This window comes from Cryptomeria japonica, chromosome 6 (genome assembly GCF_030272615.1).
Source record: "Cryptomeria japonica chromosome 6, Sugi_1.0, whole genome shotgun sequence".
NCBI classification, from domain to species: Eukaryota; Viridiplantae; Streptophyta; class Pinopsida; order Cupressales; family Cupressaceae; genus Cryptomeria; species Cryptomeria japonica.
Genome location: NC_081410.1, coordinates 378,526,636 through 378,598,724, shown reverse-complemented (window position 1 = coordinate 378,598,724; position 72,089 = coordinate 378,526,636). Strand labels below are relative to the sequence as shown.

Here is a 72,089-nt window from a genome sequence, read left to right as displayed (position 1 = left end):
CGCCCAATCTGAGTCAGTATATGCACATAAAGTGAAATCATCATTTCTGGAATACCATAAACCATAGTTTGTTGTTCTTTGCAAATACCAGAATATCCTCTTTACTGCACATTTATGATTTTCTTTAGGATTACTTTGATATCTTGAAACAATACTTACTGCATTCATAATATCAGATCTAGTCTGAATTAGATATAATAGACCACCAATCATAGACTTATACCTTGTCGGATTTACCGGTGTAGAAGTATCCTTGATAGATAATTTCTCACTTGTAGCCATATGAGTACTTACTAGTTTGGAATTCTCCATACCAAACTTCTTCAACAATTCCCTCAGATACTTAGTTTGACAGATAAAGATGCCCTTGTCAGTTTGAGTAATCTGCAAACCTAAGAAAAATTTCATCTCACCAATCATGGACATTTCAAATTCATTCTTCATGTTGTTAGCAAATTTCATGCACAGTTTATCTTCTCCTCCAAAAATGATATCATCAACAAAAACTTCAATAATTAGAATATCATTATCAGTGATCTTATAATATAGATTACTATTAGCACAGCCTTTAGTAAAACCAAGCTTCAAAAGATATTTATCCAACCTTGCATACCAAGCTCTAGGAGCCTGTTTCAATCCATATAAAGCTTTCTTCAATCTCCAAACCATATCTTTAGCATCTGTTAGTGAAAATACATCAAGTTGCTCAATGTAAACTTCTTCCTCAAGCTCACCATTCAAAAATGCACATTTAACATCCATTTGATAAGCCTTATAGTTCTTATAAGCTGCATAGGCAAGAAATAGTCTAACATCTTCAATTCTAGCTATAGGTGCAAATGTCTCACCATAATCAATTCCTTCCATTTGAAAATATCCTTTACAAACCAATCTAGCCTTGTTCCTTATAACTTGACCATCCTCATTCAGTTTATTCCTAAAAACCCATTTAGTTCCAATAACATTCTTATTTTTAGACCGGGAAACTAAAGACCAAGTTTTATTCTTCTCTATTTGATCTAATTCATCTTCCATAGCGTTTAACCAATGTTTATCCTTACAAGCTTCAATAACAGTTGCCGGTTCAACTTGAGAAATAAGACACAACTCTTCATTTTCCAATTTTCTTCTTGTCACAACTCCCTTGTTTCTATCTCCAATAATTTGATCTTCAGAATGATTCAATCTTACATACATTGGTGTCTTCTGAACTTCAGGTTCATTGCTCTGATCATCAGTCACAATTGAATTTTTTGATTGTGTCGGTGTAACTATCTCAACTTCCTGTACCAGTTGAGGCATTGCCAGTTCAATTATGATCATTTCCATTGTTGGTTCCCTGTCATATGATATAGATTGATTTTTGTAGTGTTCATCCACTTTCACATTAGCACTCTCCACAATTTTCTGCAATCTTTTGTTATAACATCTATATGCTTTGCTCTGAATTGAATAATGAAGAAATATCCCTTCATCACATCTAGGATCAAACTTTCCTAATGAATCATCCCTTTTGATATAGCATTTACTTCCAAAAATTTTGAAATACTTAATAGTATGTGTATGTCCAAACCACAGTTCATAAGGGGTCTTACCGGTTTCACCTTTGATGTGAACTCTGGTGAATGTGTAGATTGTTGTACTCACTACTTCTCTCCAGTACATATGAGGCAATTCGGCTTCCATCATCATAGATCTAATTGCATCCAAAATGGTTCTATTCTTTCTTTCAACTACTCCATTTTGTTGAGAAGTCCTAGGTGCAGATAGTTGTCTCCTGATTCCATTTGTCTCACAATAACTATTAAATTCATGAGAAGTGAACTCACCACCATGATCTAATCTTAGACATTTGATTTTCAATCTAGTTTCTGTTTCAACCTTCACTTTAAAGATCTTGAATTTATCAAAAGCTTCAGACTTCTCCCTTAGAAAAGTCACCCACATCATTCTAGAATAGTCATCAATAATCAACATGAAATACCTATCACCTTGAAAGATTCTAGTCCTTGTTGGACCACATAAGTCAGTGTGAATCAAATCAAGTACATCATTATATTTATCTGTATGCTCTTAAAAGAACTTCTGACTTGCTGACCCAATTGACATTCCTTACATACCGGATTATGAGGTTGTATAATCTTAGGTATATCTCTAAGTGCCTTAGTTGAACTGATCTTAACAATACAATCAAAATTAACATGACACAACCTCTTATTCCATAGCCAACTCTCATCAATATGAGCAATTAAACATGTCTTATCACTAGTGTTCAAGTGAAAGATATTACTTCCTGTCTGAATACCGGTTGCAATCTCCAAACCAGTCTTGTTAATGATTTTGTATTTTCTATCTTTAAACTAAAGTTGAAAACCCTTATCAACCAATTGACCAACACTCAAAAGATTATGCCTTAAACCTTCTACATAATAGACATTATCAGTGTTATGCTTGCCATCCAAAGAAATAATACCTCTACCTTTGATCATACATGCCTTGTCATCTCCAAATTTGACTTGACCGCCATTGTATTCTTGCAGGGATAAAAATTTCCCTTTATCTCCAGTCATATGATGTGAGCATCCACTATCAATTACCCATTCATCCTTATCTTCAACTTTTTCTGCCAGGGCCTTTTATTCATTCTTGATAGCCGGTTCCGGTTCATCTTCCTTCAAAGCAAAGAACACCCATTCCTTTCCATTTCTAGATCCACTAGCAAATTCTTCTGCCAGTTCATCTCCAAAGTCATCAGTTACTCCTTCCTCATTTTCTATGTAGCATTGTTTACTCTTATTGAATCTATATCTGTTCAGGTTAGGCTTAAAAGATTTCTTAACTCTTTCCTCAAACCTTGCATTCCTTTTAGGACATCTAGATGCAAAATGATCAATCTTATTACATGAAAAACATTTAAAAGGTGTTTTTCCTTCATACTTACTTCCAGTTGGTCCTTTAGCTATTCTTCTAGTAAATAAGGCTTCAAGTTTCTCAAGTTCTTCATCTTCTTTCCTCATATCTTCCAATTCTTTTGCATATAGGGCTTTCCAATCACTTTTGCCAGTAGATGTTGATAATGATGCATGAAAAGCAGGTTCAGACTTTACAGTTCTAGAAGATCCAAATTCTTCAAGCTCAAAAGTAGATAATTTCCCAATCAGAATGTCTCTGTAAAATGAGGTGTTTGCCATTGTTCTTAACTCATTAATTATAATTACCTTCATCTTGTAAGCTGGTGGAAGGGCTCTCAAGACTTTGGAAACTATTTCATCTTCACTTAGAAATCCTCCACAACACTGAATTCCCATAACAATCTCATTTACTCTTTCCATAAACACAACAATTCTTTCATTATCTTCCATTTTCAAGTTTTCATATCTTACCCTTTAACTATCAAGTTTAGCAATTTTGACAGTAGGATCACCTTAATTCAAAGTTTGCAATTTGTCCCACATAACCTTATCCGATGGTTTGTTAGTCAATCCCATGATCTGCTGATCAGTAAGTGCACACAAGAGGGCTTCTCTAGCTCTGTAATCATTTTCAATATTCTTGTCCAGGTCTATAGGAGTAGGATTGCCAGATGCCAAATCATAAGGTGTGTATCCTTTCTCAGTGATCTCCCAAATATCCTTGCCAAGACATCTAAGATGAGTCTCCATTCAGATTTTCCATATCCCATAATTTGTTCCATCAAGCTTAGGGATTTCTCTTATGAAAATAGTTTTCGGTGGATTAGAAGTGTTAGTTGTCATAGGATCTACCTCAAGCGGTCAAGCTTCTGCAAAAGAGGACCAAAGTTCTGATACCAATTATTAGGATAACCGGTGAACAACTAAGAGGGGGGGGGGGTGAATCAGTTGTTAATAGATTATAACTTTTAATCCACAATACAACCTTAAACAAATCAAGTATCGGTAAAGCATATACAGATGCCAATAGGAACAAATATCGGTAAACAATACAGCTTAACAATTAACCAGATAATCAATGCAAAGCAATCATACCACATAACACCATGATTTGTACGTGGAAAACCCAGAAAGGAAAAAATCACAGTGGGAAGCCTACCCATAGTTAGATGATACTTGTGCAAAAAGTATGTGTTACAATGAGGAGCCTGCACTTGCAAGAAGGCACACTGCCTAGAGCGTACTGCTCATTACAAAAGAGTCTCATTGACTACAAAGAGCTACAACCATCTCAAGATAAATGGCCAACAATCCAATAGAGTGAACTGCTAGAAAATAACATCTACCATGCCTGATTACAGTCCCGGTTAAGCTTAGTGTCAGAGGACTAAATCCTCTTCTGAATCCAATTCAATCACCAATGATCAACCAACACCTATGCTTGAATGATATTACAATATTCACACATTACATTCCTTGACCATGACCTTTCCAATAACCATGATACTTTACAAATATTTTCTACCTCTTATTTATACAAACCCTAAGGCCTAAACCGATTAGGTCGGCCACCTAAAAGATATTACAATAAGATCATTACATAATTCCATATTACAATGATATGCCATGTCGGCTTAAGACCAAAACAACAACAACAATAGATCCGTAAATCCTCTCGAAACATTTTGGTAATGTGTAGAGTACACGTTAGCATGATATCGGTCCATAACCTAAATAGGTACCAGACCTATTCTGTGTCCACCATGCCAAAGAAATGTCTTCAAACAGTTGAAGCACGATCAAAGAACATCTTCAACATCCTAAAATCTATGAAGAAGCTGCACCAACACCAACTATGCATCCTGTCATGATTCCTTAATGAAAGCTCTGCCGGTAAAGCCTTAAACTAGTGTTGGTAAGGGTTTACTAGAGTGTATGATAGCATCAGATTACCAAGCCAATACCAACTGACCAAAACATGCTCATGGAGCATATAACACATGAAATCAAATATACTTCACTGATCCAAACATGCTAGAAGTGTCCAACAGATAGTCTCTTTTGTCGGTAACCAGAACTTGTCTATCGGTAACCAACCATAACAGCTAGTGTTGAGATCAATGACAAAACATCAATGCAACACATAATCAATTCATCCATAATGCGAATAGATAATATATTAAACATAATTTTAAAAATCTAAAATGAAATGACTTACATATTCCATCAAAACAATACATAAAAAGGTTGTACAAAATATGATACCGTATAGCCTTGTAGGCCAAAATCGATCGCTGAGAGTGTGATGTCATGAAGCTGGGATATTTGGTCCCCTGTTAACACCTACAAACCAAAAATTGGACCAAGCATTAAAGATAGTTAGTATATCTTGTAATTTTTTTGAATTCAATGTGTACTATTCTATTTTAACATGTTACAATATTTATACCTCAGGCATCGAAGTTGCAGCTGTAGTAACTACAGGAGGAGTATGGGATACCATTGTTGCATCCTAAAATGCATATTATTTGTCTCAATTTAAATCGATGTATACATGAAAATTTATTTATGTAATTACAAATTTAAAGTGATTGATAAATAAAATGCTATGAAATCAAAGCAACACACCTGTGTCTGTCGGTGATGGGCAAACACCATGTCCATCAACTCCTCTGTCAGCACCAAATCCTCAACCATGTGGGCTTGACATCTACTCCCGCAAATAATGCATGAGTGAGATGTGGATCCATCTGCAATGAACTCATCATTCGTCCTTGAGCATATCCCCGAGCAACTGACACACATATGCTAAATGGGCTCTCTATTGCCACCTGGAGCAACTAATGGATCATCATCTAGTACAAGAGGGTGTGCTAATGATGTCCCATGCTAGATGATGGCACCAGTCAATGTTGTGGTCATCTGAAGAGTCTATAGCTCCATCGACTCTTTCAACTCTACTGGGACAACCTGATGCACCTTGGGTTTTGGTGCTAGGGGGCGATGACTCTCTAGGGCTACTTGCCTACGGGCTCTAGGTCTATCTTGGGCAGAGTTGCCACCTCTACCATGGAACTCTCTCATGTCAAAATAGTTTGGCCACACATTGAAGACAAACTCACAGTATACTTTTCTTAAAAAATACAATGGCACCTCATAATTATTACAAGGTGGATCATCAAAGACCATCCACCACCTCCACCAAAAAAGATTCTTCATCTACACATCGGTACACCAATGTATGGGAAACCTCTTTGCATTAAGATGTAATGACTCACCAGTTTTAGGATCAACAAAAAGGGCACATATTTGTTGTTTACTAATTTATTTATTTTCACTCCCTTGTATGATAACCCATCAACGTAGTATTGACAAAACCTATCCCTAAAGTTTCCCCATTTTGTAATTTGTGTGGAAACGATTGTGACACCACTAGTTAATGTTTCTAGGCTAGTGGCGAGGGATTTATGATGCTCAAGCTCAAATGTTTTCAATTTATTAATCATTCTATTTATTTTAGACGTGTTTTGCCCTAACTGATTAACCAATTGCTCATATGTTTCAGGTGTCCGTTCAAAAGCAGAAACTAGAGGTGTATCTTGTGGGTTTTCTTCGGGGTTTTTAGGAGGTGCATTTTGTTGTTCTTGTTGTGGATTATTAGAATCTGGTTTTTGAAACAAAAAATTAAAAAACCTAATCAAAATAAATGAAATTAAATTCAAAATGTAAAACAAACTGAATAAACAGGAAAGAAAGACAAAAATTAAGAAAAACTATCCTTGATCCATGGCATTTGGAGGAGAAATGAGGCAGCTTGTTTGCAGTTTCGTGGAGGAAATGGAGGAAAAAACATTGTCGTCACGGGAAAATAACACCTAGTTTTTTTTTTTTAAACTTTTTTTGACAGGTACCGCATACGCAATTATTTAGGGCTTATGAGCGCGTATGTGCTCACTTTCTTAAAAGCAGCGCGTACGTGCTCACTTTTGTAAAGACAACACTTACGCACTATCTTTTTAAGGCTCAGGAACAACGAACCTAAGCGCGTACGGGGCGATTTCAAATTTTAGAACCACGTACACGTTGCTTGTTTTTTCATGTTTTTTTGGGTGGTGTCCACTTTTATGACCACCATCTTTGTGCACATACCCATAGCAAAGTAAGGAGTGTGTGAGTGACAGAGTTGTGGATAGGAGAGCAGTATACAGTGTGAATAGTGGAGTATGACATATGTGAGCACGAAGGTGTATATGGAAAAGTACAAGAGTAGACAGTGATGCAGTAATCCCTTATCGGATTTTCTACAAGAAATTGGATTGATAGAGTGCATTCATTGATGCATTAATCCCTTAACAGTTGGATTGACAGAGTGCAGAGTGATGCAGTAATCCCTTACTGGATCTATTGTAAGCAATTGTGAATAGGTTGGAGAGATCCCTTACCGGATCTGTTGTGAGTTGCTATGAGTTGATATCTGATCTTATCTTGGAACTGACCTTATGCATTAGGAGATGCAATTTTCCTCGGTTCATTTATTTCTATTGCAGTGAGAATTTCGATAGTGAGCCGCTTTGTAATTTGGCAGTGAGCCATCCGACAACGAGCGACTCATTTTTTAAACACCTTATAACTAGTTACATTATCTTGAGAGTTAAACCTCTGTGGTTTTTCCCATTTGGGTTTTCCACGTACAAAATTTGGTGTTCATTTTGTGGTTGTGTTGTTTGTTTATTATGATTTTGTTGATTCATGTTGATGAGATTATTGATGAGGTTAATATATCTGTTAAAGTTTTAGAAGTGTGAGAATACTGATTCATCCCCTCTCTCAGTATTTCAATCCATTCAACCATTCAACAATGGGTTTGTGTGTGTATGCACATGTGCATGTGTGTGTGTGTGCAATGTGCATGATTTTGTAATGGACAATGAGAGATAAGTTCAAAGAGGTGTTGTGGTTATGGAGGGATGAAATTTGTTGGGTTTTAGAAAGATGAAGCTATGAAGGAGGTGAAGAACTAATATTTTGGTAGAGGAAGACCAAAGAGTGTATGCAAATGTAGTGAAAAGAAGGAGAATAAGAGAGAAGTCCCAAAATATACTAGTGAGAACCAAAGAGAAAAAGAGAAATCCAAAGAGAGATAGATAGAGCCAAAGATATTTAATTAGAGTTACCCATTCTTCTTAAATTATAAAGGTTGATTACAAAACTAGCCATTATAAAACTATAGTAAGGCCCAAAAATTAGGTTGCTTAGCCAATCAGAATTTACTTTAAGTAAGGGACACTAGTGTGGTTGCATTCTAGTGTTCCCAAATTCCAAGGATATGAAACAAAGGAAGGAGAAAGATATAATTGGGGGATCATAACTTGGTTTGCATGGTACCTTGATTATAAGTTTTAAGAATAGAAAGAGGTCCTAAAACATGTCCAAGGGAGTCACCACTAAACGAATTTTACCATGTTGCACAAAAAGTGTTATATATGCAATATTAATTCTATGAGAATAAATGCATTGAAGTAAATTCATTTATAAAAAATTCAAAATTGAATTGAACTAGTACTATAATTGCAAATTTCATTACAAGTGAAAAATTTATAATCGAAAATGAAAACTAATGATAAAGAATGAATACAAATGGAATCAAATTAAGTCAAATTATATATCAAATTTGACATAAATAACATATTCCTTATATATACTAATCATCACATAAAATAACCAAATCAAAATAAACTAATGCAGTCTATTTTAAAATTGCAAAGCCATATGATTATGTTTATCAAAACGGCACCAAAACTTTGATAAAGTAAACCGACTAATCCTATATTTTCATACTTTAGTAGATATCGTTGACATCTGAGGCCTATAGAAGACAACGTATGGTAATAATATACACAACATTTGTTCCGAGAAGGACAGATTCATAATTTAAAAGTAGAAATAAGTTGTGTGTTTGTCATGTTTTCTACACCTTCATGCAAAGGCGAAAGGCGAAAGGCGAAATGATAGTGGTAGTTACATCCAGGTGAGAGTGGAGAACAATTGTGGCCAACATAAATGAATGTTTTACAGCTATATATTATACAATTCCACCAATATGCTCGAATGAACACCACCGACGTCTATTATTCCTCACAACATCATGGATTTGCTAGACTTTCTTTACAAATACAAAAGCATAAAGGTGCAATGAGAGTTTGATAGTGACTTTTGTTATGTAATTTTGATGTCAGATTAAGTTGTTTCTAAAAATTAAAATTGATTAATGAATAAATGTATATAATTAGTATAATAATGTATCTTGATTATTCAAGTGACTTGACTATTCAGGTGATGTATGTTTGACTTGCTTTATGCAGTAGTTATTAAAAGATAAGTGTATAATCTATATGTAATGAATATTCAATTTTCTTAGTACTAACAATGATGTTGTTGGTACTATATGAATACCATAACAATATGTCAACTATGTCTGCGACTGAATTTAACTTATCTTATGTAGTAGCTGTTAAAAAAGTAATGCACAATCTACATATTTCCTCAAGTTGCTAAAAAGGTAAATGAAGACTCCATCATAAGTGTATAATCTATATGTAATGGATATTCAATTTACGTGACTCTAAATTTCAACTACCTTTACACTACCAACAACATCATAAATGTATAATCTATATGTAATGGATATTCAATTTTCTTAGTACTAACAATGATGTTGTTGGTACTATATGAATACCATAACGATATGTCAATTATGTCTGTGACTGAATTTCACTTATCTTATGTAGTAGTTGTTAAAAAAGTAACGCACAATCTACATAACTCCTTAAGTTGCTAAAAAGGTAAATGAAGACTCCATTCCTCTATAACCCTACTAATGTTGTCTGTACCATATAATCAATATACCAATGTGTTAGCTATTTATGTGACTCTACATTTCATTTACTTTATGTATGTTGTAATTTTGATGTTAGTTGAAATAATATAGATAAAAAGCTATTCCTAAATATATATATATATATATATATATATATATATATATATATATATATATATATATATATATATATATATATATATATATATATATATATATATATATATATATATATATATATATATATATATATATATATATATAGTAAGATTGATTAACAGATTATAAGATTGAATAAACTTAAATTAATTAATATATTAACATGTCAATTATTTATGTGATGTATGTTTGACTTACTCTATGTACTAGTCGTTGAAAGGTAAGTGTACAAGTTATATATAATGAATACCCCATTCTTCTAGTATGAAACTAATATATTGTTGGTACCACATGAATAATATAACAATATGTCAACTATGTATGTGATTGAATTTCGCTTACCTTATGTAGTAGTTGCTCAAAAAGTAATGCACAATCTACATGTAATTCCACTAATTGCTAATAAGGTAAATGAAGACTCCATTCCTCTATTAATATTGTTGGTACCATATTATCAATATAACAATGTGTTAGCTATTTACTTGATCTATTTGGTTTATCTTATGCATAGTCATTTAAAGATAAATGTATGCCTTGCATGTAATAAATATCTCATTTCCTTACTACTCCATTAAACTATTGGTACCATATAATATTAATATAACAACGCCCATATTATTTATGTGATGCAACTTTGACTTATATTATGTAGTAGTTGTTGAAAGGTAATTATATATGCAATGAAAATCCCACTTCCTTGCTATTCAAGTAGAGCGTTTGGTACTATATAATTAATATAACAATGTATCAACTATGTACTTGAAATTTCACTTATGCATAGCCTGCATGCCATGAAATGCATTCCCCTATTACTCTTCTAATGTTGTTGGTACCATATAATTAATGTAACAATGTGCCAACTATTTATGTGATGTGTATTTTGCTTACCTTATGTAGTAGTCATTAAAAGATAAATGCATGTCTTGCATGTGATGAATATCCCATTCCCTTTCCACTCCATTAATTTGTTGGTATCATATAATTTTAATATAACTACGTGCAAACTATTTATGTGATGCAAGTTTTACTTATCGTATGCAGTAGTTCTTGGAAGGGGTGTGTGTGTACACACACACACACATGCATACATACATACATATACACACACACATATATGTATATGTATGTGTGTGCATGTGTGTGTGTGTGTGTGTGTGTGTGTGTGTGTGTGTGTGCAATGAATATCTCACTTCTTGACTACTCCAATAGAGTTGTTGGCACCATATAATTAATATAAAAATGTGTCAACTATTTACATGACTCTAAATTTCAATTACTTTTTGTAAAAGTGGCTAAAAATAAATGCACAACCTACATGCAATGAATACTTATTCCCCTACTATTCTAGTATCGTTTTGGTACCATATAATTAATATAACAATATGTCAATTATTTAAGTGACTCTTCATTTTACTCACTTTATGTAATAGTTGTTACAATAAGATAAATGCACAACCTGCATGCAATGAATACCTATTCCCCGTACCACAAAATTAGTATAACAATATGCCAACTATTTACGTGATTCATGTTTGAGAATTTATCTTATGTACTAATCATTAAAAGACAAATGCACAATTTGCTTGCAATGAATACCCATTCCTTTGCTACTCCACTAATATTGTTGGTACCATTTAATTAATATGATGATATACCAACTATTTATGTAATGCATGTTTGACTTACCATATATAGTTATTGTTAAAAGATAAATACACAACCCACATGAAATAAATACCCCATTCCCGTACCACTTCACTATATTGTATTGTTGACCCCATATAATCTATTATATAGCTCATGATTCATTAATCATCATATAAAAAAATTGATTAGACTTTTATTGGATTAAATAGATGTCCTTTATACCATAATAATACTTATTTTACGCTCAATCATGATTAAACTTTTTTTAAATGCAAAACCATGGATGATATAGAGCTTTTAGAAAGCTTCCTACACTTTCTAAATGTGAATTGGGATATGCTCTTTAAAGCTTTTGGATAAATATGTGGCGTAGTTGTACATGTTTGGGATTGAGATGAGATAGGATACAGCCTTTAGCCTTTTGCATGGGGTCTTAAAGAGTACCAACCAGGTGGTGATGATGTATATAATTGTATGAAACTTTATACTCCTCTCATTTGACTCCATTCTGTCTGCATCTAACTCGCTAGATAAGTTCAACATCAGGTAGTGGTGCACTAGAGCAAATGTCGGCCCCAACCTCTATAAATCGAAGTGCAATTCATAATGCATTAGAAAATGCAAAGTGGGTAGTGTTGTACAGGATGATTTTCAAAGCACCTTCCAAGCTTTCCTCTCGTACACATAAAAAGCAGCTTTCAGCTTTGACTGCACAAGATTTATTCATGAATTGATAAGAACGTGGGAGGGTGTTTAGTATTAAATTGCCTCAAATTCAAAAGTCAAACAATAATAAACTTTTGATCCGTCTATCTATTTACAAGTGATACATTCAAGGAATCTCCCATGGAGGTCCCCCATTGTGACCATTCCTTTCTACGTGGGCATCAGAAAAAAACTCCTTCCCTAAGTATTAAATGGACACGGACGTTACGTTGAGTGGAGGTCTCCAAGCCTACCGAAAGTGGGTAGATCCTTTTCAAGATGCAGCCTTTCTAGATACTATCTTTTCAGCTTTCTTCAATTTGTTTAACCTAATGAAATCCTCTCAAAGATTATTGATTGGGTAGGATTTGGTTTTAGATACGGATGGTATGGAAAAGAATGCTGATTTTAGCGTGTCACAATAAACACCCTTCACGGGAATCATTTTCCTTAAAATTGTAATGCCAAATTCAATCCACCATCAAGATTGCATTATTGTTTTTTAATGGGTGAAAAAGTCTGTTTGAAATGGAAGGGACCCACAATTTTTTATCAAAAGAGTTTAGTGCAGCAATTTCTAGTTAAAAATTTTACATGGTAAGCTTTTTTTTAAGCTCTTGAGTGATATGCAACAGATCTTCATCCACATATAACAGTCAAGAATTCAACTTACGACTGAAACTATTTAAAACAAAATATTACACGACGAGCTTTCTTTTAAGCTCTTGAATTATATGCAACAGATCTTCATCCACATATAACAATCAAGAATTGAACTTACGACTGAAACTATTTAAAACAAAACTACCCTAAAACTCAAGAGACCCACAAATTTAGTATCTTTGTTCAGGACAAATGTCCTCCATTATTCATTGTACATTTTCCAATTGGGGTCATATAATTATAATTATATTCTCTTGGGGAAAGGAAAAAGTGGGTCAAATGAGAGAAAGTGTGCAGTTTCAGGGTGTGAAAAAGTATGAGTGGTCGTTCTTTTATATAAAATTATTTATAGTAAGAGAGATATATGAGAGTCAGTGATGCAGACATTTGCACATATTGTGTACATTATCCACCGACTCGTCTGACCTTCCAATAGTAGAACGCACTACAGATGTGGGTTAATAATATGAATGGTGTCAATGGGTGTAACAGTGAACCTGCCGATGATACAGTCTTTTCTTGCTCTCCAAAATAATATTTAAGGTGGAGCTATATACGGTTAAAGTTACTGGTTTGATTTGGAAATCTAAAGTTTAGACACTATTATAGAAGCATGGATATGGAGCACCAAAAGCAAGAAGTGGTCGGTTTGGAGGTGGTAGGAGTGAAAAGCAAAACAGAATGTGTTAATCCACCGGCTGAGAAATATTCTTCTTATTCTTGTGTGGATTGGAAGGGACGGCCTGCTGATCCAGCTAAATATGGAAGATTTAGAGCTGCAATATTCGTACTAGGTGGGCTTGGCTTGTCTATCTATGAAAACCATTCATTACTTGTTAATCTCTCTTTCTTTCTTTTTTAATTTATTACCAAGGCCAACTAAAGGTTAAGATGTAAATGATATGGTGGCATTGATAAGATTGAAATAACAGGTCTGCAGGGTTTTGAGATCATGGCAATTGCTGCAGTGGGGAACAATTTGATAACATATGTTTTCAACGACATGCACTATACGTTGGCCAAATCAGCCAACATAGTAACCAACTTCGTGGGCACAACCTTCCTTTTGTCAGTGGTCGGAGGTTTCGTTTCAGACTCCTACCTCGGGAGTTTCTGGTCGATTATCATCTTTGGCTGCATTGAGCTGATTGTAAGTTTTTCTTCTAATGATTTCTCTAATTTTCTTAATTTTCTTCTTTCTGATGATGGATTATCAAGTCACTGAGTTCAAAATTGCTTTCTTTTTCCTGACAATAGATTGCTGAATGTTATCTGAAAAATAAAATATTATCATACATCTATTATAAAAATCATCTCGACAGGTAAAGACCAAAAGAATAGACCCCAAGTTAGGGTTTGATTAACAATTAAGATCTTTTTGCATATGTACCAGAGAGAGAGTAAGGTTGTTGGGCAACAAAATAGATATCAGCAGTTCGAATCTTGGTTGTTCATGGTATTCAATATCTCTTTGTTCTTCTAGGTTCATGGCTATGAAATAGATACATCAAATATATCCATATTATATATATTTTCTTCAAGAGAAGAGGATAGTACAAATCATGTGAAATACTTCACATAAGTAAATTAAAAACAAACTCACTCATCATAAGAATCAAATTTTTATACAAGAAATAATATTACACATATTCATATAGAATGAATGGATTCTTAACTAACGGATTAGAGTGAATGGATTCTTAGCTAACGGATTAGAGTGAATGGATTCTTAGCTAACGGATTAGAGTGAATGGATTCTTAGCTAACGGATCAGAAAATATAAATTGGTAATTGCTAAGTAGGAGGAAATTGGAAGAGTATATGTGGTTTAGGTTGACATGGAAGGTTGCTAATTGACAAGAACATCTATTTTCAGGTTTTTGTTTGAGAAATATTAAGCTAATTGAATGGTTTTTGAGTTGGTGCAGGGATATATAGTGATTACTGTACAAGCTCATGTGCCATGGTTGAAACCAAGCTACTGCAACGTGGTTCTCTCAGAAGGCCTGAATTGTGAGGAGCCCAAGAGCTCACAAGCACTAGTACTATTCCTGGGACTGTATTTGATTGCTTTGGGTAGCGGATGTGTGAAGCCTAACATTCTCTCCCATGGTGGTGATCAATTTGATGGAAGAGATGCCAAGGAGAGAAGACAGATGTCTACCTACTTCAATTTTGCATATCTCAGCTTCTCCATAGGAGAACTCATCGCCCTCACATTAATTGTTTGGATCCAAAACCATTGTGGCAGAGATGTGGGCTTTGGAGTTTCTGCAGCAGTCATGCTCTTGGCTCTCCTCACTGTTTCAGCAGGACTTCCGTACTACCGAAATAGACTTCCCCAAGGAAGTCCCTTGACTCGGATTGCTCAGGTAAGCTATTTCCTTTACTCACACAGGTTTCCCTTCAAGTATTGGTTTTTGTATTTTCTTTTCTTCAAGATTACAGGAACTCTACACTTTTTCTTGTGATGGGAAAAGTTTCCTTCCATTTAAAGGATGTGGGGAACCAGATCCGGCAAAACAACAAAGGCCATATTGCTTGCCTCCTTTACAATCAAGTGCATTATTACCCCTCCTGCAATACTAAAATCACCCATCTCATGTATCATTGAATGACAAGCCAGGGAGCGTTTTGCAACCATTGAAAATGTTTGGATAATTATTCAATTTTTAAGTTTGTAGGTCCCATGTTTGATATTTTATATTGTGAGATTAAGTGGGACAAGATGCAATTAATGTGGCTCATTTACAAAGTAAAAACAAGACAAGACAGCAGTGCATTGTCTAGCCAGCCTGTCTGGTCTTGAAGTGACCCTCCAATAAAACATGCAAATTGTGTTGTTGGGCAAAGTAGTGACTTCGATGGGTTTGGTCTTTTACTCCAGCTGAGCGCATAACCTAAAGAAATTGTGCTGTATGAATTTTTCCAAGCAGACCCAATTCATGTTTGCACAAGAGCTATGAATTTCTTGTATAATATAAGCATAAGGTGTGGGGTTAGTGCAGTTTTTTCTCTCCCTCCTTACAAATTGATTTCAAAGAAAAATTTTGAACATTTTTCCGGGTGGTTGTTGCTCAACCTCCTCCATCAAAGAAAATATGATACTTCGTGTTGGTTCTGATATCACATGTTGAGTTAGTTAGAATTCAAACTTATGTCTTTCATTTGTTGCTGGATTGTTCTATTGAGTAACTGACCCATCTTTAACCAACCATCAATTAAAATTTAAATCTAAGATCTTCCATTTGTTGCTGGAGTGCTCTACCAATTGAACAACTCACCCATCTTTAACCAATCAATCAGTAAGATCTTCCATTTGCTACCGGAACGCTCTATCTACTGAGCGACTCACCCACTCACCCATCTTTAGCCAATCCATCCGTTAGAATTCAAACCTAAGATTTTCTATTTACTATTGGATACTTTACCCACTGAATGACTGACACATTTTTAACCAGTACTTCGTCTGTCCTAATGTGAGTTATTTCCAAATTCCAACACCCTTGGCGTCCTCATGATTTTACTGGTTTTTGTATTTCAGGTCGTGGTAGCCGCTCTTAAAAAGAGAAAACTCAAGCATCCATCTGCTCCAGAAATGCTGTATGAGATCCGAGATAATGCTCGCCAACTTCTCCTTCACACCAATCGATTCAGGTACTTACTTAATAACAGAGACTGATCTTCAACGACGTGAGTAGTATGGCATGTTTGGATTGAAACTAATCATTAAGAATTGTGTGTGAATCGGCAGATTCTTAGACAAGGCAGCAATCATTGTACCAGGAGAGTATATAGAGAAAGAGAGTTCTTGGAAGTTGTGCCCAGTGAGCCAGATAGAGCAGTTGAAGCTCATCATGCGGATAATGCCAATATTTGCATGCACAATCATCACAAACTGCATTCTGGCTCAGCTGCAGACATTTTCTGTGCAGCAGGGAAGTAGCATGGACACTCGGATGACAAAAAGTTTCAGCATCCCACCAGCCTCTCTTCAAGCAATTCCATATATAACAATGGTATTCCTGGTACCCTTATATGAAAGAGTCTTTGTCCCATTTGCCAGGAGAATCACAGGCAACGAAACAGGGATCTCTCAGCTTCAGAGAATTGGGTTTGGTCTCTTTCTCTCCACACTCTCAATGGTGATTGCGGCATTGGTGGAGGCCAAAAGGAAAGCACACCGTTCCCCTCCCATTTCTATATTCTGGATTACCCCTCAGTTTTTAGTTTATGGAATATCAGAGATGCTAACTGCAGTGGGGCTAATTGAGTTCTTCTACAGCCAATCCCCAGAGGGAATGCAATCCATGGTCACTGCTCTTACATATTGCTCATTCTCCTTGGGCTTCTTTTTCAGCTCTGTTCTGGTTTCAATTACTAACAAGATAACTACGACCGCATCTCATGGTGGGTGGCTTTCAAACAATGACCTCAACAAAGACCATCTGGATCTATTTTACTGGCTGCTCTCCGCTATTAGTCTTTTCAATCTCATCAATTACATCTTCTGGGCAAAGTGGTACGACTACAATCGACCAACCCTTCCTCCTCCTGCCTCAAAAACTAACGTTAACAACATTCACCAAGGCGTTGATAAGGTGTAATGTTCACTACGTATACATTTACATGTGATATTTGTTACTATTATTACTAGTACTTGGGATTTGGGTGTATAGAAAGCTAGCCTCTAAATGTAATCAACCTTCCCAATCAATGAGAGCATTTCATATTATATTTTAGGTATTTGTGCTTCTATTTTTCCCATTATCAGTAGTTCTCCTGGAAACCACTCTTCAAAGTGGTGAGCATACACATATGAAAGTCATTTTGAATATATTTATGAATATACTTAGACCATTATGGATGGTAGTGTAAGATTGGAAATCAAACAACATGAATCATCATTAGATTAACCATTAAATTCTAGGATTCACTAATTATTCCAACTTCTTAATAGATTATGTAAGCTAAATGCATGAGTAAACAAATAACAACAAGGATATCACCTTCATATAAGCAATTTGGTGATCTCTATTGATTCTTTGAAGCTTTCTTTTAAAGAGTGGTATGTTGCTCTCAGAATTCATAAAGCACAAATGGTATGATCACACGAAAGCTCAAAGATTGTAGTTAGAGCGAAAATGATGAATGGAGGTTTGTTATATAGATTGTTCTATATTGATCAACGGTGGAAGATACTTGAGACAAATCTCAAGATCGACAATCAAGAATCAACGAGAGGAATTGACTAAGAAGATTGAGTCAATTGATTGCTTTAACTAAGTGAATCAAATGCATGATTTTAATAGTGAAGTGAAATGATTGATAGAGAACTCAAACTAAGTTGTAGTTAAGTGGTGATGTGGAGATGTTAATGGAAATAAATAATTAAAAATTATTTAATCATGTGCATGAGAAATTAATTAGGATAATGAATTAAACAAATTAATTAAATGTTATTTTTGTGCATGTGGGAAAATAAATAAAATAAAAAATTATTTATTTATAGAAGAAATATTATTAGAGGAATGAATAATTGAATAAATTAAAATAATTTATATAATTATAGAAAAGAAAGTTAGCTAACTAAATAATTATGTTGGGTGAATATTTTATAATCAATTGACTAATTACAAAATGGTTATATCAGTCACAGTATGAGGAGATTAAATCTCTCCTCTTAGAAAGGGGAGTCTCCCTTCTTATTGCTACTAGTAACAACTAGTACTTAACTAAGTTAATGTACACTAAAACTATCCATGGGGTGTTACATTCATCTTATTATCTTTTTTTCAGAATAAATGTTTGTCTTTTACAATAGATCACAATTACAATCCCATGATAATTACAATATGTAATCAACCACAAAATACTAGTTGGAACAATAGTAATTGATATATGATTAGTTAAATGAAAGAATAACTATAACTATACCAGCAAGTTTAAGTAACCAAAAAGTCTAAAAAAGTACAAAGTCTTTCGTTACTTATGTAAATTGAAGGAATAAAGATGTAGTATATGAGCATCCCAAAATCTCCAACATACATCACAATCCAATCCAGTAAATGTGGATAATAATATGTAGCTCAAAGTCTTCAAATTATTTATGGTTCATGTACATAACACAAATTCCAAATATAATAATGTAGCTCAAAGACTACAAAATCAGATTTAGAGTACCTCTTAATCAAATGATTCCACACCACACCATGATTCAATCACGTTCAAGAGAATGTAATAGGAAAGACATAAGAACAAGCCCACCACACAACAATTTGATCCAAGACAAAGATTGGATGTAAGCTTGCTCCTTTTTCTTGATTGAATTTTTGGTTCACTTTAAAAGCAAATTTTCAAAATGCTCTTCAATTTAATAGAGTTTCATTGCATAAGCTAAAATATCCTATTACAATAGCTCTCCCTCATATAGATAGAGGAAAGATTAGAGTAAAAAGGGGAAAGTTACAACTAACTTGACTTATTCAACAACAAAGTATGATTTGATTTAGGACTTGTATTGTTTTTACATGTAATTATATTTTATAAAAGACATGTAAAATGTCATAAACAAACTACAAAGTGCATAAAGAGAAAGCATGGAAAATAAACTAAGTGTTTGGAGACATGTTCTTGTCTTCAATATTCTTCTCCCAAAATTCTTTGTATCTTTGCAATGTAGCTTGAACTTCAGAATCATTAGGTCATGGTGTATAATTGGAAATAGGTTGGACTTGTATGATGAAGTCCTCTATGCTGATGTAGACAAATATGTTTACTTAAAATGATCTTCAAGTTATCCAGAGTCACTTGAAAATCCACTAACTTATCAATAGAAGATATTGAAAAATATTCTAATTCTACCTTTATTTGAGTTAGTGATGTGAACTCCTAGATAATTGTATTTGGTTCTCATCAAGTAGTTTACATGAAAGCTTTCTGACTTTGATGGTGATGTCTAGCCCTTTGTCAGTATTTATTTCCTGAGCATCCTACAAATCTTTTATTAGTTCCTAGAGAACCTCCTTTCTATATTTCATCACTTCCTGATATTCAATATATTTCTTCCTTGTGGGAATTATCCCATTTTTAACTATCACTTTCAATTTGATGTCTCTTAACCTCATCCAAGCATCAAGGTCTTTCTCTTGCAACTGCAAATCTTGAGATAAGATATCAAGAGTTTGATCCAACTTAGAATTGATATTATTCATGTTGTCTAACAACTCATAATAGAAGATTTCAAAAGATGAGTACCCTAATCAATCAACCTATCAATCCATACACTTGTGACTCTTCCTTGAGCACCAAGCTATTTAGCTTTCTAGATGGCATTCTCGTCAATGGATGTAACAAAAGGTTTAATCATTTCTGAACACTAACTTATCTTCAACAATACAATTGTGAGTTGTTCTACCTTAATTTTCAACTAATATTTAACAACTATATCCCTATCATATCTTTCAATCAATGCATCCATTGTTGCCTACAAATCCTCTTTGACACTTTCATGCGTTTATTGACCAATCTCAATCCTTTTAACCACATAATTAGAACCCTAAATTTCTTCAATAGTTTTATCCAATGGCGACACAACCAATTCCACATACTTGTTTCTTGATTCATCAACCATTACCCGTAAAAGTGTTTTGGTTCTTTTTGGAACTTTTGGCTTCACTAGAACAAGTTGGCCAAAATCAAAGCCATCTAGAGAGATGGCTTGTATCTTTCTCTTTAGTGTTATTGATCCCAGCCAAGGAGGAAGAGTAGGAGCACCTTCTTCAACACCTATCACCGTGGTTTGAGTTGATGGAGCTTGTTCTTGAACAATGGTGGTTATGATTGGTGAAGTATGAGTCAAAACTACAAGTGGGATTTCCACAGTTGGCACATTTAGCAGAGACTCAGTCATGAAATTATCAAATTTTGTCATTGTGGCATCAAGCATGGATGTGGACACCTCCAACAAGATAGGGATAGAAGAAAATGTGTCAAACACATTCTCAATTTTGTCATGAGGGGTATCTAAAATAGAATCGCTAGAATTTGAAGAATGGAAGGACTAAATTGACACAATAGGTGCAATGGAAACAACAAAAATAGTAGGAAAGCACTATATACTTGTGACAAGAGGAGGCATCGTAGCAAAGATACGAGTGGAAACCTCTAGAGAAAATTCTAGTGTAGATGTGTAGATTCATGCTCTGAAGTGATTGGAGGTTCTTGTAGTTCTTCCTCTAGATTTTCTTCTCATTGCTCCTCACTTTGAGCCGATGTTCCCTCTTGGTCCTTGCTCTTATCTCTACCCATTGTAAACTTATACATAGATGTCTTCTTGTTAACAGAGGCGTCTTCTTTGTGCTTTGTCGTTAATTTAGTCTTCTTACCAATAGATCTTGTAGTATCCTCTTCTAATTCAGTGTTGAAGTGGTTTAACTTTATTCCCTTTTCTAGTAGCCAAGTATTGGTATTTGCAAATATAAGCTGAACCCCACCCCCCCCTTTATAGAAACCAATTCCCTTAGAGAGATGAAGAAAATAAAATCTTGATATAATAATGCGCATATTTGGAAGAGAATATCAAAACACATTGGGTGAACCCTTTGATCTCCATGGCTTCTTTGAAGTAGCCAATACATCCTTGAGAAACCTGTAATAATGGCTTCCATGGAGGAGGCTAGGGTTATGAAACTAGAACAATTGTTCAAATGAGAGAATAGGGTTAGAATTCCCTTTCTACAATCATAATAGAATTTAGGGTTCCCATTGAATCCCTAAGATCCAACAACGGAGATTGAATTCATCTTATAGATGAGATTCAATGCACAAACCATTAGGGTGGTGGCTAGAAGTTTATAATGGATATTAAGATGATTAATTATGATTAGTATCATGGTGGGGGACCATGATGCTAGGTACCCAGAATTTAATACACTTAAGAATAACTTGGTGGGGAGAAATTATTTAAAGTTTAATTTTAATTGAGATAATTAAAAGTAACTTAAGGACAAGAGTTTCCATGGGTAAATAAAAAATTATAATTATAATCTTATTATTTTTTAAACTCAAATTATTAATGGAATATTTTTATGTCCTTATCAAACAATTAGGTCTTATAATCTATTTTATTTCCCTAGATGGATAAAATGGAACAAAATTAATAAATGTATTAATGAACCCCTTGCCATTTCCCCAAATTGTTTTTCAATGTAAGCATCGTTAATTGTTTTAGTTGAAAATTTTGAGGAAAAATCTAATTTTTAAATTTGAAAAAAATTAATGAGTATAGTTTGTGTCACGTTATTTTCTAAGTTAGATTAGGGTGTGACATATTTTTAAACCAAAAATCAAGAAACATGCATAGACAAAAACTTTAAAAAGTGAGAAAACCTTGTACAATATCAAACTAAGCATAGATTCTCAAATTTAACAATGATAGTACCACAAGAAAATATACAAATCTAAATGGTTACCCACAAGATGTAACTTTATCTTAAGAAAAGGCATATAGGAGAAAAATATTAAACCCAAGATTTTACCTTACCTATTATGTTTTAAAATGCGAATGGAAATGAAATCCATAAAAATATAAAGAAACTCTACATTTGTAGATGCAATTTAATGTAACACTAATGGACAAAATAAAAGAATTAAAACTCTACATTTGTAGATGCAATTTAATGTAACACTAATGAACAACATAAAAGAACTAGTGATTCAAAGTCCATATGAATTCTTATTAATCTAAACATTTTAAAAAACCCAAAGTCTCTTCAATGATATTTTATACAATTTCTATGAAAATATCTCTCAAAGAGGAAGAAAAGAGGAAAGGACAACCCTTTAAGTGAAGAAAAAGACTTCATGTTAGTGGAGAAAGAAGAAGATAGATATTTACTTACTCTCTCCTTACATATATAACTACACAAATTATAACTATTTTTTGAGCAAAATTATTTCTTAAAAATAAGTACTAAATATAAAATTTATTAATTTTTCTTTCTTTTTATGGAGTCCATTTTTTATTTATTACAAACATGTTAAAAAGTTACTTTATAAAAATAAATGAAAAACGTAAAAAAAATTATAATACTGTGTCTTAATATTTATTCTTATTGAGGGCACTATCTCTATTCTTTTCTTGAATGTTAGTTTATGCGGCAACGAGTCTCATTTTATATACTTTGAATTTAAGAAAAACTAGAAGAAAATCCTTGCTATTGGAAATAGACACTAATTAACCTTGATTTCCATTTCAATAAGTCTTCATTTATTTCCTAATAGTGATCAAATTTGTTGGCATACTTCCCAATTTTTCTATTGCATTACAATCAAAAGTGTCTTGTCATGTATTTATTTGATATTAGGTATTTGAAGGATTTATTAATATCAACAACATCTAACAAAGTAGCATCATCATCTCTAAAAATATCAATATCAAAAGATAAGAAAAAAATCATGCAAAGGGAAATAAAATCCATAAAATTGTAAAGAAACCTACATTTGTCGATACAATTTAATGTAAGAAAATGCGCAACATAAAAGAACCAGTGATTCTAAGTTCATATGAATTCTTATTAATCTAAATATATTTGAAAACCCAAAGTCTTTAATGATTTTACATACAATGTCTATGAAAATATCTCAGAAAGAGGAAGAAAGGGGGAAGGGACAACCCTTTACTAAGAAAAAGACTTTATGTTAGTGGAGAAAGTAATGATTTTACATACAATGTCTATGAAAATATCTCACAAAGAGGAAGAAAGGGGGATGGGACAACCCTTTACTAAGAAAAAGACTTTATGTTAGTGGAGAAAGTAGAGAGATATTTTCTTACTCTCTCTTTACATATATAATTACACAAAATATAATTATTTCTTGAGCAAAATTGTTTCTTAAAATAAATATTATTTATATAAAATTTATTTATTTTTCTTTTTTTTATGAAGTCCATTTTTTATTTATCACAAACATGTAACAAGAGTTATTTGATAAATATAAATGAAAAAAGTAAAAAATTTATAATATCTTGTCTTAAATATTTATTCTAATTGAGGGTACTATCTCTATTCTTTTCTTGAATGTTTTTTTGTGTAACAACAAGTATCATTTTGTATACTTTGAATTTAACAAAAATTAGAGGCAAATCCTTGCCATTGGAAATAAACACTATTTAACCTTGATTTCCATATCAATAAGTCTTCATTTATTTCCTAATATTGATTGAATTTGTTGGTATACATCTCAATTTTTGTATTGCATCATAATCAAAAGTTTTTTTTGTCAAATGTTTATCTGATATTAGGTCTTTGAAGTATTTCTTAACATCAACAACATTTGACAAAGTAGCATCGTCATCTCTAAAAATGCCAATTGTTGGAGTCTGGTCCGATATGATCTTGTACTATTAAGTTTGTGGTGTTGCTAATTGAGTTTGATGCATGTCTCTCTATTTGGTGTTGTTGTTGAATTTGTGTTGGTGAAGTATATTTGAAAAGTTACAATTGTGGCAAGTTCAATATACAAGAAATATTTTTTAATGCCCAATGGTAGAATGCTTTTCATTCCTTTGGATGGTAAATATTATGTTATATGTTTCTAAATATATTGTTTATGTTATGTGGATGTTGCATCATCTAGTTTTTTAATTCACGGATTGTAGAAGTTTATTATTGATGTTCTTTGACAGTAAGGGTGTCTATCAAACTGGTCTGGAAAGTGATTGGTGTTCTTTGGTGGCCTTTGCATACGTTGAATCTCGTGATGTGGTTTGGTGGATATGTTTATTTAGTTTGTGGAGTATTTGAGTTTAATTCTCTGATGGTGTTTATGTTTCACAAGTGACTTATGTTGGTCTGTTCTTGGCATATTCAGTTGTGATATATTTTTCAATGTGTTGATTTAATTATATTGATTGGATCATACTTTGGGTCCATATATGCATTGGCAGTTGAGTTAGAACATTTTTATGGGTCTCATTATGGTGTTCATAGATCCATATTAGGTAATTTGCATTGGAAGATGTTTTTTGGCTAACTAATTGCTAAGTTTCATTGCTTATCTACATGTTACGTTTGGTGGAAACTTTGGAGGATGTGTTAGTGTGTGTGGTTAATTGGATTCAACTTGGAAGGATAAAATGTGAAGGCTTTGGGTCCCCTCTAGCTCCTAGAGTGGATTGCTTTGAGTATTTTTGGTACTGGTGGCTTATTTTGTGTAATATTGTTTACTTTGACTGTATCTGATCCTCAACTAGGTTTCTGATGATCTAACATGTATCTAAGGAGTGTAGATGTATGAGTTGTATATGTGGTAGAGTTTGAATTGATGTGAAGTGAATGTGAATGATGTGCAAGTATATTTGATATTGCAGGTGCGTGAAAGTCAATTTGTGAAGAGATTTGAAGGTGATATGCTTAGTGTAATAGTGTTCTAGTTCACAATGGTGGATGCGAAATATATTTGTCATAATATTAGTCACTTGACACAAAGGTTCAAGGACAATTCATGATTAGGAGATTCTTCTCATATCAATTCTTCTATACTTTTTTTTCTAAAAGATAGTGGATCTCTTGGCAACTCTTTGTATCTTGCCCTGAAGCAATGAGCCTTAGTTATGCAAGTCCATGTATCTTGCCCTAAGGTAATGTACCTTAGTCTTGCAACTCCATCAAGTACATGATGCTCCTTGTTATAAATGCAGTTGTCTTTGCACCAAAAGATTGACCTATTAATACCCAATACAACCCCGAGACTTAGTGAATCCATGGAAGGTGGCTAATCCATGTCACGAACCCAAGTGTCGCGCTGCACAACATAAGGAGACCAAGGGCACACACCTTACAAAATTACACCAGTGCAAGCAAGGGGTTTGAACCCATGACCCAAGCTCTGATCCCACTTGTTAGAAATACAGTTGTCGTTGCACCAAAATATCGACCTGTTAATGTCTGATACAACCGCGAGACTTAATGAATCCATAGGAGGTGATTAAGCCATGTTGCAAAACCAAGCACCATGTTGCATAGAATAAGGAGACCAAGGGTGTACACCTTGAAACACTCCTTGGCAATGATTCTAAAACATTATAATCAGTACTATCTATATTGTTAGCATGATTCTCACAATGGTTTTTTCCTATTGGATTTTTCACATAAATCTCTTGTTCATGTGTTGACGGTTGATGCTTTTTCAGTATTGTTGTAATTTTGTTAAATATTTTTTATAATTTAATTGATTAGTTTTGGAAGATCTGGACTGATTCACCCACCCCCTTTTAGTCATGTCATGGGTTCAACAATTGGTATCAAATCAAGGTTTCTCTTAGAAGATCTTATCAACTTGAGGTCAATTAAGAATGGTGCAGAGATTAATTTTAAAGCACCAAGGTTTGATGGAAAATCTTTTTCTTTTTAGAAGGAGAGGATGGAATCTTGTTTGGAAAGTTTGTCTAGGAAATTATCAAAGCTAGTTATACAACTTTACTGAATGGACCTTAGACTTCAGATGAACTTAAGAATGATGAAAATAATGCAAAGAATAGAACTCAAATTATTAGTTGCTTAAGTGATATAGTTTTTGGCAAGGTTAGAAAATTAAAATAAGCCAAATAAATCTAGAACAAGTTAAGTCAATCATATGAAGGAGGTCCTAAGACAAAGAAAGATAAGTTAATGAATCTAAAATAGAAATATGAATTTCTAAAGATAGATAATGATGAAGGTGTTGAAAATTACATACATGGGGTAAACAAGATTGTGAATGCTACCAAAAGTATTGGTGGGAATATAGAACAAAGTGATGTTGTGAGAAAGATCTTTTTGACTCTGCCTAAACCCTACAAGCTGAAGAAGTGTGTTATTGAAGAATCTCATGATTTTGATAAGTATATAATTGATTGACTCCTTAGATTATTATCTTCCTATGAAATATCAGAGATGGAATATATCAAAAAGGAAAGAAAAGAGTTTGCACTCAATGTTTCAAAGGTGAGTGAAGATGAACCGGAAGCAAGTGAAAATATGGAGGAGATCAAATAAAAAATTGTAAGAAGACTGAAGAGAGGAACTAGAAAGTGCAAAGGTAAGTTACCCCTGAAATACTTTAATTGTGAAAGAATTAGTCATTACACTTCTAAATGTATGTATAAGATTACAAGAGAGCTGACAAGATGGGAAAAAGAGTAGACACAAAAGATATGACTCAAATAAAAAGACAAATGATAGAGATAAAAGAAAAAGAAGCCTATGTCCTTTGAAGACACATTCATTTAAGGATGAAGATGGTGATGACTCAAATGAAGAATCTCTATTTTTGTATGTAGAAGAAAAGAATAAGAAAATGTCCAATTGACTGAAAGGAGTGAAGAACAACAAAAAATTAGTAGGTGAAAAGACTACATTGCATGACAAAGTAGAACCAAAAGCTTGGATCATTGACTCTGGATGCTAAAATCATATGACCAGTGATAAAGAGAAGTTCATTAATCTTGAGAAGTATGATGGAGGATCAATGAATTGTAAGAGAAGAAGTTTCACCTATTTGTGGGATATGAAGCATTACAATTAATGGTAAGCATTAAACTACTGATGTTTATTATGTTGAAGGTCTGAGGCATAATTTATTGAGTGTTAGTCAAATGTGCAATAAAGGTTATGAATTATTATTTAGTAAGTTCGGATGTGTAATTAGAAAAGAAAAATCTGGAAGATTGGTTACAAAAAGTGTTAGAACAAGTGGAAATGTCTATTATATAAATGATAAGAGTGGGAGCAAATGTTTGTTGGCACAGAGCAATGAGTGTTGGCTGTGGCATAAAAGGATTGTACATATCAATTTTGATAACATTGTGAAGATTACTACTACTAAAGCTATGAGAGATTTACCAAGAATTATCAAACCTATTGATGTTGTGTGCAGGGAATGTCAACAAGGAAAATAGATGAATAGGAGATTTAAGAACAAGGAATATTCTACTTCTAAACCTTTGAAGTTGATTCACATAGATCTTTGTGGACCTACTAGAACAAAAAGACTCAACGAAGAAAGGTATTTTACGTTACTTATTGATGATTACTTTAGGATGACATGGATTACATTCTTGAAAGAAAAAATTGAAGCCTTTGGAAAGTTTAAAGTGTTCGAGTCAATGGTTGAAAATCAAGTGGATACTAAAATCAAGTGTTTGAGATTTGATAGAAGAGAAGAGTTTACTTCAAATGAAGTTGATAGTTTCTATGAAAAACATGAAATTGGAAGGAATTTTTATGCACCAAGAACTCCCCCAATAGGATGGAATAGTAGAAATAAATAATAGGACTATTATTGAGATGGCTAGAACTATGTTGAAATATGCTAACTTGGCTAATGTGTATTGGAAAAAAGTTGTGCATACTGCTATCTATATTCTTAATAAGGTAGAAATAAGAGTAAATTGCACTAAGACACCTTATGAGCTTTGGAATGGAAGACCTCCTACTATGAAATATTTTAGGATATTTGGATGTAAGTGCTATATTAGAAGAGATGAAGATGATCTAGGAAATTTTGATACCAGAGTAGATGAAGGAATATTTTTGGAGTATGCTACAAACAACAAGACCTACTAGTGTTATAACAAGAGATTAAACAAGATAGTAGAATGTACAAATGTAAGAGTATTTGAAGAATGGGGTCAAACTGCTTTTGAACTTAAACTGGAGATTGAATTTGAGATTATTTGGGTTGTTGCAGAAGAGAAGATTGATATGGAAAACAACAATGAAAGAGAGACAAGTGAAGGAGAAGAAGAGGAACCTGAACAAGTACTTAAAACTCTAGTCAGATACGTGTGAAAGAACCATTCAGATTATCAGATTATTATAGATAAAAATAAAGGTGTTCAAACAAGAAGAAAAGTTGTAGAAGCCAATGAACAAGCAAATTATTATTTTCTTCCATTGGTGGAACAAAAATCTTATGAGAAATCAAAGCGAGAAGAAAGTTGGGTAAAAGAAATGGAAGAAGAACTAAATCAAATATAGAAAAATAAAACATGGGAACTATACCCAGACTAGTGGACAAAAATGCGATATGTGTTGGACATTGGTTGATGTGTTTTCACTAATGTCAACATATTCTCTTATGTATTCCAATGTTGCAGTCATATTGGATGATTTTGTTTTGCAGATGAGCTGTTGCAGATTAAAGGGTTTCTGGTATGTTGTCTATAGATGGTTCATTCCCATTTGCAGAGGTTTGCATGATGTTTTGATCAAGTTATGTGATTCGGTATTGAGGATGTTATTCAGTTGTTCATTTTATTTGGTATTTTGGTTTATGCTTTCTATTGCTCTGGAATTGCTATATCTTTAGTTGTGGATGTGTGGGATGTATTCTGCACATTGATGTGTATCCTCAGTTTGACTAGTTCATGATTTGGAAATCCACAAGCGAATATTTCAGGTTGAAAGTCAGTTATGTTGATGTTCTTGAGCTCCGGTAGAGAGATGATGATGATTCTAGTGATCTCAGTTGTTGTTGTGGTGCAATTCACATTGCTTGTGAATATCTCTAAATCATGTTCTATGTGTAGTGGTGGTCTGCATTGATTATTGTGCATGTTATTGAAGATTTTCTTTGTCTGGTGATGTTCTTTGTGTTATGAGACATTCTTGGTGGTTGTAGCATGTTGTGGATGATCGAGGCATAATTGTTGGAGGTGTTGCATGTTTGCAGTATTGATTTGGGTCTAGACTATGTCTTAGCCAACATTTTTTTGGTCTGCATGTATTGTTGTAGCGTGTGCAATCATTATTTTATTATTTGTATTGAGGGTTTAACTGACCTTGAAATATAGGTTGATGACTTGTATTAATAAATGTAACAATCATGTGAGATGTATGTCTGTGATCTTTGAGAGTGTGTATGATCGAGTTGTATGTGTGATCAAGTGATTTGATCTTTTGGAAGTGTGAAGAAGAGAAGAGAAGTGTTGCATAGCAGACTGTGTGCTTAACTGGAACTGTACTCAAGCATATGGAGATTCTATTTTCATAATTCATGCAATCCAAATTGTTGTTTGAATTCTTTTGTAAGTCAATGAGACTTCATGTAAGGTAGTGAGCCTTCCCTAAAGGTTGTAGCCTTTTTGGATTTCTTATTTGAGCAGTGAGGTTCGGACAGTGTGCCCGAATACATGTGCATTCCCCATTATAATATTTCATTTACTCCTAACAGGGTATTATCTCATTGTGGGTAGGTTCACACCGTGGTTTTTCCATTAACCGGGTTTTCCACATCAAAAATCTTTGTGTTATGTGTGTTATTGATGTGGTGTTGTTTCATGCTTTAACTGTTAAATATCAGATCTGATTTGTGGTTTAAGTTGTAGTAAGTTTTTGTGCAAACTAATTCACTCCCGGTCCCAGTTTGCTGCTTTGTTGCCAACAATTGGTATTAGAGCTAGATCCTTTGGAATAAGCTTGACCACTTGAGGAGATCTGGGATGGCAACCTTTTCTTTCAAGAAGGATAGTCTGAGATTTTATGGAACGAACTACACTCTTCGAAAAAGTCAGATGTAATTTCATTTGAGATGCATTGGAGAAGAGTATTGGAAGATTACTAAGAATGTATATAATGTTCCTCAGAAATGGTCCTACTACTTTGGATGAGATAAAGGAAGTAGAATACAATATTAGAGCTAAGGAAGCATTGCTGAGTGACTTGTCAGATTCTGAGATGACTAATGTGATGGACTTGGAGACTGCTCATGAGATTTGGATAAAATTGGAGACCTTGCATGGTGATAGTCATGTGAAGATTGCTAAGTTGTAGAGATTGAAAGGTAAATATGAGAACTTGAAGATGGGTGAACATGAGAACATTACTTCTTTTATGTAGAAAGTGAATGAGCTTGTTTGTGGAATTAGATGTGCCGGTGGAGTTTTAGAAGAATCCGAGATTGTTGCTAAAGTGTTGAGATCCTTGCCTCCTTCTTGCAAACATAAAGCTGCTACTATTGATGAGATCTAGACTGTGACAAATGTGACAAGAGACATGCTAATTGGTAAACTTGTTTCTTTTGAGCTGAGTGAGTTTGGAGACTCTCTTCCTAAGACTGAATATGCATTCAAAGCTACTATTTTCGGGAACCAGAGATATGATTCAAGAGAAAGTTCTACAAGAGTATCTAGATATGAGAAAGAGATGAAAGATATGGAAGACGAAGAAAGAGAGCTTGAGGAGCTTGAAGCACTTATTGCCAGAAGATTGCCTAAAGGTGTTGGTAAATATGAAGGAAAGTTACATCTTAAATATTTTTCATGCAATAAGATAGAACATTTTGCATCAAGGTGTCCATAAAGAGATAGAAATCCTAAGAAGCCATTTAAGCTATATAAGCCTAAATATCAGAAGAAGTGTTATTATGTTGCTGATGAAGGTGTAATAGATGATGAGTCGGATAAGGCAAATTTAGGCGATTAATTTGTGTTCATTGTTATCAAGCAATATGATCCATTAAAATTCTACAAGTTGCATTAAGGGGGAGAAAGCTTTAGCTGCTAAAGTTGAGAGAGATGAATGGGTAATTGACAATGGTTGCTCTCATCATATGACAAGCGATAAGAGTAAATTTTTAAAATTTGAAAAGTATGATGGTGATATAGTAAGATTTGGTGATAACAAAGATTGTGTAATCCATGGTAGAGGTTCTATTTCTCTTGATGGTAAACATAATACTAATGATGAGTTGTATGTTGAAGGTTTAAAGCATAATCTTTTGAGTGTTGGTCAAATGGTTGATAAGGGATATAACATGCAATTCAATAATGGCAAATGTGAGATCTTGAGTAGCTCCAAAACTGAGATTGCATCAAGGACAAAGGCTAAAGGTAATATCTTTCACTTGAATGCTAGTGGTAAAAGTTGTTTGATCTCTCAGATTGATGAAAGTTGGTTATGGAATAGAAGGGTGTGTCATGTAAATTTTGATTGCATGGTTAAGATAAGTTCTACTCAAGCAGTAAGATATCTATTGAAGTTAATAAAGTCTTCTAATCCGGTATGTAAGGAATGTCAATTAGGGAAGCAGATAAGAGTTACTTATAAGAGAAAATAATATAATTCTAATGGATTGTTGGATCTTGTGCATACTAATTTGTGTGGTCCTTCTAGAGTGAGAAGCTTGCAAGGTGACAAGTATTTCATGTTGTTGATTTATGATTATTCAAGAATGATGTGGGTTACCTTCTTAAGGGAGAAGTCTGAAATGTTGGAGAAGTTCAAGATTTTCAGAGGTAGAGTTGAAACTAAGATTGGATTGAAGCTAAAGTATTTGAGATCTGACATAGGTGGAGAATTCACTTCAGGTGAGTTTAATGCATATTGTGTAGAGCATGGATTTAAGAGATAGTTATCTGCTCCTAGGACACCACAACACAATGGTGTTGTAGAAAGAAAGAATAGAATAGTTCAAGAAGCTTCTAGAACCATGATGATTGAAGGAAATATTTTGCATGTGTTTTGGAGAGAGGTTATGAAAACTGTAGTATACACTCTTAATCGAGTAAATGTCAAAGGTGATATTGGTAAGACTCCTTATGAGTTATGGTTTGGTCATGCTCCTACTATTAGATATTTCAGAATTTTTGGTAGTAAATTCTATATCAAAAGAGATGAAGATCTTGGAAATTTTGATGCTAGATGTGATGAAGGAATCTTTCTTGGTCACTCTACAAAAAGTAAGGCCTACTAGTATTATAATAAAAGATTGAGAAAGATGGTTGAAATTGCTAATGTGAAGGTCGATGAAGGTAATGTAAGACAAATCATAAAATATGGATTGTTGGCTTGATGATGATGTAATGAATTCATCATATGTTGTCATTGATGAAACACATACACACACATATGTTCATATTGTCTATCGGTGTAACTTTAAATTTATTTATACTACAACCGATATACTAGAGGTTTATTTCTAACCGGTATATTTACATGGAGACAACCAGTGGATCAACATAACTCAGTAGCAACATGAAGATTCAGTGGAGATTATCACAGGAGCATAAAGGATAACGGTTTATATGTTTAACTCCAATCGGTATTGATTGTTCCAACCGGTAGTCACTGATTATGTGATGAGTTATCACAAGTCGTGATTAGTTATCCTTATTGACAAAGATTTGGCAGTATTTTTGTGATGAGTTATGATCACTTGACCAGATACACTGCACCTAGGTAATTGTGTTATGATTTCTAGAAGTCGACATGAAATCTAAAATGTCTATATATTGACATCACAGTGAATTATTTTTGTATGAGCGAAAGTGATATGCTATGTGTAAAGGTAGAAGTGTTAAGTCGCAGAGTATGTTGGTAAAGAGGAGTTAAGTGCACAGAAGAGGATCTATACAATCAAGTTGTGCTATCACTAGATCACATCACCTATTGTTTTCTAATCACTACAACAGTCAAATCCCCTAACTGGGTAAGCTCTAACAAGCTTCATTGTTCAAATCCTCTAACCAGGTGATCCATTAGTTTGGATTCAGAAATCCTCCACCGAGGTTACTCCTTACAGGGTACTACCTTTTACAGGGTATAGCTTTTAACTAAGCTTTGGGATCTTTAATAGGATTCGCTCCTAGCAGAGCATTTGTAGACCCTAACCGGTCAGTTATCTATTACTATAGATAGTTAACTTGTGAGTCCCATCTCACCATGGTTTTTACCTATTTGGGTTTTCTACATATAAACACTTGTGTTATGGTGGATGTTTTACTTATTGTGGATGTTGTTATATCATTTTTGATTGCATGCATATTGTTTAACAAACTTGTTAAGTTTATCTACCAGTCAGTGTTTGAAGTAGTACTATTTTTGGTGTCACTAATTCACCCCCCCCCCCCCTCTTAGTGCTTTACAAGTCCATCATGGATATGATTATAATGATCAGTATGATAGTTCAGATAAAGGAAACCAAGTGCAGACCCTAAGCCCAGTTTCGATTGATCCGAAAAAGCCTGATAATAAAGGTGCAGATGCTAATGCAAAAGAAAGAGTTCGAGAGCCTGAAATTTAAGAAAATCCTAAAACCCCCAGGTATGTGAGGTTGAATCATTCAGAAAACCTGATTATTCGTGATAAGAATAAAGGTGTGATGACTAGGAGAAGACTTGCTGAAGAAATTTGTTTGATTTCTAAGATTGAACCTAAAAATGTTGATGAAGCATGTAAAGATGAAAATTGGATTAAAGCTATGGAAGAAAAAATGAATCAGATTGAGAAAAATGATACATGGATTCTTGTTCCTAGACCTAAGGATAAAATATAATTTTAACTAAACGGGTATTCCAGAATAAGATGAATGAATAGGGTGAAGTTGTTTGGAATAATGCTAGACTCGTGTGTAAGGGTTATTCACAGATGGAAGGAATTGATTATGAGGAAAATTTTACTCTGGTGGCTAGAATTGAAGCTATTAGATTATTTCTTGCCTATGCTACTCATAAAGATTTCAAGGTTTATCAAATGGATGTCAAATCAACCTTTATTAATGGTGGGTTGGAAGAGAAGTCTACATTGAGCAACCAGATGGATTTCAACTAACAAATGAAAAGGATATGGGTTGTCTATTGAAGAAAGAATTGTATAGATTGAAGAAAGCCCTTGCAGTCTAGTATGCCAGATTGGATAAGTATTTGATGAAGATTGGATTCAATAAAGGTACCACTGATAGTAATTTTTATTTCAAGATTGATCAGAATAACATTTTGATTGTTGAAGTTTTTATTGATATTATCTTTGGAGGAAATGATTGCCTATGTAACAAATTTGTTGAAGAGATGCAAAATGAATTTGAGATGTCTATGATTGGTGAAATGAAATTTTTTCTGGGATTGCAAATTGATTAGTTGAATAAAGGTATTTTCATATCTCAATCTAAGTATGTGAAGGAATTATTGAATAAATTTGGTTTTGAGGACTCTAAACCTGTTGGTACACCTATGGTGACTGGATGCAAGTTGACAAAAGATAATGATTCTTTGAAAGCTAATCAGACCAAATCTATATCTATGATTGGTGGTTTGTTGTACGATGAACTCACTGTATACACCTAGAAATGGTCTAAAGATAATTAATTAAATAAGCAATTATTTAATTAATCCCCCTTCCTAATTTAATTTAATTCATTAGCAATTTGATTAAATCCCTTTCATCTACTTATTAATAAATCTAAGGATTTATTTAACAGGTTCATTTCAATAGTCCCCTTTGATTAATTAATCCAAATTAATTAATCCTTCCCCCATTATATTCCTTCTTATCCTCTAATTAATTAAAACAAATCAATTTATGAGTTGTTGAAAGTTAATTAGCCTTTTCCTGTTATTTGATTTTTTAAATTCAAATTACCCACATGCCTCCTAACTTCTAACCACCTAATCTGACCATCCCTCTAACCTAACCCATTTCACCTAACCTTGGGTTTAACTAACCCTATCCTATCTTGCACATCCTAACCTCCTATGGTGTGGATATTCTCTCCTTGAGACACATGGCACTTAGGCCACATGTCTACTCCCTTGGAAACTTGCCCTCTTGTGAGAAAGGCTCCTTGACACTTGTCACCACAGAGATGACAATTGTCCCTCCCTCCAACCTTTTCCCAACCTCCTCCAATTTCACCCTTGATATCTTCAGACTCAATCTTGACCATTGATTCCTACCACCTCACCCCTGGCCTTGGAAATCTTATAAATATACCCCATTTTGGAGCACAAAGGATCCCATCTCATATCAATTTAGGCATTGTTACTATAAGCATATCCATTTTAGCATATAATTTAAGCATTATTATTATAGGCAATTGCATCTTAGATCTAGTTTAATTTGATCATTTTCTAACATAATTGTTGAAGCATGTAGCTTAATCAATCTCCATTCTAGCTTAATTGCATCATTATCATAGCTTAATCATGCATATCATGAGCTTAATTAGACTCTGATAACTTAATGATGAACGAATAGTACCAAACCAATACTGAGAGGGGGGGATGAATCAGTACAGGCAAAAACACAATCCTAAAACCTGTTTGTCAACAGACACTGCGCATAGGCAGACAAACAAAAACTCCGGTCTTAAACAGAGTACAACTGGAAAAACCCAGAATAACTGAGACAAGCATAAACTGGTTGACACTTATCTTCTCATACAATCTAATACTTCATTTCCATTTCACCCTAGTGCATGAACAGGCAATCTATCATCAAAGATACATATAAATGTTGGCATTTCAATAGAAGGAGATTGTTGATATTCAATAAGGATATTGAGGAAGGTTGTTGGAGATTATTGATATAACTGAAGAAGGATGATAACTATCTTTATAATCTTATTTTGTCATTGATGTCAAGAAATTGATTTTCTGATTCAGTATGATGTTACCATATCTTGAGAAGATTGATTTAAAGAGAATTAAGATGTCAGTAAAAGACATGGAAAGAATGTGATGAATAAGGGGAGAAATAAGTTATTCAATGGGAAACTATTACCGAGTTAGACAATGATGAGATCATGATGTTTAGATTGTTTTGATATCCTACATATGTTGATGATTGTAAGGTTAATACTATACTATGTCACCGAGCAAAGAACCTAGTCGGTAAACCTTAAGGAACCTAGTCAGCAAAACCCTAAGGTTATCAATATTGGTTAATGAAGGCGGAATGTCTACCGAGTAAAGTTTAGTATTTACCGAGTAACAACCGAGTTATAACAGATCACATTGGATGGATAAAAGCATTATTTAATGAATGATGCTGATGAGCTGGAGATGAATAAATGATTAGTATGTCGCGCAGAAGCTTGTTAAAGATCTATAGCAATGGAAAATCAAGAGGAAGATCTACAACACATATTGAACCGCAATAACCTAGCACAAGTTCTTAGGAAGGAATGCAAGTTCCAAGGCGAGGTAAAATGTTTTTCAGATCGAAGGATACATTGAACCTAGTCAAGATTGAAGATCTGATGGCTATGATTGATCATGGGAATTGTGATCAAGGAGATTCAGCGGTTAGCAAATTGTTTATAAATAAGGAATTGTTGATAAACAATGTATGCGGGCAAGTGTAAGCACATGGGTTCTACATAGTGATTACCAAGCACAGAAGCTTGAAGACCTATTTGAATAACAGAGTAGGGAGCCCAGCAGAGGGATAAGATAAGTCTTCTGACAAGATTGTTTTGAGCAAATAGAATCTACTTTAGCATTTTAGATGTGAAGTTGCAGATATATTTTTATTACTGTTATTTTGTAAGTGACAGAAAATCTCTTAACCGAGTGGACCTAACAGTTTTATTTGTAAACCCTCTAGCAAGGTAACATTCTAAATGAGTGTTTGAAATCCTTTGACAAGGTCACTTCTAACAAAGTGAAGATCCTAACAAATCTGAGGGAAATCCCTTAACCGGGTCACATCTAGCAATGTGTTTGTAATCTTTAACAGGATTTTCTTTTAACTGAGCATACTCTAGAAGAGTATATTTCTTAGTGGGTCTGAAATCCCACAGTGGTTTTTCCCTATTTGGGTTTCCATGTTAAATCTGGTCTTATATGTGTTATGATGATTATGTGTTTATGAGTTAGCATGTTTAGCAGTCTTTTGGTTATATTGCTGAAGTATAAGTTACCAAGGTTGAATCTAGTGATTTTATGAAAGATTAAGTTTGTATGATTCACCCCCCCCCCCTCTCATCTTGTTAGCTATTGGCATCAGAACTTTACAATTGGTATCAGAGTTGTGGACTTTGGAAGAAAATTTTAAAGGTACTTGAGGCAAAGATCCGAAGATGTATAAAAGGGATGCGGGATGCACCAAAGCTAAACAAGTCAAGTTTCTCCACATGGCAGAAAAGGATGAAGCTGCATTTATCAGGAATTAGAGAATATGCAACATTTATCTAGAGAATGATTACATACCACCAAGCACCAACCCGATGACCTTGGAAGAGATAAAGGCAAAGCAAGAACATATTCAAGCTATGATTGAAATAACATCAGCACTGACCGACTTAGAGTTTAATGATCTAGAAGGCTATAATGATGCAAAATCAATGTGGACCAAGCTCATATCTGTGTATGGCGGTGATGAACATGTTCAGAGAGAAAAAGTAGATAGTCTAAAAGGACAAATTGAATCCATGAGAATGAATGAAGGTGAGAACATAACCTAATACAGTACAAGGTTAAAGGAGACTGTCAATCAAATCAAAGGAGTAGGAGGAACTATTGAAGAAAAGGATGTAACAAGTAAGTTGCTTAGAACACTTCTACCTGCTTATGCCATTCGAGTCTCTACAATCAATGAATTAAGGTCTGTACCAAATATGCCAGTTTCTTTGGATGCTACTATTGGTAAGCTACATGCATTTGAGTTAAGTAATTTTGATAACAGTGGGTCTTCAGTAAATAAAGTAGAATCTGCATTCAGTTCTTTTCATATTGGTGAATTTGATGATTACAATGATAGAATGAGTAAGTACTCTGAAGGAAATCACAGTGGAGCAAGTGAAAGATTTCATAAGAACATGGAAGAGGTACACAAACTATATGAAGAAATCAAAAAGCAAGAAGAGTTTGAAGCATTATTAGCCAGAAGGTTACCGAGAGGCAAAGGTAAGTATAAAGGAAAGCTACCTTTAAAACATTTCAATTGTGATAAAATAGGACATATGACTTCTAATTGCCCTAAAAAAGAATCTAGTGAAAAGAGAGAATACCGAGTTAACAGGCAGAAAGATAACCAATACAAAGGACACTGAGACTTCAGAAGGAGAGACAGAAAGACATGCCTAGTAGCTGATGAGGAATCCAATGATGATAAATCTGATGAAACTGATACAGAGGAAGTTGTTTATGTGGCTATTAAAGATGGATCAGATGAAGAAAGGTATGAAGAAAAAGCCCTAATATCTCACATAAATAATAATGATTCTTGGATCATAGACAGTGGATGCTCACATCACATGACAGGTGATAAACACAAGTTTGTTAAATTAGAAGACTATGATGGAGGATATGTAAGATTTGGTAATAACGCACCATGTCTGGTGAAAGGTAAAGGATCTATAACACTTCTTGACAATGCTAAATGTGATGATGTATACTGGGTTGAAGGTTTGAAATACAATTTGTTGAGTGTAGCACAACTAAACAATATAGGGTACCGAATAGAATTCCAGAAGGGATGTGTCAAAGTGCATGACAAACATGGAAAGTTGGCTGCTACCGGGACACAAACAAAAGGTAATACATTTCATCTTGACTCAACTCGAAACAAATGTCTATATGCAAAAATAGATGATACCTGGTTATGGCATAAAAGGTTTTGTCATGTAAATTTTGATAATCTAATCAAAATAAGTAAGAAGCGCCGAGTAAGAGGTTTACCGAGTCTAGAAAAACCTGAGAATGCTATGTGTTGAGGATGCCAGATGGGTAAGATGACAAGATCAAGCTTTACAAGTAAGTCCTACACCTCTAAAGGAATTTTAGATCTTGTGCACACTGATCTACGTGGTCCCATGAAAGTTCAAAGTTATTATGGTGATAAATATTTCATATTATTTGTGGATGATTACTCAAGGATGATGTCAGTTATGTTTTTAAAAGAAAAATCAGAAGCTTTTCAAATATTTAAATGGTACAAGGTAAGAGTTGAAAATGAAACAGGAAGACAACTGAAATGTCTTAGATCTGATAGAGGAGGAGAGTTCACTTTTGATGAATTTAACTTATTCTGCAATGACCATGGTATAAAAAGGCAAGTGTCTGCACTGAGAACACCTCGGCAAAATGGGATAGCTGAGAGAAGAAACATATCAATTGTAGATTGTGCTAGAACCCTGATGATAGAAAAGAGGGTACCTCAAACATTTTGGAGAGAAGCAATCAGCACTGCAATTTACACCCTAAACCGAGTACAACTGAAGAAAGGAACTATGAGGACACCATATGAAATCTAGTATGACAAGAAACCTAATGTAAGTTATTTAAAAATCTTTGGAAGTAGATGTTATGTTCACAGAGATGATAGAAATGGAAAGTTTGATCAGAAAAGCGAGGAAGGAACATTTCTTGGTTATTCTTCTAGAAGTAAAGCATTTAAATGTCTGATCAAATCATCTAACAAAATAGTAGAAAGTGCAAATGTGAAAATTGATGAATTTGCATAAAGAAATGATAAAGGAAATTCCAAAGAACCAGAAGATTGTGAAGAATTTGTTTATGTTCAACCAAGAAACCCTACCGAGAAAGCTGCTGAAGAAAATGAAGATAATGTCCAGTTACCGAGTGATGAAGAAGATCATATAGAGCCTACCGATCCTATATTAGCCAAATATGTTAGAAGACATTATGCATCAAGTCAGATTATAGGAGATAAGGATGTTCCAATAATGACAAGGAACAAACTGAGACAGAACACATGTCTGATATCTGAATTTGAACCGGGAATAGTAAAAGAGGCATTTAATAGTGAAGATTGGGTAAATTCTATGACAAAAGAGATTGATCAAATCAAGAAGAATGAAACATGGACACTAGTCCCAAGACCGAAGGACAAAAATGTAATCGGTACAAAGTGGATTTTTAGAAACAAGCTAAATGAAAAAGGTGAGGTCATTTGGAACAAAGCAAGACTAGTTGGCAAAGGTTATGCTCAAGAAGAAGGAATAGATTATGGTGAGACTTTTTCACCTATGGCTAGACTTGAGGGAGTAAGAACATTGTTGGCATATGCTACTTTCAAAAATTTAAAGGTATATCAAATGGATGTTAAATCTACATTTTTGAATGGTATACTAGAAGAAGAAGTTTATATTGAACAACCTAAAGGATTTGTTGAAGACAAGAGTAAAGATCAGGTATGTAAATTAAAAAAAGCTTTATATGGTCTGAAACAAGCACCTAGAGCCTAGTATGAAAGACTACACTCTTATTTGATCAAGATTGGTTTTATAAGGACAAGTGAAAACAACAATATGTACATGAAGAATGATGAGAACAATGGAATACTGATCTCAGCCATATTTTTTGATGATATTATTTTTTGTGGTAATGACTCCTTATGCAAGAACTTTGGAAATGAAATGTGCAAAGAATTTGAAATGTCATTAATCGGTGAGATAAAGTATTCTATAGGTTTACAAATATTGCAAATGAAAGATGAGATTTTCATTACTCAATCCAAGTACATAAAGGAAATCTTGAAGAAATTTGGAATGGAGGATTCTAAACCTGTAAGTACTCCTATGACTACCAATTGTAAACTATCAAAGAATGATGAATCTGCATCTGTTGATGAGACACTTTACCGATCTATGATTGGAAAGCTGCAATATGTTGTGCACAGTAGACCGGATATAGCACATGCAGTAGGTATTGTTGCAAGATTCTATGCAGATCCCAAAGAAACCCATATGACAGTAATTAAGAGAATTTTCAGATACCTGAGAGGCACTGAAGATTATGGCTTAGTATATGAAAAGAGGAATGATTTTGATTTAAAAGTTTATACTGATGCTGATTGGACAGACAACATTGATGACAGGAAAAGCACAAGTGGTGGAGCTTTCTTTTTAGGAGAAAGACTAGTGAGTTGGCTAAGCAAGAAACAAGGATGCATTTCACAGTCAATAGCTGAAGCTGAATATATTGCCGCAACATTGAATTGTACTAATATAGCATGGATCAAGCAACTATTGGAAGGTATAAATGAGAAAGTTACTGAGCCAGTAACTATATTCTGTGATAATACCAGTGCCATTAACATTTCAAAGAATCTGGTAATGCACTCTAAGACAAAACATATTTCTATAAAGTATCATTATCTCAAAGAAGAAGTTCAAGAGAAGAAAGTTGTGCTAGAATATATCAGTTCAAAGGAGCAAATAGTAGACATCTTCATAAAGCCACTGCCAAGGGACACTTTTGAGTATCTCAGAAGCAAGTTAGGGGTCCTACCCCTATCTTCTACTCACTGAAAGAGTTCGGTGAAAGCATCAATTCGATGAATCTATAGAATATTATGTGTGGATTAATGCTGATTTACGCACTTTAGGAGGTTTTCTAAAGGTGTGCAGGAAATAGTGAATAGAGATAAGTTTCTCTAACCGAGACTGAGATGATGCATGTGTAACTCAACAAAAGCAAGCACTTCACAACTGAAGAGTTCATGATTTAGTTCTTTTACTTTTTGCCATTGTTGTCAAAGGGGGAGAAGACTAAATGGTAGACTAAATGGTAAAGCCCTAAATGATGAAGATAACAGAAGACTAATGACAGGGGGAGTAGATTACTGAAAAAGGGAGAAGACTAAATGCAAGATAACAACTCAGAAGACTAATGAAACAAGAAAAAAAAGCCTAGAAGACTTTAGAAGACTTTAATAGCTCAAGCGTAACAAGAGAAGTCTAACAGCAATCTGAATCTGAATCAGTTGGAATAAATCAAGTTGGTATTGCCATTTAATTGTTGGTTTTGCCATCAATGCCAAAGGGGGAGATTGTTGGCATTTCAATAGAAGGAGATTGTTGATATTCAATAAGGATATTGAGGAAGGTTGTTGGAGATTATTGATATAACTGAAGAAGGATGATAACTATCTTTATAATCTTATTTTGTCATTGATGTCAAGAAATTGATTTTCTGATTGTATGATGTTGCCATATCTTGAGAAGATTGATTTGAAGAAAATTAAGATGTCGGTAAAAGACACAAAAAGAATGTGATGAATAAGGGGAGAAATAAGTTATTCAATGGGCAACTATTACCGAGTTAGACAATGATGAGATCATGATGTTTAGAGTGTTTTGATATCCTACATATGTTGATGATTGCAAGGTTAATACTATACTATGTCACCGAGCAAAGAACCTATTCAGTAAACCCTAAGGAACCTAGTCGATAAACCCTAAGGTTATCGATATCAGTTAATGAAGGCAGAATGTCTACTGAGTAAAGTTTAGTATTTACCGAGTAACAACCGAGTTATAACAGATCGCATTAGATGGATAAAAACATTATTTAATGAAGGATGTTGGTGAGCTGGAGATGAATAAATGATTGGTATGCTGCGCAGAAGTTTGTTAAAGATCTACGGCAATGGAAAATTAAGAGGAAGATCTACAACACAAATTGAACTGCAATAACCTAGCACAAGTTCCTAGGAAGGAATGAAAGTTCCAAGGTGAGGTAAAACATTTTTTAGATCGAAGGATACATTGAACCTAGTCAAGATTGAAGATCTGATGGCTATGATTGATCATGGGAAATGTGATCAAGGAGATTGATTGGTTAGCAAATTGTTTATAAATAAGGAATTGTTGATAAACAATGTATGCAGGCAAGTGTGAGCACAAGGATGCTACATAGTGATTACCGAGCACAGAAGCTTGAAGACCTGTTTGAATAACAGAGTAGGGAGCCCAGCAGAGGGACAAGATAAGTCCTATGACAAGATTGTTTTGAGCAAATAGAATCTGCTTTAGCATTTTAGATGTGAAGTTGCAGATATATTTTTATTACTGTTATTTTTTAAGTGACAAAAAATCTCTTAACCAAGTGGACCTAACAATCTTATTTGTAAACCCTCTAGCAAGGTAACATTCTAAATGAGTGTTTGAAATCCTTTGACAAGGTCACTTCTAACAAAGTGAAGATCCTAACAGATCTGAGGGAAATCCCTTAACCGGGTCACATCTAGCAATGTGTTTGTAATCTTTAACATGATTTGCTTTTAACCGGGCGTACTCTAGAAGAGTATATTTCTTAGTGGGTCCGAAATCCCACAGTGGTTTTTCCCTATTTGGGTTTCCACATTAAATCTGGTGTTATATGTGTTATGATGATTATGTGTTTATGAGTTAGCATGTTTAGCAGTTTTTGGTTATATTGCTGAAGTATAAGTTACCAAGGTTGAATCTGGTGATTTTATGAAAGATTAAGTTTGTGTGATTCGCCCCCCCCTCTCATCTTGTTAGCTATTGGCATTAGAAATTTACAATAAATAGTTAGATCAACATGATTTACCTTCAAACACAAATCACTTAAATCATCACATGAATAACACCACACATGACATACATATTTTTCACATGGAAACCCAACTGGGAAAAACAACGGTGGGCATGAATACCCACAAGCTATTTTTGAACTCTTTAGAAGTTTGCTCTGTTAGGAGCCTTGTCCGATTAGAGACTAATACAACAAGTTATGTTAGGAACCGATCCTGTTAGGGATCACCCAGTTAAGGGATGGCTAGAATACCTAGTTAAGGGTTAAACCTTGTTAGAGGATTTCAAGAACTCAATGGTTTTGAGTCACCCTATTAAAGGATTTATAGTAAGCCAGTTAAAGCTACCCTGTTAAGGGATTTCCCAACTGTTGAAGTGGTTAGAGATCAATAGCTATTACAATGATTTGGTAACAACACTTAATGTTAATGCAGATCCGCTTTAGCTCCTCTTCACCTTCTGCACTTACACTCTGCAGGTATCACTTCTCTCTTCTGGTCTAGCAAGAATCACGTATCTCTTCTCTTGGATACACACACACAACTTTTGCCAACAACCTTAGAAAGAAACACAACATCGCCCTTATAGGAGACAGGTAGGTTGGTAGCTTAAACCCTAAACCCTAAACCTATTAGGTTAAGCAATTCAAATGGTTCAATCCTGACCATTGAGCACATTGCATTAAATGCAACAATCTTGAACCAATATCAAGATGTTCTCCATCATTCATTTTCCACTGATTTCATGGCGGCTGTTAACCCATCACACATTATCACCGTTTACAGACTTCGCACATTCCTGAGGTAAATAGGGACAATCTCCTTCATGCAAGATCCTTCGCGTGCACAAGGCTAACATGGCAACATGATCTGTTCTTTGTTACAAAGCTAACTCATCACACAAAGTCACTGATTGAGTCACATAGGCTTGAGGCACTTCAACCAAAAACCCTAAAGTTGAGACTACCAACTGGTAGTCATACAAAGCTTCCTTGTGCTGGTTCCCATAACCACATGCCGGTTCACCTTAAACAAACACACCGCTTCACTTTGGCACAAATGTCGGTTCACGGTGTTATATCGATTCTCACATATACCGGTTCTCTCCTCTTCAACATATTGACATCAATGACAACATACAATGTCATCGTGTCCTCATAGCGGTTCACATAATGCCAACAATCTCCCCCTTTGGCATTGATGGCAATATACAAAGATATCTCTCCGCTTCACATCTTCTCCCCCAATTTCTACAGATATCTTCTCCACTTCTCTTCTTCTCCCCCTTTGACAACAATGCCAAAGTGGAGGCACAAGCTTCCCTGTTCCATTATGCTACTCCCTCTAAGGAGTAGCATCCTTCAACACATCAATCCCCCCCAAAAAAATTGATTATGCAATACTTGACTGATGTGGAGCATATAGAGTTTACTTCCTGAAGGGGCAACACCCCTAATTCACCTCTTAAGTACAAAAATGTAGCCTTTGGAAGAGGCTTGGTGAATATGTCTGCTAACTGCTCCTTACTAGAAACATGTTCCAGTGCAATCTCTTTGTTCTCAACCTTTTCCCTCAAGAAATGATATTTAAGCTCAAAGTACTTGGTTCTAGAATGTAAAGCTGGATTCTTGGAGATGTTAATTGCACTAGTATTGTCATAAAATATACTTACCGGTTCAGATACAGGAACTTTGAAGCCATTCAATACATGCTTCATCCAAATTGTCTGAGTGTAGTTTATGAAAGCTGCAACATACTCTGCTTCCATTGTATACTGAGAGATACAACTCTGCTTCTTACTCATCCATGAGACTAGTCTACCACTGAGAAAGAATGCACCACTAGTTGTGCTCTTCTGGTCATCTACATTACTAGCCCAATCAGCATCTGTGAACACTTTCAAGTTAAAATCATTATTGTATGGATACCATAACCCATAGTCAATAGTTCTCTTCAGATATCTAAGAATCTGCTTGACTGCATCCAAGTGGGATTCTCTTGGGCTTTTCTGGAACCTTGCAGTAATGCCAACTGCTTGTGCAATATCCGGTCTGCTATGCACTACATAATGCAACTTACCAATCATTGATCGGTATTCCTTCTCATCAACCAATGCTGAGTCATCCTCTTTGGATAGTTTACAACCGCTCACCATCGGTGTACCAACTAGTTTGCTATCTTCCATGCCAAAGGTCTTCAACACCTCTTTGACATACTTGAACTGAGTGATAAAGATTCCATCTTTCATCTGCTAAATTTGCAGTCCAATGAAGAACTTAATCTCCCCTATGAGTGACATCTCAAACTCTTTCTTCATCTCATCTACAAACTCATGACTCATCTTGTCATTGTAATGCCCCTACCCTAGTCGGACTTGTAAAACCTGTTTGACCTTGATTGACTTCCTATGTGGCATTCTTGAATGGTAGGTTAACCGTGATGCAATGTGTAGTTTAGATGATATAAATAATTGTGCATACCTATTATTGTTCTTTTGCATCGATTCTTGTGTAAATGTAATTGTTTCCTAACTCTTGTGATAAATCTCGAGCTAACGCCTTCATTGAATATGTATATGTATATGTATGCTTGCGTGATTCATGGGTGCAGGAGATTGCAGGTACAACACCACCTAGGGCGAGGTTCATCTCCTTCAGGATTCGCAGGTTTGAGTAAACCTCCTTCATCCTCAGAATTCAGATTTGGGGGTCATAAAACTCTCGTCTTGCCTTAGCCATGGTCAGGTGAGCATCGTGTGTGTGGTTCGTGGGGCTTTCTTTTCATTGGGTTGCGTGTTGTGTGATTTGGTGGACTTCCTCGATTTGCATGCTTTGCGCAGGGTAAGTGGAGTTTGTTATCCTAAGTACTTAATTCAATTTAATGAGTAGATGTACGCATTAATAATTTAGAAATTTAATTGAGTAGTTTCTTTTATATGATTAATCGTTAATTTAAAGAGATCGCTTTAATTATAATTGTAGCAAGCTTAAAACATTTAAATTGAAATAATGTGTTCATTTACGCATTAGTAGTTGAGAAAGTTAGAATAAATAGATTTCTTTCATGAGATTAGTCGTTTATTAAAAAGGTCGCTTTATTATGTTATAGCGAGTTAATTTAATAGTTAATTTTAAAAATAACGAATTTAATGAGTTATGCGTTTTAGAAAGGAAAGATTTAAAGTCATTTGGGAAATAGAAATAAATTAATCATCTTCGCATTTTGGGAAAGAAAGGGTAAATTTAATTATTAAAGGAAATTTTTCTTTTTACTTGTAAAGTTGATATAGTATAAAAGATTGATTTTTGGAAATTTAAATTAATCAAAATGCGTTACCCTGGTCAATAGTTTCAAAATATAATGTAGGCCTAAATTAATATTGAGAAATTAAAATTTAAAACTAAATAAGGGATAGAAGCATGTTAATTTTAATTAGAATAAAACGAGTTAGATTTATTGAGTAGTGGAAAAGAATGATTTCCATTTTCATGTTTCTTTTATTTTAAAAAAATAAATAAATGCCTAAATTCGAAATTGAAAATTAGGTCAAAAAAGAGGGGTTTCTCATTTAACCTAGTTTTGAAATATTTTTGGGGGTTCTTGTTTTGGGATCTTTTGGAAATGGAGGTGGGAAAATTTTTGGGAGAAAATGGAGTTTTGCTTTGAGTTGCAGGTGGAGCTCTCCTTCAAGTCATGCCCAGAATGCGTTATGAGGTAGGATTCCAACCTACCCTTTTTGTTATTGTTGGATCAAGAAAAAAAAATTGGTGATTGAATGTTCTCCATGAAATGCTGGAAAAGAAAAAGAAATAATAACCCCCATGAATGTATTAAGATTTAGTTTTCAGTTTTGTTGAAAGTTTGGTTGTTCTTGGATTTAAGATTTGTCATAGTTTCTTGGACTTTTTGAAAGAAGAAAAATCTTCCCCAATCTATTGCTTAAATATTCTGGAAAAAAATAAGAAAGGATAAAAATAAGAAAATAAAAATATCAAATAAATGGCTATGGCTGTGACTGTGTAAGCTTTTTCTTTCAGTTTCCTCATTCAAGAAAAATTTTGTCTTAGGCTTAAACTGTGAATCTTCCATATATATATATTTTTTAAAATGTATATAATATATATATATATATATATATATATATATATATATAATCAAAAAAAAAAATATTAGCGGCTAGGGTTGGAAGGCGGAGGAGCCGAGGGCTCTACCTGCACCCTCCTCCCCACAGGCCGCAGGGACCTGCAACCACTAAGTGGGCCACAGGGATCCCTGCGTCCACTGTGGCTGCAGGGTAAAAACCTGCGACCACAGTGTCCGCAGGGAAAGCCTGCATCCACGGCGGCCCGCAGAGGGAAATCCCTATGCACAGCAAGGCAACAAGGGAGACTGGGGTTTCCACCTCTTCTGGGTTGGAAGGTGGGCCCCGCAGCGCTCCCTCCCTTTTTTTTTAATTTTAGTTTTTTTTTAGTTTTATTTTTTTTTATTATTTAAAAAAAAAAAAAAAAACATAATAATACTATAAAATAAGAAAAATGAAAATAATGATTTTTATGACAGTGTTTTTTTTTAGTTAATAGTTAATTTGTTTTTATTAATGCATATATTTAATGTGAAGGTTCATATATGTGTTAATAAATAATGAAATTTGGAATTTGAACGTTATTAAACAACATTTTTAATATATATGATTTTTAAGGAAATTTATATAAATATATTGAATAGTAATTAATAACTGGTGATTTTTAATTAATACGGTATTCAGGAAACACATAGTGATACTATCTGAGCATTCTGTGAACTTAGAAATAGGAATCGAAAATGTTAAAGTATTTTAAGTTCGTCATGGAAATTTTGGAAACTCAACTGATATGCCAACAAGATCACCAGAAACTTAATAATGCGTCGATTGGAAGAAAATGATACCTTCTTTTAGTAAAATAAATAGTTTAGTTATTTCTTCCCTGATGATATGAAATAGATAATGGAAAAGATGGCAAGTTTATTTTATGTTTTCGCTTGAGTTAAGTATTGGCAAGGCTTCGCTAGGTTTGTTTTGGACTCTGTCATCTGTTTACTTGTGTTGGCCATGGCTGGCTACGTCCCTAGTCAGAGTAGCGTTCATCATTTGAACTTGTAATTGCTTGAAGTGTTCAGTTGGACCCGCTTCAAAAGGGATCATTATGTAAATTCCGACCGAGGTGTCTATTGTATATTGGTTGTGTAAGCCTAAGTGGCAAAGATGTAAAAGCCATGTGAATATGTAAGTTCCTAACTATATTAAATGCCAAAGGGGTCTTGCAGTTGAGTAGACCCGGAGATGTAGCCCCTTAGGGGTGAACTCCGAGATCATATCTGTGTTATGCGATGTTTTAGCTTCCTTTGTTTCATGCTTTAAGTTATCATGTATGGTTGTTATCTTATATAAGTGTATGGTGGAAATTTAATGAATTTAAATCAAAGTGCATAAAATTATTCATCTTGGAAATTGTAGTAATCAGGTTCATAAAACATTGTAAGTATGATTATGGAAAAGAATTTGGTTTATGTTAATTAAAGGAAATAATGGTGGAAAGAATCCCATTAGGATGCCTTCATTGTTTTAGCTTGATATAAGTTGGTAATTTGAAGGAATGTGAAAGGGAAACAAAGTTAGAATTAATGTTATAAATCCTAAATTGAAATTTAAAGGATGAACCTCATATAGGTATTTACTTTTTTATCTTAGTTAATGAGCATCATCATGTTAGTTATATGTCACTATATTGGATGAATTTATTTAGCTATTTATGTTATAATCTTAACAAATAATCTTTATCAGATTAATTTTATAAATGGGTGAACTCAACTAGTTATCCATAATTATAACCCTTATAAAAGAATTCTCTTTATGTTGCTAAAATTGAACTGATAAGGGAAGTATTCGTATAGTTGTTTATATCTTAATCTTGGTAAATGTATCCTTTCATATTAACTTAATTTACTAAAAGGAGTGACATGCAATAAGATAATTATATTTTAATCCTAATGGAAGAACGTCACTATGAACTTACATTTTAATCCTGTAATGATGAATTTCATCTTGCTAACTATATTTTAAATTAAAGGATGAACTCATGTGTCCTAATACATATCCACCTTAATGAATTGAGTCCATCTAATAGCACTATTAAAGCTTCAATGAATGAACTCTATGGCTTCTTGCATCTTATCCTTCATAAAAGAACTACGACTCATTAGTTGGTTATGCTTGAATTCAAATGATGGAACCCCACTCTATTAATGGAAGTTTAATCCTTAATGAACGAACCTCATCTTATTAGCCATACTTTTAATATTTAAGAACGATATCAAATGTGGGTGGTTATCTTAAAACCAATGAATGAACTTCGTTATATTTATCACATTGAACCTTAAGGGAGGCCTCTTAAATTAAATAGCTGTTAATGTGCATTGAGTAAATAACCTCACGATGGCCTCCTAACCACCCAAAGTAAATGAACGCTTCCTAAAATTCTAAGACGTCAATTCATTGAACATACATATGACCATGTTGAATGCATTATCTCATAACTAAGTCATCCAGTTTATTGGATCAATTGACGCAAGTTGAGTTAGGTGTAAGGTTATGTAATCGCGTTGGGAAACTCCTTAGGATCGTTTAGCCTTCCGCTGTGCTATCTAAGTTTTTGTTAACTCTAGTTTATCTTGAGATTGTAACTTATCAGTAATACTCTTAACTATTATTATAAAAAAAAAAATTACCCTCTATTTGAGTGTTTTTAACTTAAACCCTTAGGGGTTTCCTGGCGGGGCATTACACTTGGTATCAGAGCCCATGTTGCAACACTGGGATCTCTGGTTTTGCTTGTGCCCTTAGTTGGTGTGTGTGTGTCTACCTTATGTTGTATGCTTGTCCACCTTGATGTGAGGGCATGATTTAACAACCCCTGCTTGTGTGTAACGCGTGTGTTCACACCTTGTTTTCACCTTCTTGATGTGGGTGTTTTTGAAATAATTATGGGTGTTTTGTCTGCTTATTGAGGTCTTGGTCTATGATTTCTCTTACCTTGAAAGGGAGTTGTATGTACCTTCATTTTTTATTTATTTTACTCTTTTGACTAATCCATCTGGGTTGATTTGGTAATATCTTGAATCTAAAAGTACGAAATGTGCTTGTTTATGGTATTGATCGATTTTAATGATTGTCCACTTGAAAGACTAGTATTGCAAATGTTAATACTTATTTTGTAGTACATTGAGTGATTATGACTCTTCTTCTTCTGTCTCTCTAGTAAATTAAAAGGATTTGATATGGGTAATTATCTCTTATTTAAGTTTTCTTATTGCAAGAGAAAGGATGGTATTTCTTGAGCCCTTGTGTGAGCCTCATAATGTTTGTGTGTTTTAGATTGTGAAAGGGATTTGGTTTGGGAGTTAATTTTTGGTTAATGATAGAAAATGGTATGTTTGCATTAAAGGGTTCTCCATGTGCTTGGTAGGAGTAATATAACTAAATTCCATCTTAAGTAAGGTGCATTAAAATGCGCATAGTTGATTTTGTGAAAATTGCTTGATGTGAAAGGAATACCAAAAGAGGACATGCTATAGTAGCTTCAGGAGTGTATTAATGTGCTCCTCGAAAGATTGTTTTATGTGCTTATTCAACTAGTGTGATTTAGGACCTATTAAGTGATGCACCATTTAACTTACTTTGGATATGGGTAATTGTCTTATTATGTTTCAAAAAGAGTAAATGAAAGACTTGTTAATTTGTATGCATCAAATGTGTAATATCTAGTAGAAAGCTCTTCATTTACCTTCTTGTCGTATTATGAATTTTCAATGTTAGATTTCATGTGTTATTGTATTGTATTGTATCACGAATAGTGGTTGTTCTCAAGAAGACTTGTATTACAAAAGAAAATTTGGTTGTCTTGAATTCTGGTTCGGAAAACTAGAACATTATAGTGCAAAAATAATGATTAGAAATGTCATGTTAGGATGCTTTGACACCTTCCTAAAAGATAGCGAAATGAAAACCGTGCAACTAAAATGATAGACTTATGTCTGAGCATATGGTGTGATCTTGAAGTTCTTGTGTATTCGTAGGAAATAGTTGATTTTCCAACTCTCTCCCTCCTCTTGCCTAAAATATAGGATTTGTTGTTTTTGAAATACTATTTAGAATGCAGTGATTTGAAAGGAATTCTTATAACGCATATGAAGTTGTATGTTTCTTTGGGCTTCTAATTGAAAGGGGAAATTTTTTCGCCTTGGAAAAGGAAATTGCATAGTTAGTAATGTGAATGAAAATGCTTAGGGAAGATTGAGAAGGATATCAGAATGATGTAATTTCTTTGTGTAAATTTGAATTGTTGAGAATTTCAAAACATGTATCTAGAGTAAACTTTGTTTGGTGATTCATGTGTAAAGCATAATTAAAACTTCCCTTAAGTATATGTTAGCATAATGTAAAGTACTCCCCGTAAATGTGACTAAACTAGTAATGGTGTTATTATGTGTGTGTTGTGAGAAAACCTGTACTTGTTTTGTGTGCCCATGGGATGGTGAAGTAATCAACCATGGAGAATATGTTTGCTTATGAGTATGGGAAACCATACCTATCTATGTGATGTTGCTTATTTGTTTCCTTACTGAGTGCCAACCCACGGGTTGTTGATAAGTCAGTATGTGAAGGGGTAGTAGTAGAAGTCACCATTCCTTGAATAGTATGAACAACGTACGAGTAATGTCGACGTGAAGCGACTTTAGCTTCCCTATTTTGAGGAAAAATATAGTTTTGTAATGAAACTATAACATAGGTGTACTCAATACTTCCCCTTGTGATGAGCCGATCTATGAGGTTCATGTGTGTTAGCCTAATTCCTACCCTTTATTTTGAGCATATAGATGATAGTTCTTGAGCATATTGATGGATTTTATTGGAGCATCTGTTGTCTTGTCTTCATGAGAGGCATGTTATTTTCTTACATAAGTTGCCAACTAACTAGAGTTGGTAGACTTGTGGGTAGACCTTAGCCATGTATACCTCTGGCTTACAGCGAGTATCCTGAGAGGAACATCGCTATGCGGAGTGTGACCGGTGCGTGCCTTATCCACGGGGTACACTACCATGCGGGATATGTCCATTGCATGCCCAGTCCACTTGGAGTATTGCAATGCCGTGCTGAGACATGATGCGGGATGTAGTAGACATTTCCATGCGGCCTACCGATAGGTATAGGGTAGAGCCATGCCACGTGAGGACGTGATGCGGGGTGATGTCGAGGTGCACACTGCCATGCCATGCGGATGTGTGACTTGGCCACACCACATGATGAGCTGCTATGATAGCTAGACGATTGTCCCTTCCTTCCTCGTTGGTGGCTAGCTACTAGTCACGTAGTGATGTAATGTGCAATTATGATTTTCTTTTATTTATTTATTTATTTCCTTGTGGGCCAGCAATTTATTTTACTTTGACCTTGATAGTTTAGCCACGATCTTGCAATCTTAATTTTACTTGATTTGATGTTGCAAATCCAGAAATTATTTTCTTGTCTTATTGTTGGAATTGACAATTATTATCTGTATTCTTTTGTACTTTGGTGGCTAAACCGCTTTATCCTTGTTGTTTTTGTATGCTGGTCTTGTGTTGCAATGTGAATTCCTCTCCAAGAACGTAGGAGATGATCTTGGATGAGTGTATACGAGGAAGTAGACGTAGGGAACCTTGAGGATGGAGGTATGTGAGGCTGTGAGACAGCTAGGAACCACTACCTACCTATGAGTGGTGACTATCTCTTGGAGGCTAAACACCTTACGCAACAAGAGATATTCACGAGGGACTTGTATGGAAGGTAGCACTGCTATGGTGTACCCTAGCACCATCAAGCCCTTGAGTGAGATGTTGGATATATTGTTGATCATGTATTTGTTCTGAGAGTAGGCATAGAGATGTGGATCATATATGTTACCTTTGACCGAGCGTTAGACATGCTCACATGTGGCCTTTTGTGTTGTGCAAACCAGTCTTGTGGATGGATATTATGTGTAATCATGGATTAAATGGTATTAACTTGTCACTATGTTATGGGGCATAGTCATTGGAAAGGCTCTTGTATGTCTGAAAAGTGTAAACAATTGAGTTCTTACATTGCTCTTATTTGTCGAAAGTTAACTTGGTTGTAGAAATTGATATTTGAAGCTAGTTCTATGCAATGAAGTTTTGTGAAAGAGATGAATTGGTGAAAGAACTTGACCTTGAGAGCATATTTTCTTGTCATGTTTGATAAATGAGTATGATAATGGTGTCTATATATTCAGATTGCTTAAATTTGGTGTAATAAAAAGGGAAAAAGTCTCGTTTCTCTACTATGGTTGTATGTAAATTCTAGAATATTCTAAGATGTGAATGATGTTAGATGCATTTTTGTTAATGGATGATGACACTCGTAGAGGATTTATGAATAATGTACTAAGATGATGACAAAATAGTTGGTTGTGCAAATTGATAATTGTTAATTGAGTTTAAGGGCTAATAAGTGTTGCAAGACTTCCGTTTAGCTTTGAGACTTCCAGGAGTAAGTCGGAGCCTAGGGGGGAGAATGTAATGCCCCTATCCTAGTCGGACTTGTAAAACCTGTTTGACCTTGATTGACTTCCTATGTGGCATTCTTGAATGGTAGGTTAACCGTGATGCAATGTGTAGTTTAGATGATATAAATAATTGTGCATACCTATTATTGTGCTTTTGCATCGATTCTTGTGTAAATGTAATTGTTTCCTAACTCTTGTGATAAATCTCGAGCTAACGCCTTCATTGAATATGTATATGTATATGTATGCTTGCGTGATTCATGGGTGTAGGAGATTGCAGGTACAACACCGCCTAGGGCGAGGTTCATCTCCTTTGGGATTCGCAGGTTTGAGTAAACCTCCTTCATCCTCAGAATTCGGATTTGGGGGTCATAAAACTCTCGTCTTGCCTTAGCCATGGTCAGGTGAGCATCGTGTGTGTGGTTCGTGGGGCTTTCTTTTCATTGGGTTGCGTGTCGTGTGATTTGGTGGACTTCCTCGATTTGCATGCCTTGCGCAGGGTAAGTGGAGTTTGTTATCCTAAGTACTTAATTCAATTTAATGAGTAGATGTACGCATTAATAATTTAGAAATTTAATTGGGTAGTTTCTTTTATATGATTAATCATTTTTTTTAAAGAGATTGCTTTAATTATAATTGTAGCAAGCTTAAAACATTTAAATTGAAATAATGTGTTCATTTACGCATTAGTAGTTGAGAAAGTTAGAATAAATAGATTTCTTTCATGAGATTAGTCGTTTATTAAAAAGGTCGCTTTATTATGTTATAGCGAGTTAATTTAATAGTTAATTTTAAAAATAACGAATTTAATGAGTTATGCGTTTTAGAAAGGAAAGATTTAAAGTCATTTGGGAAATAGAAATAAATTAATCATCTTCGCATTTTGGGAAAGAAAGGGTAAATTTTATTATTAAAGGAAATTATTCTTTTTACTTGTAAAGTTGATATAGTATAAAAGATTGATTTTTGGAAATTTAAATTAATCAAAATGCGTTACCCTGGTCAATAGTTTCGAAATATAATGTAGGCCTAAATTAATATTGAGAAATTAAAATTTAAAACTAAATAAGGGATAGAAGCATGTTAATTTTAATTAGAATAAAACGAGTTAGATTTATTGAGTAGTGGAAAAGAATGATTTCCATTTTCATGTTTCTTTTATTTTCAAAAAAAAAAAAATGCCTAAATTCGAAATTGAAAATTAGGTCAAAAAAGAGGGGTTTCTCATTTAACCTAGTTTTGAAATATTTTTGTGGGTTCTTTTTTTGGGATCTTTTGGAAATGGAGGTGGGAAAAATTTTGGGAGAAAATGGAGTTTTGCTTTGAGTTGGAGGTGGAGCTCTCCTTCAAGTCATGCCCGGAATGCGTTATGAGGTAGGATTCCAACCTACCCTTTTTGTTATTGTTGGATCAAGAAAAAAAAAATTGGTGATTGAATGTTCTCCATGAAATGCTGGAAAAGAAAAAGAAATAATAACCCCCATGAATGTTCTTAAGATTTAGTTTTCAGTTTTGTTGAAAGCTTGGTTGTTCTTGGATTTAAGATTTGTCATGGTTTCTTGGACTTTTTGAAAGAAGAAAAATCTTCCCCAATCTATTGCTTAAATATTCTGGAAAAAAATAAGAAAGGATAAAAATAAGAAAATAAAAATATCAAATAAATGGCTATGGCTGTGACTGTGTAAGGTTTTTCTTTCAGTTTCCTCATTCAAAAATTTTTTTGTCTTAGGCTTAAACTGTGAATCTTCCATATATATATTTTTTTTAAAATGTGTATAAAAAAAAATATATATATAATAAAAAAAAAAAAATTAGCGGCTAGGGTTGGAAGGCGGAGGAGCCGAGGGCTCTACCCACACCCTCCTCCCCATAGGCCGCAGGGACCTGCAGCCACTAAGTGGGCCACGGGGATCCCTGCATCCACAGTGCGACCACAGTGTCCGCAGGGAAACCCTGCGTCCACGGCAGCCCGCAGGGGGAAATCCCTGTGCACAGCAAGGCAGCGAGGGAGACTGGGGTTTCCGCCTCTTCCGAGTTGGAAGGTGGGCCCCGCAGCGCTCCCTCCCTTTTTTTTTAATTTAGGTTTTTTTTAGTTTTTTTTTTTTATTAGTTTTTTTTTTTAAAAAATAAAACATAATAATACTATAAAATAAGAAAAATGAAAAAAATGATTTTTATGACAGTGTTTGTTTTTAGTTAATAGTTAATTTGTTTTTATTAATGCATGTATTTAATGTGAAGGTTCATATATGTGTTAATAAATAATGAAATTTGGAATTTGAACGTTATTAAACAATATTTTTAATATATATGATTTTTAAGGAAATTTATATAAATATATTGAATAGTAATTAATAACTGGTGATTTTTAATTAATACGGTATTCAAGAAACACATAGTGATACTATCTGAGCATTCTATGAACTTAGAAATAGGAATCGAAAATGTTAAAGTATTTTAAGTTCGTCATGGAAATTGTGGAAACTCAACTGATATGCCAACAAGATCACCAGAAACTTAATAATGCGTCGATTGGAAGAAAATGATACCTTCTTTTAGTAAAATAAATAGTTTAGTTATTTCTTCCCTGATGATGTGAAATAGATAATGGAAAAGATGGCAAGTTTATTTTATGTTTTCGCTTGAGTTAAGTATTGGCAAGGCTTCGCTAGGTTTGTTTTGGACTCTGTCATCTGTTTACTTGTGTTGGTCATGGCTGGCAACGTCCCTAGTCAGAGTAGCGTTCGTCATTTTAACCTGTAATTGCTTGAAGTGTTTAGTTGGACCCGCTTCAAAAGGGATCATTATGTAAATTCCGACCGAGGTGTCTATTGTATATTGGTTGTGTTCGCCTAAGTGGCAAAGATGTAAAAGTCATGTGAATATGTAAGTTCCTAACTATATTAAATGCCAGAGGGGTCTTGCAGTTGAGCAGACCCGGAGATGTAGCCCCTTAGGGGTGAACTCCGAGATCATATCTGTGTTATGCGATGGTTTAGCTTCCTTTGTTTCATGCTTTAAGTTATCATGTATGGTTGTTATCTTGTATAAGTGTATGGTGGAAATTTAATGAATTTAAATTAAAGTGCATAAAATTATTCATCTTGGAAATTGTAGTAATCAGGTTCATAAAACATTGTAAGTATGATTATGGAAAAGAATTCGGTTTATGTTAATTAAAGGAAATAATGGTGGAAAGAATCCCATTAGGATGCCTTCATTGTTTTAGCTTGATATAAGTTGGTAATTTGAAGGAATGTGAAAGGGAAACAAAGTTAGAATTAATGTTATAAATCCTAAATTGAAATTTAAAGGATGAACCTCATATAGGTATTTACTTTTTTATCTTAGTTAATGAGCATCGTCATGTTAGTTATATGTCACTATATTGGATGAATTTATTTAGTTATTTATGTTATAATCTTAACAAATAATCTTTATCAGATTAATTTTATAAATGGGTGAACTCAACTAGTTATCCATAATTATAACCCTTATAAAAGAATTCTCTTTATGTTGCTAAAATTGAATTGAAAAGGGAAGTATTCGTATAGTTGTTTATATCTTAATCTTGGTAAATGTATCCTTTCATATTAACTTAATTTACTAAAAAGAGTGACATGCAATAAGATAATTATATTTTAATCCTAATGGAAGAACGTCACTATGAACTTACATTTTAATCCTGTAATGATGAATTTCATCTTGCTAACTATATTTTAAATTAAAGAATGAACTCATGTGTCCTAATACATATCCACCTTAATGAATTGAGTCCATCTAATAGCACTATTAAAGCTTCAATGAATGAACTTTATGGCTTCTTGCATCTTATCCTTCATAAAAGAACTATGACTCATTAGTTGGTTATGCTTGAATTCAAATGATGGAACCCCCACTCTATTAATGGAAGTTTAATCCTTAATGAACGAACCTCATCTTATTAGCCATACTTTTAATATTTAAGAACGATATCAAATGTGGGTGGTTATCTTAAAACAAATGAATGAACTTCATTATATTTATCACATTGAACCTTAAGGGAGGCCTCTTAAATTAAATTGGTGTTAGTGTGCATTGAGTAAATAACCTCACGATGGCCTCCTAACCACCCAAAGTAAATGAACGCTTCCTAAAATTCTAAGACGTCAATTCATTGAACATACATATGACCATGTCGAATGCATTATCTCGTAACTAAGTCATCCAGTTTATTGGATCAATTGATGCAAGTTGAGTTAGGTGTAAGGTTATGTAATCGCGTTGGGAAACTCCTTAGGATCGTTTAGCCTTCCGCTATGCTATCTAAGTTTTTGTTAACTCTAGTTTATCTTGAGATTGTAACTTATCAGTAATACTCTTAACTATTTTTATAAAAAAAAAATATTTACACTCTGTTTGAGTGTTTTTAACTTAAACCCTTAGGGGTTTCCTGGCGGGGCATTACAGTCATCTCCACCAAAGATAATGTCATCGACAAATACCTCATAGATCAGGATCTGATCTCCTTCAGACTTCAAGTAGATATTGCTATCTTCGCTTGTTCTCTCAAATCCAATCTTCACAAGATGGGAGTGCAAGCATTCATACCATGCTCTAGGTGCATGCTTTAGACCATATAAGGCTTTATGTAGCCTACATACCATGTCATTGTCTTCAGATAGGACAAACCCATCAGGTTGCTCTATATACACCTCCTCTTCAAGTACACCATTTAGGAATGCAGATTTTACATCCATTTGATATACTTTGAATCCTTTAAAAGTTGCATATGCAAGAAGCATACATACTCCCTCCAATCTGGCTACAGGAGAAAAGGTTTCTCCATAGTCTTCTCCTTCTTCTTGGGCATATCCTTTGTACACCAGTCTGGCTTTGTTTCTAATCACTATGCCATCCTCATTTAGCTTATTTCTGAAAACTCATTTGGTGCCAATGACATTTTTATGCTCTGGTCTGGGTACCAAAGACCATGTACCATTTTTCTCTATCTGGTCAAGTTCCTCTTCCATTGCCTTGATCCAGTCTTCATCTTTATGTGCCTCTTTGTATGATTTAGGCTCAAATTCAGAGATCATACATGAGTTTTCTCTGACCTTTCTTCTTGTAAGGATTCTTGCATCCTTATCTCCTATGATCTGCTTAGGATCATGATTCAACTTGACATACCGAGGAATGGTCTTGATAGATTCCTCTTGCTTTTCTTCTTCATCCTCATCTCCATCACTATCAACATCTACATCTACCAGTGTAGGAACACTGTTACTGGTACTTGGTTGACAGACAACCGGTTCCTAGAAGGTTACAACCAGTTCATTTACCACTTTCTCACTGTTAGTTTCCTCAGTTTTCTCAGAGGTTTCATCAACTCTTACATTGATGCTTTCCATAATTCTCTGAGTCCTATTATTGAAACACTTGAGAGCTTTGCTCTTGGTGGAATATCCTAAGAATATTCCCTCATCACATTTTTGTTCGCTCCTCTTAATGTAACATTTGCTACCAAACACTCTAAAGTAGCTAACCGCAGGTGTCTTACTGGTCCAATACTCATAAGGAGTTTTATCCTTACCTTTCTTAATGAGTACCCGGTTCATTGTGTAGATTGCAGTACTCACCGCTTCTCTACAAAAGGTGTGAGCTACCTTTCCTTGAATCAACATAGTTCTAGCTACTTCAACCACAATCTGGTTATTCCTCTCTACTAGGCCATTTTGCTATAGAGTCCGGGGGGCAGACAGTTGCCTCTAGATGCCATGTTCTTCATAGTACTTGTTGAATTCACCGAAAGTGAATTCCCCTCCTTGATCAGCTCTCAGGCACTTGATCCTTTTACCTCTTTCCATCTCCACTAATGCTCTGAAGGCTTTGAACTTTACAAAAGCTTCAGACTTATCTTTCAAGAATGTGACCCACATTATTCTTGAGCAGTCATCAGTGAGAATCATGAAGTACCTATCACCCTGCACACTCCTAGTTTTCATAGGACCACACAAATCAGTATGCACAAGATCAAGCAAATTGTCAGCAATGAAAGGTTTACCTTTAAAGGTTGAGGAAGACATTTTCCCTAGTTGACACTCTCTGCACAAGGTATTTTCTGATTTTCTCATTACCGGAAACTCTATAACTGCCTTGATCTTACTGGCCTTCACAATATTATTAAAGTTTACATGGCAGAGTCTCCTATGCCATATCCAGCTATCATCAAATTTAGCCATAAGACATGTACTTATATTTGCATTCAGCTGAAATAGGTTACCTTTGGTCTGCATTTCGGTGGCCACCAATTCACCATTCTTTCCTTTGATTCTACACACTCCATTCTTGAATTCCAGAGTGAGACCACTGTCCTTCAGCTCGGCAACACTCAGAAGGTTGTGTCTGAGACCATCAACCCAATACACATTGTTAGCACTACTCTTTCCATTCAGAGAGATGGACCCTCTGCCTTTGACCATACATGGTGCATCATTATCAAAGTGAACCACACCACCATCATACTCTTCCAAGGATAGAAACTTTCTCCGGTCACCAGTCATATGATGAGAACAACCACTATCAATAATCCACTCATTGGAATTATCAAAGTGGGAGACAAGAGCCTTCTTGTCTGACACATCTTCCTTGACAACAACAAACACAATATCTTCATTTTCTTCATCTTATGATTCCTCATCTTTGACACCTTCATCAACTACCACAAAATAGTTTCTCCGGTTTCCTCCTTTGAATTTCTTGAACCTTTTTGGTTTGTCCTTGTTGTCACCATTAGGACAGTTTACAGAAATATGTCCTATCTGGTTACAAGAAAAGCATTTCAAATGGAGCTTACCTCTGTATTTTTCAGTTCCTTTAGGAAGTTTCCTAGCAAGAAGAGCTTCAAATGCCATCAGAATCTCATCATCATCCATTTCTCTGCTCTGTCTTGGTTCACCACTAGTGCTAGCTTCTTTTCCTTTTCTGGATGGTACAATAGAAGCTTTAAAAGTTTTTTTAGTCTTTTGAACACTGTCATCAAAACTATTTAGCTCATAGGCTATCAACTTTGCAATGATATAGTCTAGGGATACCTTAGTCTTGTCTATTGATCTCAACTCCTGAATAGCAGCAACCCTTATTTCATAGACCGGTAATAAGGATCTCAAGACTTTGCTTACCATAGTGGAATCTTCCATTTTACCACCTGCACTCTTGATATCTCCGACAATAGTTTTGATTCTTATTCCATACTCTTGAATGGTCTCACCTTCAACCATCTGCATGTCTTCAAACTTCCCTCTAAGGCTTTCTTCCTTAGCTTGTTTTACATGCTCATCACCACCATAGATATTTTCAAGAGTATCCCATACCTCTTTAGGATTTACCTTATCTTAGACATCAATAAACTCAATGTCAGATAAACTACTAATTAGGGCTTCCATGATTTGCCCATTCTCCTGCATCTCTCTTTTGGTCATCGGTGAGAGTATCGGTAGGAGAAACATAGGCATTCTCAACATAGCTCCAGTGTTGAGCACCCATGCTTCTGATGTATATCTTCATTTTGTCTTTCCATATACTAAAATTTTCTCTATTAAACTTTGGACCTTCCCTTTTCATCATTAGACTAGGATCTTTACCTCAAGTGGTTAAGCTTATAACACAGAGGACCTAGAGGATGCTCTAATACCAATTGATAACTTAATGATGAATGGATAGTACCAAACTGGTACTGAGAGGGGGGGTGAATCAGTATAGGCAAAAACACAATCCTAAAACTGGTTTGTCAATAGACACTGTGCATAGGCAGACAGACAGAAACTACGGTCTTAAACAGAGTACAACTGGCAAAACCCAGAATAACTGAGACAAGCATAAACCAGTTGACACTTATCTTCTCATACAATCTAATACTTCATTTCCATTTCACCCTAGTGCATGAACAGGTAATCTATCATCAAAGATACATATAAACAGCTAGATCAACATGATTTACCTTCAGACACAAATCACTTAAACCATCACATGAATAACACCACACATGACACACAGATTTTTCACGTGGAAACCCAACTGGGAAAAACCACGGTGGGGATGAATACCCACAAGCTATTTTGAACTCTTTAGAAGTCTACTCTGGTAAGAGCCTTGTCTGGTTAGAGACTAATACAACAAGTTCTATTAGGAATCGATCTTATTAGGGATCACCCATTTAAGGGTTAAACCTTGTTAGAGGTTACCTTGTTAGAGGATTTCAAGAACTTAATGGTTTTGAGTCACCCTGTTAAAGGATTTACAGTAAGTCGGTTAAAGCTACCCTGTTAAGGGATTTCCCAACTATTGAAGTGGTTAGAGATCAATAGGTATTACAATGATTTGGTAACAACACTCAATGCCAGTGTAGATCTACTTTAGCTCCTCTTCACCTTCTGCACTTACACTCTGCAGGTATCACTTCTCTCTTTTGGTCTGGCAAGAATCATGTATCTCTTCTCTTGGATACACACACACAACTTTTGCCAACAACCTCAGAAAGAAACACAACATCGCCCTTATAGGAAACAAATAGGTCGGTAGCTTAAACCCTAAGCCCTAAACCTATTAGATTAAGCAATTCAAATGGTTCAATCCTGACCATTGAGCATATTGCATTAAATGCAACAATCTTGAACCAATCTCAAGATGTTCTCCATCGTTCATTTTCCACCGATTTCATGGCGGCTATTAACCCATCACATGTTATCACCGTTTACATACTTCACACATTCCCAAGGTAGATAGGGACAATCTCCTTCATGCAAGATCCTTCACACACACAAGGCTGACATGGCAACATGATCTGTTCTTTGTTACAAAGCTAACTCATCACATAAAGTCACCGATTGAGTCACACAGGCGTGAGGCACTTCAACCAAAAACTCTGAAGTTGAGACTACTAACCGGTAGTCATACAAAGCTTCCTTGTACCGTTTCCCATAACCACATGTCAGTTCACCTTAAATAAACACGCCGCTTCACTTTGGCACAAATGCCAGTTCACAGTGTTATATCGGTTCTCACATATACCAGTTCTCTCCTCTTTAACATATTGACATCAATGACAACATACAATGTCATCATGTCCTCATACTGGTTCACATAATGCCAACAGACTCTTGGATCAATCTATCATAATCAATCTCATCTAGCTTGTATATCATATTATTTCAAATCCTCCATCTAGGCGTAGTCAAGTCACTGGGATTGCTTATCTAGATCTGAGAGCAAGTCCACACTCACATCTCTTAGGAGGCAATAGGTCGCTTTGTCAAGGTTTATCTTTCATTTACTTTCAATTTTCTAACTATGCTTGTAATGATCTATTGAGTGTTTGTGTTGTAGTTGTAGGTACCCTACTTCACACACACGACATTTTGGCACCCACCGTGGGGCAGAAATCTAATTTCTTGGCCTCTCTCATCATCAAATTTTCAATCTCACAGGTTTCTGGCCGGGCCTACTCTAGAATCTCGTACGACTCCCTTTACAATATCATATGAGTTTCTTTGTGCACTCGTATGGGTATGTGAGAATACTCGTACAAGTAGGTGAGAATACTCGTATGAGTTTTTGCTTCTGTATTTTCAAAGTAGATTACATTTTAGGGGTTTTATGCTTCAATTTGGCTATACTAATGCTAACCCTAGTCTGTTTGTGAGTTTTCTAGCAGCTTAACTGGTTTTTGCAAGACAATTATCAAAGATTACATTTGCCAAAGCTTCATTTCATCAAAACAACATGACTACTAATGCATCTGTTTTGCAGGTTTCCTAAGGAACTAACCAAACTTTATGACTTCTTAAAGTTTTCTAGGAACACTTATTTTGCTAATGGTAAATGAACATCTTGTTTTCTATGTTTGAGAAGTTGTCTAAAAGGTAGGAGAGCATGCTCTTGTCCATTTGGACAATCAGAAATCTTGACCCTTGAAGCACTTCTATGTTTGAGATTTGATTACCTTTAGCAGGCCTTTCACAGTGGGAAAAAGTAATCACCCTGTGAGAACGACCCAAGTGAGTACAACTAGACCTAATATTTCTGACTCACTCTAAAAAATAGGCCTCTCGGGATTAAAGTCTCAAAGGATGGGATTATTTGAGTTTTATCTTTTGGGATCTCTCATATCATACATTTAGTAGGGTCTTGTGGTCTCAATCACACTTTTATGACTACTTCTTGTTTCGGTACCTTGTTGGGCTATAGGCCTCAATCGTGCTTGCACAACTGCAAGGGGTAATTTCAAATGGAAACCCTTACTACGAACCCTAAGATAGAAGCTACCTGATTCACCTTTGAAAGGGGGATAATATTTGTGCAAGAGAGATAGTAACTCTCCCAAGACACTTGCCCTATCATGCCCCCATTAGCATTTGGAGTCGGAAAATACGACGTTGAGAATCCATTGCGTGAGACTCAGTGGCTATATTCTGATTAGCTATTGGGTGTGTACCTAAGTTTTCAAGCAAAGGTTTTCTCTCTCAGCCAACTTCCTTATGATTTAGCATGTTGTGCTTGAGGTCATTTATCATATCACATGTTTGTTGTTTCTTCATCCCTGAATTAGAAAATTAGACATCTAAAAACTGGAAAACAGAATCAAAACATCAAACTTCATTGATCAAAAATCTGTCCAAATAAAAAAAAAATTGTCTATGTTATGTCCTCAGTCGTACGAGATTTCTAGTTTGTCGTATGGGAAATCTAGTTTATCATCTGGTTCTGTGGGAATTCTCGTACGAGTCAATTTAGCATAATCTTTTTTACTATCTTTTGTCATCTGGTTCTATGGTAAGTGTTGTACGAGTTTAGGCCTTTATCGTGTGAGATTTCTAGTTTATCGTATGGAACTGTCTAAATTTTCATATGGGACTATCTAAACTGGTGTATGAATTTCTATCTCTGGCAGTCCAGAGTTTTGTTCTTGCGTGTCTTTTTTGAATCTGTCAAGTTTTTTTGGTCAATTTATAGTGAGCATAAACAATATCTTTCATTTTGTGTTTAGACTATTTTCTTGGTTCACTTGGTCAAGTAATCTTGTATCAAATCGGATTCTAGAGCTAGACACCCTCAAGGTTCTCAAGTATTCACCTTCAACAAGTTCAAGATCTTAACATCTCAAAGTGCATTATCACCTTATTTGATAAAATTGATCACTCAAAACATAGTTTCTCATCAGGATCTATCATCCTCTATCACGAAACTACAACGTTTGGTCAGGATAACCTTGTCCCGCATCATAGGATATATTGTTTCTATTGGACTTTGTTTTATCAAAATCATCATCATTGCACTCCAAAAATTGAAGATCGAAAAACTTGCAAACTTTCAAACACTTGAATTATCTTTTTGTTTACAGTTGGTCACTTATCAAAACACCTTCTAGACAATCGAATCCTTGCACAATATTCAATGCACATGTATGCCCATTTTAACTAGAGCGCAGGGGCATAAGATCACATAAACGGAAATAGAAACATTCAAAATAGCTGAAGATCATAGAAACATGGAATACCAAAGCAAAATACAAGAAGAAGATATAACAAGCCAACATATCAGAGAAATCAAACAAGTCCAAAATCAAAAGCCAACTATGTCAAAACCTCACAAGGATTCAAGTACATCGCCAAATAAAGGTGACTCTTTTATGCAACTCTTAAAGCGATCCCTAAGAGATCTTGCTGAGGAAGATCAAAATCGCGCACCTATGTCTAGAAATGGCTCATCCCCCCATAAGAAAATTGACTCTCCAAAGGCATCTATTCCTACACCTCTTGAAAACTTGCAAGAACCTTACATAGAATCCTTCCCAAACAATACATCCAAGGATGAAGTTCCCCAAGGGATGTCCATAATGACCATGAAACCTATTTCAGAGGATCATATTCAAAGCCCATCTCCTTTATATCTAAGCATTGATTCCTTGCAACATCCCCATAATTCTTCCTTGCAAATTGAAGTCCTCATTCATAGAACACTTGTTAAACGTGTCCTAATAGATGGGGGAGATGGCTTAAACATTTTCTCCTTGAGTCTTGTCCATGCTCTAGGTTATTTTGAAGATGCAGTTGATCCCCGGAAAAAAGATCACATTCAAAGCAAAATATGATGAAGAAGAGCGTTCCTCTAAAGGGATTGTGGTATTACCCATCAGAGTTGGACCTTTGCAGAAAGACACAACATGCCAAGTCCTAGAATTGGACTTATCATACAACATACTCCGTGTAAGACCATGGATACATGACATATAGGCTATTCCATCAACATGTTATTAGTGCCTAAAATTTCCATACAATAGGTAGGAAATCACGATCTCAGTAGATTCAAATCCATTCCAATGTTGTAGTAATCTGAAACTGGTCCTAGAGGTTATGGTTCCAGATAAAAGAGAGGCATCATCTTCAAGCAAACAATCCAAGGAATAGTCATTTGCCTCAATTTTGTCAAGCATGGAAAAACAAATGTAGCTAAGAGATTGAGGGAACAGAGAATATTCACTATCAGGGAAAAACAAACAAGAGTGATTTGAAATTTAAAGGGAAGAAGAAGATGTAGGTGTCGATGTAGTTCATGTGTATGCAAGGAAAACATTAGGAACTAGATCGATTGATTTAGAATCACATTCGGTTGACTTAGACTTAATCGAGGACAATCAAGAGCTACTTATGAGAGGTCATTCCGATGAGGGTATCATTCTAGACATTGAAATGCATATTGAAAGCTCTGACATCTCTATCATGACCCCTAATATCTTTGAAATAATTCAGCTTGAGGATCCTTTACCCTTAATCCATCCTGAACCTATGGACTGGGAAAATGAAAGACATACTACCATTTATACATTTCCTAATGACCATGTCATATCGTTATATCTTAATGCAATCGAACCCGCAACTACTTTCACTAGGAATCTCAACAATGCATCTTCCAGTCAAGCGGGTGCCAAATCTCCTAGGCGCAAAAGCGAAAATAAAGAAAATAATATCAGGTCTACTGCTGAAAACCATTTATTAGCAACACTAGACCCCGAAAAAGTAAAAAGAAAGGGCGCATCTAATGGTGAAAACCTCCTCAAGGCACCAGAAGATGAGAGATTTGACACCTTACCTAAATACTATCAAGAGAGGTCATCTATCCTGATAGAACCAATAGAGGCGGTTACCATTGGCACAATTGATCTACATCCAACAATCTCTCTATCAGAGCATGAAGTGCAACAATATTTGGAACCCTTCAAAAGATGGCAAATCAATTTTGCCTGGTCATATGTAGACATTCGAGGGTTGGATCCAAATCTTATAATATATCACCCAAATATCATTTTAGGAGTAGGCATCAATAATGGAACAAAACATGGATCAGGAGTAGGCATTCTATTCATCACACCACAAGGTCATACAATTCTAAAAGCATACAAATTAAGCTTTCCATGCACTAATAACACAACAAAATATGAAGCCTTGGTTACAGGTATCAAAATGGCTATAGAATGTAACATTACACAACTTCAGGTCTTTGGAGACTCTCAGCTTGTCATCAATCAAATCAATGATGATTATCAAATAAAGGATAAAAAACTAATATCGTATAAGAAGATGGTTGATGATGTCAAGAAATATTTTGTAGAAATAAATTTTGAGCAAATTCTGAGGAATGACAACAAATAAGTAGATTCCATGGCAACACTTGCTTCTCTATTGTAGACACAAGAAAATCAAGAGCGTTACAAATTCCAGGTGGAAGAGTTGTTTTACCCTGCACATAATTGTCCTGATTCCCAAACTATCTATCACCTTGTTGGGCATGATTCCTCTTGCTATGGCCAAACTTACACATACCTAAAAGATAATATCCTCCCTCCTAACTTATCAAAGAAGCAAAAGAGAAACTTTATTCGCCAATCCTCCCATTATACTCTTGTCGCGGATACCCTTTTTAAATGAGGTCTGGACTATACTCTTTTAAGATGTCTCGAGCAAGAAGAATCTAAGAAGGCCTTAAATGAAGTCCATAATGACATTTGTGGTACTCATTCAAGTGGTCTAACCCTTTTGAAAAAACTCATACGCTTGGGCTATTATTGGACAACTATGGAACGAGATTCTTTTCAGATAGCTAAAACATGCAAACAATATCAGATCCATGGAAATTTAATTCATGCACCAACACAAGAACTTCATGCTTTGGCAACATCTTGGCCTTTCTACCAATGGGGTTTTGATTTAGTAGGAAAGATAAATCCTTCTTCATCCAATGGTCACAAATTCATCCTTGTAACTACATAATATTTCACAAAATGGATTGAGGCAGTATCTCTCATCAATATCATAGGAAAAAAAATTGCTACATTTATCTTGAACTACATCATTTATCGCTATGGCATACCCATGACCATTACCACTAATAATGGGCGTCTGTTCAAGAACCAAGATATACAAGAGCTATGTGAGAAATTCAAGATCCAACACATATTCTCCACACCCTACTATCCACAAAGAAATGGACAAGCCGAAGCATCAAACAAAACTATTCTGAAAATCCTCAAAAAGATAGTGAATGATGCTGACAGAGATTGGCATATTCAATTGAACCCTACTTTATGGGTCTACCATACTAGTATCCACACACCAACAGGTGCCACACATTTCTCTCTTGTCTATGGATCAGAAGCAATACTACCACTAGAAGTAGAGATACCTTCTCTATGAGTATCATTAAAAGGCCTTATCCCCAATGAAGAACAAAGTATCCAGACTACAAGAACTAGAATTGATCCATGAATGAAGACAAAATGTCTTTGATCATTTGAAGGTATATTAGCAAAGAATGTGTCAAACTTATAATCATAAGGTCAAACTAAGAGCATTTCAAGTTGGAGAACTAGTGCTAAAAGAAAATCCACGCAACCAGGAAGATTGGGAAAAGAAAAGGAAGTTTGAACCAAATTGGTTAGGTCCGTTTGTGGTCACAACAGTATTCGGTTAGGAGCATATCAGCTACCAACACAAGATGGGGATTAGCTCAAGGAACCCATCAATAGCATGCATCTGAAGAATTTTTATGTCTGAAAAAGCAAAAAATCCCAAAAACAGTGAAAAGCAAGAACTCCAAAAACATTGAAAAAATAGAAAAATAAAAAACAGTGGAAAATCAGAAAATACAAAAAACAACAAAAATAGTGAAAAATAAACAAAAAAAATCAAATATGAGAAAGAGTGTAATAAAAATAGATGGTGAAAACCTGGCAAACAGGCGCTATTTGTTTGCTAGCTCTTCTATCTATTAGTTCATGCATCCTTCCACTTGCATTCATTTTCCATCAGCGTTGTTCATATCCATAATAAGCCTTTGTACATATGCAGACATCACAGCTGATTTCTCACCATAGTTTGGATCATTGGGTATATCATAATGACTTTATTTCTAGGCTTGGGGCAAAATCTTACACCTAGCTAGGGGCAAAAATTTTGATCATTTTGAGCTTAATCAAATAGGAAGAACAATAGTTAGGCAGCTCTTGTCAAGCGAAACTGAGACACTTCCAACGTTGAATACGAGATCAAATTGTCAATCATCAAAACTATCACATGCCAGTCTAAGCACGACACATACATATCAATGAATGGTATATTTTGACTAATGATTTTTTTAAATTTTAATCAATGATTGTTCAACTTTTATATCTTGATTTCTACTATCATGATTTCTGAGTGACTCCATGATGTCTCTAACTAGAGGAACAAGGAAGGAACATGATATTTTTTTTGTTTGTTGTCTATAAATTAATCATTAATATGTGCAAATTTGTCTCCGGACATGATCATTGAAGACATTTTTGATTTGTGTATATAAATGGTTACTATTGTCTATTTTATGCAAGCAACACTTAGGTCATCTTGGTTCAATTATACCTCGATTCTTGTGCTAACTTGCAATATCAAAATCCAGGAAAGTAGAGCTCAAGTCATCATGGTTTAATTATACCATTGATGTTTGCACTCGCTTCCCACATTTTAAAAAAAGCTCAATGATGACAAAATGTAATAACCCAGTGACTGGTCCGATCGTAGCTTTGCATTTGCATTTTCATTTAGCTTTCATTTCATTCTTGCATAGGATCCCACAATCTCATCTTATCCAAGGTCAAATCTATCACAAGAATCATCAATATATCATCATAAGTGTATACACAATTAGACTGATGACTCATCTCTCTCCCAATATTGTTGACCCAACACAAATATTATGCTACCCCCTCAAATATGAACCCACATCAACATATTTGCATCTTCCTGCAACCTGATATCAACAAAATGACAGTTCTTTATCCAATCAACCTTATCAATTCTATCAATCGATCTCATCTGATCTATTCTATCATGTCTTATACAGGATGTATCTTTTTTGGAACCAAACATTCTGATCAAGTCTTATATAGGATATATCATTCCTGAAACCAAACGCTTTGATCATTTTTGTCTTATATAGGAGGTATTAGTCCTGAAACCAGACTAGATCTCAATCTTATCAATCTAATCAATCATATCCAATCAATCAAGATCTATCAATCATCACATCAAGAACCACACCATCATGATTGAAGAATTCACACTTTCATCAATCAACATTGCAGAAATCAAATCAATTCTAATCGAGAAATTAATTTTGCAATGATCCAAACACTCCAAAGGTCAATTATCTCAATTGATCTCCCAAGGGGGCATCATCGTACTGCAATTAATCAAACAATGTCTGGGACATCCTATCGAACCAATATCATCATCAAAATGAGATTATTCTTTGAATCAACGCGTCATCACACCTCGCTTCAAAGACAGGCAAAATGTATACACCTAAAAATGGTCTGAAGATAATTAATTAAATAATCAATTATTTAATTAATCCCCCTTCCTAATTTAATTAAATTCATTAGCAATTTGATTAAATCCCTTTCATCTACTTATTAATAAATCTAAGGATTTATTTAATAGGTTCATTTCAATAGTCCCCTTTGATTAATTAATCCAAATTAATTAATCCCCCCCCATTTAATTCATTCCTTCTAATCCCCTAATTAATTAAAACAAATCAATTTATTAGTTGTTGAAAGTTAATTAGCCTTTTCCTATTATTTGAATTTTTAAATTCAAATTACCCACATGCCTCCTAACTTCTAACCACCTAACCTAACCATCCCTCTAACCTAACCTATTTCACCTAACCTTTGGTTTAAATAATACTATCCTATCTTGTACATCCTAACCTCCTTATCCTAACCTCCTATGGTGTGGATATTCTCCCCTTGAGACACATGGAACTTAGGCCACGTGTCCTCCCTTGGACACTTGCCCTCTTATGAGAAAGGCTCCTTGACACTTGTCACCATAGAGATGACAAGTGTCCCTCCCTCCAACCTCTTCTCCAACCTCCTCCAATTTCACC

The 72,089-nt window shown here is 34.7% G+C and overlaps 1 protein-coding gene across 1 annotated transcript; it reads left to right on the top strand.

Moving 5' to 3' along the window:
* Window positions 1–13,422: 13,422 nt before the first annotated feature.
* Window positions 13,423–17,709, top strand: LOC131072204 (protein NRT1/ PTR FAMILY 4.3). Its single transcript, XM_058008284.2, has 5 exons — window positions 13,423–13,757; window positions 13,896–14,113; window positions 14,892–15,335; window positions 16,508–16,620; window positions 16,718–17,709. Exons 1-5 carry the CDS (start codon window positions 13,577–13,579, stop codon window positions 17,568–17,570), a joined length of 1,809 nt encoding a protein of 602 aa, XP_057864267.1. The 5' UTR covers window positions 13,423–13,576; the 3' UTR covers window positions 17,571–17,709.
* The last annotated feature ends 54,380 nt before the right edge of the window (window positions 17,710–72,089 follow it).

Coding starts and splice junctions, on each gene's coding strand:
- LOC131072204 (XM_058008284.2), top strand. CDS start 13,577: ATGGATATGGAGCACCAAAAGCAAGAAGTGGTCGGTTTGGAGGTGGTA. Junction 14,114..14,891: donor TTGGCTGCATTGAGCTGATT/GTAAGTTTTTCT, acceptor GAGTTGGTGCAG/GGATATATAGTGATTACTGT. Junction 16,621..16,717: donor CTTCACACCAATCGATTCAG/GTACTTACTTAA, acceptor GTGAATCGGCAG/ATTCTTAGACAAGGCAGCAA.